General features: G+C 36.6%; 2 protein-coding genes across 3 annotated transcripts in view; one reads left to right on the forward strand and one right to left on the reverse strand.

Moving 5' to 3' along the window:
* NMBR (neuromedin B receptor) overlaps window positions 1-4,602 on the reverse strand; it is a 19,391-nt gene extending 14,789 nt beyond the window's left edge. The window contains exon 1 of the mRNA XM_026039200.1: window positions 4,186-4,602. Coding sequence (XP_025894985.1) covers window positions 4,186-4,601 — 416 coding nt within the window. The 5' untranslated portion in view covers window position 4,602. The remainder of the gene's footprint in view (window positions 1-4,185) is intronic.
* An 11,368-nt stretch (window positions 4,603-15,970) lies between these two features.
* VTA1 (vesicle trafficking 1) lies at window positions 15,971-53,059 on the forward strand. 2 transcript variants are annotated; one of them, XM_026039199.1, is made up of 8 exons: window positions 15,971-16,113; window positions 28,885-28,979; window positions 32,288-32,415; window positions 32,949-33,024; window positions 36,722-36,833; window positions 43,981-44,073; window positions 45,903-45,983; window positions 51,308-53,059. In XM_026039199.1, exons 1-8 carry the CDS (start codon window positions 16,005-16,007, stop codon window positions 51,451-51,453), a joined length of 840 nt encoding a protein of 279 aa, XP_025894984.1. In that variant the 5' UTR covers window positions 15,971-16,004; the 3' UTR covers window positions 51,454-53,059. The 2 variants fall into 2 exon arrangements, with proteins under 2 accessions (XP_025894984.1, XP_025894983.1); XM_026039198.1 differs by having other exon boundaries at window positions 43,981-44,151; window positions 51,308-53,046.
* Window positions 53,060-62,387: the final 9,328 nt, after the last annotated feature.

Genomic DNA, 62,387 nt, shown 5'->3' on the forward strand with positions numbered 1-62,387 from the left:
AGTGCAACATATAAGGCATTTGAACTGTTCATTAGAAAGAAACATCAATCTAGAAAAAGTAACAACGAAATTTGATCCCTGTATTACACTTTTATTTGTAAGGCATAAACAATAGCTAAGGAGAAACGAAAAGACTCTATGGGACAAATCTAAGGCTGTTGTAAGGAGCTGCTATTTTTCCTTCAAGGTCAACTCACCGCAGGTCTCTTGGAATTTTGTGGACACAATTACTTATAACATGCATACAAATAATTCAGTGATGGACAGAGGTGTGTGCTATGGCAGTCCTAAAAGTCCAAAAGTCTGAAAGTCTTTTGTCCCATGAATTTCTCCAGCCACCTCCACATCACAAACTATGGTAAATCCAGCCCTCTATCTCTGAGCACCGCTTTGGAAAAACATCTTCATTCTAGTTCTTCACGTCCCCACCCTAGCCCTTCCTCTGTCACAAAACGGCAATATCTCTTACCCTGAGAAGAGAGTGAGGAGCTTCACTTTATAATTCTGAAGTTATAATTCTATAACTTCAAGGTGCACTATGGATGTAAATTGGAAAAGCCTCCTTGAAGTAGTGGGCAAGTTCATTATATGCTTGAAGTCAAGGATTGCTCAAGTTAGGTTCATTCTTTACTGTGCCCATTCTTCAGTGAGAATGAGATGGTGGCATGCCTTTTCTTCGTGTGTGCCATACTGCAATCCTTCTGACTATTCTTCTCTCACCACTTACCTCCTCATCTAAGAGCACACCTATTCCTAGGACCTTTTCACCAACATCTATTAGCCCTGACCTCCACAGCACCATGAGAAGGAATTTTTATAGGAACATCACTTCCATTTCCTTCTCCTATCACAGCTCTGGGAGTCCCTGTGCCCCCTTAGTTCCCTATTTTCTTGTTTTGCATATTTTGTCCCTTAGTTTTTTTTTTTTTYCCTCATTTATCATCACCTATAATTATTTGTTTTTTAACCAAAGAAACATTAAGGTTTATAGGGATGTGGCAYTGCCTCTCCAACAGAAGAAAATGAACGGCAACAGTAGCCATGGTGGGAAGGAATGCTGTCCTTGCCCTTTCCCATGTGGTAGTGAGATGTGACAGCTGGCTCAGCAGAACAGCCTTCCTGCACCACCGAGCCTTGCCAAGGGAAGACAGCTTCCCTCTGACACCAACACATTTCTCTGCCGGTGCCACTGCCACCATTGCATCATCTCTACTGCCAAACTGCAGTCTCCACCACTCCTACCAGCTATCCAGAATGGGGATAAGKGATTTTAGGCAGATGCACTGTGTGCTGCCAATTTTAACTTTAAACAGTGTGTTTTAGGGAAGTCCGAAAGCACTGTTATAGATGCCATAGAGTGTTCATACACAAAAATAAAGATAAATTCARATTATGAAGCTCTGAGAAATTAAATATTTGTCACACTGAAAGAGCTAGTGATGCTGAAAGAGACTTCTGTGACAAAAATCCATATGAAATAACTTTAGAAAAGGTATTTATTCAGAGAGTACTACATTTTCTTTCTTACAGTTTCCTTTGGTAGGTCATGATAGTTCAGAAATTATTGCTCCTGGAACAATTATTGCTATATGTATCACAAGCACATAATTTTCTATGCAAAATGTTCAACAAGGAATTTCACATATATAAGTGCTAACAACACTGTAGAAACAGAGATATCCTCTGTTTTCTTAATTAAGGCAAGTACACTATATATAACACCAAATATCTGTCTATTTTAGCACTTATGTCTGTAGAACATTAGAAAAAGTTTTATTTATTTTCCACCTTGAAATAAAAAATAAATATTTATAATACTTCTTTCATGTAATCTATGTCTACATTTCTTTAAAGTCCTGTGTAAAAACAAGTAAAATATAGGAAAGACTTTAGTGATCAAATACTAAAACTTACTTTGGACACTCTTTGTGAAAGTTGTCAGTGAGAAGACATTATTGCATACCAGACAGAACATGTGCTGGAATATAAATGAAGCCTTTTTAGCCATATCACTGCTTCCCGGCTGCATTCACACATTCTGTACTAGCTTCAGTTGTTCAGGGATGCTACTGGTCCAAGACGGGTCTTACCTCCTCACCACCTCTTTGCTTTAAGAAGCTTCCACCACTTTTCATTTGCTGATATAACTACCCATATTCTTTCCCCTAACTAAACCTAGTCAACATGATGCCTGCTAGCATCTAGCTACAAATTAGTGTGACAAAAAACCCTTAGCACCAGCGTCTCCTCCTTCAGCACAAATTCAGCTGCACAAAACAGAGTATCAATTCAATGATTCAAATTCCATTAAGACAACAGTCCAGCCAGCTTCACTGAGAGTTGAATCCCCTAGCAAAAAGATACTGTTCACAGAAGTCAATGATTATTCCTCCTGCCTGAGTGAACAATGTTTTTATACTCAGTAATTGGAAAATTAATAAAAGAGGAAAAAGAAATAGAGTCATTAAGTCCCTAGTATAGCAATTTCTGATATTAAGTCCTTAATAAAATCATTTCTGATATTTGTATATAGTGTGGATTCCAAAACATTGGAGGAATATATTTATTATAAGCTTATATTGTTACATCAAACCATCTGTAGCTGCTCTCTAGGATATGCAATTCTGAATGCATACAGTGCACACAGACTGAGCATTATTAACTGTTGAAACAACTGATTTTAAAACAAGAATACAAAATTAGGTACAAAGGGCAAAAATAGAAGCTCAAAAGCTATATAAAAAGCAAATGAATGAATCCTTCATTATGAAGACACCACTATTCCCTCTCATTGTACTAAACTAGAGATAAGATTTTTTTTGCAAATAATTTCTTCCCACTTGAAATAAGATTCCAATCACAATTCTAAATGGTGGCAATAGAGCAGAAAGCAAAATTCAAGATTTACTTGGCTCTCCAAGGACAGTTTGAGGTATACTGTTTAACTGACGTAAAGAGGGGATTTCCAGTCATTTTAAAGTATTTCTGCAATATATTCCTGAAAATCTGAATCCATCTTCATATATTACAAGGCTTTAACACACAAGTATTATAGGTTCTGATTCAAATACCACTGAAACGGAGAGTCATTGAATAGTACTCCTAGAAGGAATCAAATGATTTACTGAACTGACTGAGATTATACTCAGTAGATCAAGAGTTAAAAGTTCAAAAAAATCATTATAGTAAACTTGAAAAAAAATCATATTAAAGCTTTTGCATAGCAGTCCAGTGTAACAAAAATTTATTTGGTTAAAAATCAACAACAACAAAAAGACACTATCTACAGAGAAGGAATTTAACATTTTCATTTGTGTTTGAAATGTTTAGATAAGGGGGAAAAAAATGAGATAATTTAATCTGAAGTTGTCGATTACATTTTAATACTTGGTCTTTCACAGCCTGAAGCACAATCCCACAGCTATCCAATTAACACAAATCCCTTAAGTATGTTCATTTAAATTAATTAGGAGGAAAAGTTTGGGGTCCAGCTCTTTCTTTCTTCCTAAATTGACAGGTGTTAGAAATGGAAGTGTTTCTTTATGTATTTTTTTCCCCTTCTCATGTGATCAGGAGAAGCTGAAATGCATAGTATGACCTGAAAGTTTAAGAGTGATAATTAGAAAAGTACATGTTGGTGCATTCAAATTCAGGCTGCTAAACAAGTCACCCTCTGGTGACTTGTTGCCCTGGTAAGGTGCACACACATATACAYACCTCTGGACACACACACACTTCCTCTGCAGAAAGAAACAAACCTATTAAAATACATCTGTGATGGACTTAACCTAAGCTGCTCACTGCCTTACATGCCACTGTAGCTTGGCATACCGTATTTATGGTCTAAAATCTTCCTCTAATGAATAAAATTTCAACACATAGGCTGTTCCAAGGCCATTCCATCGATACAGAAGCCAGGACTACATCCCAGTTCCCACAGGTGGTGCCTTGGAAGTCAGAGCTGCAGATGTATCCACTTCCAGAAGCCTTTTAACTTAAGTTATTACCAGACATGCAATCAGTCAGTGAGGGAAATAGCAGTGTGAGCAGCTCATGCATCAGAGTGAGGAGTTTGAAAGCCAGGGAAAACTTTATCAGAGGAGGGTTCCTTACCTCTTGTGCCAGCTCCGGCCAGCCCCAGCCCAAGCCACAGAGAGCTGGGAAGGGGCAGCCCGGCTTTCCTACCTGTCAGCGCTGAGAGCAGTGAGGGTGAAGACAGAGACCCCCACGGAGGTGAGCTGGATGACGGGGATGAGCTTGCAGCCCACCTCCCCAAAAAGCCACTCCTCAGAAAAGTACCGGGAGGCATCCACAGGCACRCAGGTCACCAGCAGCAGTAGGTCACCAACGGCAAGGCTGGAGATGAAGATGTTGGGCACGCTCCTCATGGCACTGTTGGAGATGAAGATCTTCATGAGGGTGATGTTGCCCAGTAAGCCCACGGTGATGATGAGCAGGTAGAGCGAGGGGATCACGCAGCGGATGGTGAGCATGGCCATGCCCCGTGCAGGGGGCAGCAGGGCCGTGTCTGTTTCTGGGGGAGTGCTCCTGTTCTCTCCAAGGGGCATCACTGTGAACCCAGGCAGCAGCTCTGCTTCCATCTTCCAGAGATTTCAGGGCTCCAATGTAAAATGCAGCAGGAAACACTGAAAAGCTTCACCTCCCTGCAAGCAAGCCAACTTTCTCTCCTTTCCCTCCTGGCCTTGTTCCTCCTCCTTTTTCTCCGTCTAGTTTTCTTCCCTCAGCAGCGCAGAGGAGGCAGCCGGCCGGCGCAGCGGGAAAGGGCGGAGAAAATAAAAAGCAAACACACTGCTCCCTTCCAGCTATTTTGCCAACCCCTTTTTCCTGGCGGGCACAAGGGGATAACCCTGAACTTTGGAGGAAGCCAATGCCGCGAAGGCGGCAGCAGCAGCAGCAGCCTCCGGAGCCCCTGCCCGCCGAGAGGGGCAGCGCCCGGAGCCCGCCCGGGGCACCGCGCGCCGCAGCTGAGCCGCTCCGCGCCCGCGGGGCGCCGGGCGCTGTCCCGCACCTCGGTGCTGAGCGCCCCGCGCCCGCGGAGCCCCGCGGAGCCGCTGCCCCGGAGCTCGGTGCTGAGCGCCCCGCGCCCGCGGAGCCCCGCGGAGCCGCTGCCCCGGAGCTCGGTGCTGAGCGCCCCGCGCCCGCGGAGCCCCGCGGAGCCGCTGGATGCGAGGCGCGGAGTCGCCCGCTCCTCACTCCTCACTCCTCACTCAGTCCGTTTAATACCGGGAGGTGGGAGGAGCCCTCCCGGCCTCCTGCAGCGCGAGGAGGATGCGACCCTCGCCCCAGCCGTGAGGGGCCARAGCGGATCTGGCGCGGGGGAAGCTGCAGAGCCGCCCTCTTCCCCCTTGACTATGGGATGGCAGGTGAGGAGCCTCCCGAGCCCACGTTCCCACCACTACCAAAGCCCAGGAGAGCTGCTGTAAAACTGGAGAGTGGTCCACATCATCCAGCGAGGAGTGGGGTTGCCTCAGGAAAGCATCTTTTCCAGGCATGGATCTTCACAATTTACCCATCTGAAAGCACTTGAAACTCAGTGGGATGTGTAGAGAAAGAGAAGGCACTGAAAGGATTTTGTTTCTCTTGCCCAGTGGTTTGTTCTGAACAGGTCCTGCTCAAAGACATTAGCGGCCCTGGAGTTTTAGGGTTGGATTTGTAAGGTTATTTGTCTCAACTTGTCTCAACTATGGAAATGGGGATAGCCAGTGCAACTTATCCATGATTTGCTATGCAAATGGTACATGAAATTGGAGATTAAATGTTGCTTGTCTTGTCCAAGTGTAGCACTTGTCCACAGAGTCTCTTGCTTTTCAATGAGGTAGCAGAGTTTCTTGTTTTGTTTTGTTTTTTTCCTTTTATTCTTCCCAATGTGCGAACATATGTTTACTTCCCAAATGGTCCTATCTGTTTCCACTAGAATCCATTAAACCAGGTACCAGAAAAATATGCTGAAATCTACGGGATTCATATTTTCAATATAAAGAGTTAAAACAGAAGAACAGCAGCATTTGTCAGAAACTTGCTCTGTGGACTGTTTTTTATTTGTTTGCTTGTTTGTTTGTTTGCTTGTTTGCTTGTTTGTTTGTTTGCTTGTTTGCTTGTTTGCTTGTTTGTTTGTTTTCCCTTCCTTTCCCCAAAAAGAAGTATGTAAGAGCTTGCAGTGAACTTCCTTGTTCATATTGTTTAAACATTGCAGCTCTATGGGCCTATGACAGGTGTATGGAAACAAAAATGAGCACATGAAGGACAAGCTTATACGGATTAAAATGCCAGGAGCAAAGTGTGCAACGTGTGTAAGATGACTTGTTAATAGTCTGCTATCTAGTACAGGAACTGAATTTAAGACATCAATGTTTTATCTTAAATTACCTCTTATAGTCCTAAAATTATTAAATAAAAAGTATCACTGCTTCTTAAAAGCCACATTTCTGTTAATGTTTTTCTTTTTGACTCTTCTCATTTTCCTCACTATATATTTTATTGCTGTTCTATAAATTACTGATTCCTATGATGATAACTAGTTTATTAGAAAACCTAGAAAATCCCACTGGAAAGAGCCACTGTGGGCTTTTATTTACCACTTTTACATTTACCACTTGGCAGCTAATGGGAATTCACATAAAGCTTCTGATGTTTTCCTTCACCCTATATCAAACTCAGCTACCTCGCTCTGAGCCAGTTACACTATTGGCTTGGGTAATTTTCAAAACTATTGGTATCCTCTGCTTCACTGAATGCATTTTTTTTTTTTTTTTTTTTGAAGACCACTGATATTCAAGTTCCTTCAAAATATATATGAGTCATTCTATTTAGTTTCCTCCAGTAGAACAATATGTGGCTTTAATCATGTCAGGCTAGTATATGAACTGTGATCCTTTCAGTTATTTATTTGAAAATGGATTTATATCAACAAATATGACTCCCATCAGAAGAGTAGTTTACAGGCAACATGTCTTTAAATACTGATTTAGCTGGGAGATCAAAAAGCTGAGTCTTCGTGAGAAATATCGACAGATGAACATTTGTAAAGCTTTTATTGGAATAAACTTCATTTTGTGTGGGGAGAGGTGAATAGACCCCTTTTTTTTTTTTTTTTTTTTTTGTAGCACTCCAAAACTCCTACTGCCAGCCTCCAGGAGAATTTATATCCTTGCAAGTTATACTTGTTCTTCAGAGTGAAAGACGGAATTTCCAAGCTAGAGAAAACAGAAATGTATTAAGTTGGAACTTTTGTTCTTGAATTTCACCAGCACTTCATTTTACCTACTGTGTATTTTCAAAACTCTGAATAGCAAGGAAATAAGCTTTAAAGCCTGTGAGTGCCTCCAGCTCAAAGGAAACAGAAAGTTAGATTATGCTTCTGATGTCATTCAACGGATGTCTGTGTAAAGACAGGGGAATATACTTAACCAGCATGAATATAATTTCCTTCAGAGGGGAAAAGGAGAGGTAAAAGATCCACAGACCCTGACATAAAACAGCCGGAATTCAAATCCTTGCAGACAAACTGTTCATCTTGCACTTTTCAAACAAAAGAGTGCATCCATCCCCTTGAATGTTATTTCAGATTAYGGTCTAGGGACAATCTCATCATGCAGCTGTGACGCAATACTCAGCACAGGAGCAAAGCAGGGAGAGATAAGTGACACATATTCCTCTCTGGTGAGAAAGAAACTGCATAACATGAAACAGCCAGCGCAGGTGGAGCATATCTGGGCAGGGACTCTGTTTGCTTGTARTCGTGGGAGGTTAATCTATCTCATCAGTAATTCCCAAATGTAGGGATGCAAAATCAGTCTGTGCAGGAAGGAGGAACGTCACACATCTCACAAACGCCCTCTGCTGAGAAGTGCTTCCAAGAGGGATGAGGGCTCCTCTCCTGTGCCTTTGTGCACCCGAGGCGTTAGCGGATTCCAACACTTGGAGATTTGTATGTCACAATAAACTTTACATAATTCCATGAACATCCAAGCATATCCGTCACAGAAACAAAACAAAACAAAAAAAAAAAAAAACAGGAAACCTACAGTTACTTGAAATTAAACGTTCAAGCCTGAAAACTAAATGAGAGATCTGTGTATCTATTCAAATACAGTCATTGGAAGTGACTGTGTTCAAAAGCCTGATGTGAGTCCTGCATTAAAAAGAAAGGAGACAAGGGCTCTTTATCCTAGATATGAGATATTTTGTGCTGGAAAGCCTCTAACCTTTAAAGTTACATATCTAAGGCCAGACTTTAAGGACTCTAAGGTTAGACATTTAAAAACAAAACCTCTAAGACATTTGCACTAGCACAATAGCACTGAAAAATAATCATCTAATAGACAATGCCAGTGGATACACTGGGGAAAAAACAGTGAACATCAGTATGAAAATTCCTCTTCATTAAGTCGATGCTACTAGACCTACTGACGTCAAAAAGAAAAAAAAAAAGATGCTAGAGTGATTCATCACGTTCAAGTTTTTTTCCTTCAAAATATTCATTTTACATTACACAGCCTTTTTTTTTAATACTATGATGAAAAAATGTGAAGTATGAACACACATTTCTCCAGACTGAGTGCCAAGAATGAGATCATAACCTTGTGAGTCAAATCTTTTGTCCATCTTTCTTCTCACCTTTGCATCTAGACACAACCTCTGAAAAGCAGGCCCCTACCTCTGCTCTTTGTGCTAGACATAAACCAGCAAGTGCCCAAAACCGCCTGAGGAAGCAGTCTGAACAGCCCTAGCCAAAGGTGAGGCAATCGCCACCTCAGTCCTCAATTACACTGGAGGTTACCTGGGAATTAGGCACCAATCTGCAGCCAGCAATGATCCCTGGGAGTGCCTGAACTTTGACATGCAGGGAACTCGGCCAACCAAATGGAAACCCAGGTGCCTCCAGGGCTAGGCCAAGCTGGAGAGCTGACCTGAGAAGCCGCTTTCCAAGACTTAGGCATGCACGCTCTCTTTAGCCATACAGAAACTTATCTTAGGGGCATCAGTTTATTCTCAAACCAGATGTTGCTACTTAAATGCATTCTTAATGTTAAACAGGTATTCCATGTCTATTCCATGTCTATTCAGCCAAAGTCCAAGCCCAAGTACATCCTTAGGCATTTGTTTAACTTCCATGTATTATACCCTGATTATACAGTAAGACTTAAACAGATTAAAATGCTAAATGGCGCTTTGCTGATCCTGCAGCCATAAGTTAAAACTTAGGCTTAGATACAAGTGTGGTCCTAATATCTTCTATCCTATTTGTGCACAATAGACAACCAACATTCATTTCTTCAAAATCAAAACAAATAATGATTTTCTGTCAAGAAAGTTCTGAAGAATTGCTTGGAAAGGTGGAGTTGMTTTGGTAGAATGCATTCAGAAAAACTGTACAGTAACAGCTTATTCTGTTCCCATCTAAAGTCATTATTCCCTCAACGTGGTGTCGTGAAACGCATTATTGAACATCATAACAATAGAGACACACTGGTTTTAGGTTCTACACAGTTTAGAGATAAAGGGCTTTCTGTGCTTTAGCTCATGTAACAGGCAGTTGAACTTATCTCTAAGAAACTGACATTTTTGTTAGAGATAAATGACCATAATGATCAGTAGGTCTTGACCACTACCAGTGGGGTACATAGCAGGTTTTTATGATGACCTCTCCAGAATTCAATTCTTATTTACTTTCATCTGTATTCCTTATATGTTTCCAAAACTAAAGCAGAGCATTGGCAGCTAACTCTTTTCTTAGCATCTTTATCACAAGACAGACACTAAAATTTCCATGTTACCAAGGTCATACAAAAAGAACAATTTGATGGCCTTAGATATGATTCAGTTCGAAAAGTAGTTATGTTATCCCCACCTAAACTTTTCATTTCAAATACAACCTAATATACTGCTTCTATTTACAGAAATCAAATCTATTACAGAAATTAAATACTTCACAACCARCCTTACTGATCATTGTAGGTTAATGCGAATGGATAAATGAAAAATAATGATTATCATACATCAAGTATAGTAATACGAAAATTAAGTACATAGGTTAGAAATTAAGAGCTTTTCAGGTTTCTCATAAAGGATTTTCCAATATTTCTTCTTAAAGAGCTCATAAGAAATATCAATATGAGTATTTTTGGAAGTACTTTGAAAAATAGTCTTTCAGTAGTAACTCATATTTTCAAAGGTTTAAATCATTAAGAACTACTGATACTACAAATGAGTTCAGCATGCTGAGCTACTTTGGTAATTTTGTGGTATTGTGAGAACATTGAAAAGTGCTTTTGGATAATTAAGCTCTACATATATTATGACCAGAAAAACAAATAAATAAATAAAATCAAAAGAAAAGAGAAGCACTATAGTGCTAATTATTACAATTTTTAATTAGAAAGGATAGCTAGCCACACCTTTACAGAGGACAGCACTTTATTGCATATCACATATCACATATCACTGTAAGATATGCAAGGTATCACTACTGCAGCGGAGTACTAGGTTGTATTCAAAATGCTAAAGAAAGTCTCACTACAACTCACTACTACAGCAGCTTTTACAGTCGTCCAAGACATGGACGACTTTAGGTCTAGAGGAAATGGCTTCAAACTGAAGCATCAGAAGTTCCACAGGAAATTAAGGAAGCATTTCTTCACTGTGAGGGGGACAAAGCACTGGAACAGGTTGCCCAGAGAGGTTGTGGAGTCTCCTTCTTTGGAGATCTTTAAAACCCGCTTGGACGCAGCCCTGTGCCACGTGCTCTAGGTGACCCTGCGTGAGCAGGGGGGTTGGACTCRATGACCTCTGAGGTCCCTTCCAACCTTCGGCATTCTATGATTCTATGATTCTATGACATCTAATTAACTATCTGAGTAGGAGTTATAGTAAATGACACACCTTGATGTGCTTTTCACAGTCCTTGTAACCTATCTAGGGCACTTAAGTAGATACTGGGAGTAGGCACCTACAAAGCGCATTCTGATTCCTTATAGGAGTTATTCTAATCATGCAGCTTTTGTAGTATCTTTTACTGGTCATCGTAGATATAAGATATACAAAAAAAAAAAAAGCTCCACTTTTATCTTCCCCCTCATGCCTATATTTCTATGCACATTTACATACATTATAGAATGTGTGACTCTATAACAAAGGCTCTTAGCTTGAATTCACATTGCTGCCAGTTGTGAAGAATGTTGTCTCATGATTTTGGAGGGTAAAATGTAGATGTATCTCTTTGGGTTTGGCTGTGGGGTTTTATTTTATTGAAATTCCTGCTCAAAATGCCAAATAAGCTGTTATATATGAGCAAGAATGATAAGTTAGTTCTCTTTGTTTGCTTTTCAATCTCTACGCCTTCCACTCCCCATCTTCTTGTAAAAATCACACTAGTTTCAAAATTAAGGCAGTTGAAGTACGCCTCAGCATTTCACCCTTTATTATGTCTCTGTTTACCACAAGAGTCGAGGACATGTGTATGCTTGCATGTATAGATCTGCCGGAGTCTTCAGCACATACAGAGTGCTGAAAATTCATAACTTCATAACAACATGAATAACTCACGCTGCTGAACTGGGGAGTCAAGTTCAGCTGGAGTCAAGACTCACTGCTTCTCTTCGAGCAGCAAAGCCTCCCCATACGCCTGCCTGCTCCGCTCCGCACGGCTCTGGACTGCTCCACACTTCCCACCGGGAGCAATTTAGGGCTCTGCCAACAGGCCACCTGATAGCGGTGCTGCTGCCAAGCAGGACAGCGCACGCATGCAAACTGGCCTGGATGCTAGAAATGTCCCATTTGGAGAAGCTGAAATTTAATTTTCAGGAATATCATTAGGTTTGATGATGGTATGGTGGTCATTATTCTGCCGTTACTTTATGTCAAGTAAATGAATAGAATAACATAATGATCCTTTTGCTCAAAGGATCCAGCTTCCTCTGGTAATGGCAGAATACAGATAAAGGTGGCTAAACAGATTAACTGCTAAATGCTGAATAAAATAATGTTTATTTTTTTTAAAATTAGTAGGAACAGGGTGTTCTAAGCCATCATGTTGTGAGAGATTTGCTGTAGCTTTCAAAGGTATATACCTCCTTTAAAAAAAAAAAAAAAACAACAGGAATAAACTAAGTCTTTTGGATAATGCAAAAAGACTATTCCTCCAAAAATAATTGTGTCCATTTCTGATTTCATGTTCAATATCCCTGTGATCAGAAACTTAAGCCACCAGCAGTAATTGGCTGATTCCACACGCTTTTATTTGGCTCGGTTTGTCTGTTTTTCCGCAGTGTTTTGCGCTTTGCTGCTTGCGGAAGTGTGGCACTGCATTTCAGCTATGACAAAGGCAAGAGGGAGGCTAATCTTTTCTGTTACAGCCAGGTAAGGTCTAATTCCTCGTGTAATTCTTTTTTTTTTTTTTAATTGCACAAATCCAATATTAGGAAAATAAACTGCAAAAATTAAACACATTTTTTGCTCATAAAAAAGTAATAATTGATGGAGATGATGGCTCTTTTCTTCTTAATAACTGTATATCTGAGAAAAAAATACAGGGTTGTGTTTTCCAGCCTTCCTACTAACTATTATCACCTTTCAGAAAGTAACTAAGCTTTTAAAATTAAAACATAACAGTGATTTTTTACCCTTCCTGGGTCGCCTAAGTGTTTCTACATTTGAAATATATTAAAAAAACAACTTGCAAAACATTCCAGTTTGCGCCTACTTTAGTTGTCCCTACTCACCGTAAATCATCTGGGAAAATTGTCTCTGCTATGGTTCAGGTGCTCTGGACATAATAATGACTCAGGCTGGAAAAGTTTCAGAGACAAAATTGAGACCTTTATTTATGGCACACACCATTTTTGTGGTATATTAATTTTGAAGGAGTAAAAAGCTCCATGACTTAGTTTTGGAAAAAGAGGTAACTAGTGTGAAAAAAAAGAGTCTCAAAAAAAAAAAAATCTTTTTTTTTTTTTTTTTTTACAAATTATAGTCCTAATAACTAGATATTTTTCATTGGTTTACCAAACACCTTCAATTTCCAGAAAAAAACAAGCGGGCCTCATTTATCATTTTCAATAGCTACTAAATCAAACCATTTCTGTTACAAATCTTGGTAAAACAAGAGATACACTCAGAGTCTTCATTACTTCGCAATGATCCAGCAAACAACAGACTCATAAGGAATTCTTCAGCATCTCAGGGCCCAGTCTGAGGTATATAACTTTCTGAGGTTTGTTACAGTGAGAAGAGGAACAGCTTTCTTTTCCTAACAGATTTTTAACTTTGGTAGGGAGGAAAAAAAAAAAAAAAAAAAAAAAAAAAGCACAGTTTAGGCAACATTTCATATAAAAGTATACAAGATTGAGGACAAAGGGATGGCTTTTGGGTTCTTTCAGGAATATTTGGAAAATATTGGAATAAACAAATAAAGCCTTTCACCATCAACTGTGGCTGGTGTATATGTAAGCAGTCCCAGTCAAGGTCCAGGTCTATGAGTCTTGTAATTCTAAACTACACAAGTAGTTACTGTCATATAAACGAGATTATCTGTTTTGGATTTCATATTTTCTCAAAGTATATCACAAAATACTGATACACAGAAAATATGTATTCAAAATACTGAAGCACAAAAGAAAAAACAGGTATTACTACTAAGACCAGAATTTATTTCCATACTCCAGGTACAGCTGTGACCAATTGTATTCAAATCACATTTAATACGATTAACTCAATTTAGGGTTCAAACGTTGCTCTGATCTTTCTAAAGTGTTTTGAAACCTATCGAAGAGCATCAAGTAATGGAAATACTAAACACTAGGGAAAATAATGACAAGGTTGTGATAAAATCCCCATGGGAGACTTCCCCGTGACCACCAAGAACACTGCTGAGACTGCCTGAGGGGGTTCAAAGGCCTGGACTGCCCACTGCTCACCCACTTATCAGTGTTCAAAATCTGAAACATTTCAAACTGTGTTCTTGTTCCAAATCAGACCACATGCAGATATTTTCACGTCCTGTGAAAATTCTCCAAGTCCTCAGTCTTAGTTTTTCACTTAAAAACAAAACACATTATGTGTGCCATTTTATTTTTCTGTGCCCGATTCACAGAACCACAGAACATTTGAGGTTGGAAGGGACCTCTAGAGATCATCCAGTCCAACCCCCCTGCTCAAGCAGGGACACCCAGAGCACGGGGCACAGGGCAGCATCCAGGCGGGTTTGGAAGATCTCCAAAGAAGCAGTCTCCACAACCTCCCTGGGCAGCCTGTGCCAGGGCTCTGTCACTCTCACAGTAAAAAAGTTCTTCCTCAAATGGAGATGGAACTTGCCGTGTTTCAATTTCCATCCTTAGTTTCTGGAACATGCTGATGGGGATATTATGTCCATATGAAGAACCATTTCTCCACAGTTCYCAACACTTTCTTTCCTATTTTTGCCATTTGTTTTCCTGTATGCTTTGTATTCTCAAGTGGCCCCAAATATTTCTTTCTTCTAATCTTCCAAATTCTCACCACTTTAATCCTCATTGATATTGCTTGCTTGTAGCTCCCTTCCATGCTTGTATCCTCAGGGATTTATAATATGCCTGCTAACATTATGTGTTTCTGTGTTGCATTGGTATCCTGCCTGGTTTTAGCTCAAATATTTAGCAAATATTTGAAATGATCCTAAAGCTTTTTCCCATTACAAAAGAAGCTACTTGTTTTGTAATTCTTGTAATAAACTTGGGGATTCTTAGCTTCTATTTCTTTACACAGAGTCCTGTCTCCCAGGACACAGCAGGAGATATTTCATTGCTTATATCAGGGTCACATTATAAGTGTTTTTTTGACTTTTTGTTTTCCGCCTTTCTCTAGCTGACTCATTTTCACAGAGCKCATTCAAATCAATTCCCAGCTCCTGTGTTTGCAATCAGCTTTGTCTCTAGCCAGACATTACGCACATTTCAGCTTAACAAAGAGCCTTGTAATTGTTTCCTCTAACAGCTGCAGCAAAACGAGCTCAATACACCCTAGTAAAGTGAGGCGATTGCCTTTACATCAAAGGTATAGTTGCTTTGGGCCAGTGAACTTCTAGTACACCACAACCACCACATCCCTGTCCCACAGCCACTCTTTGCTCGGCTCTCTTCCTATCTTCTGTTCCGTCATGATTTTGTTTCCRCTCTCTTTTCAGCCCTCTCCCAGGGCAGCAATGAGACACGGCAGCCATGTATGCCCATGGAGCACATCTCGCTCTCTGCTCCGGAGCGCAGACGCTCTCCCGTGCCACAGGTGGCAAATTGGGGACCAGAGGGACGTTTGGAGATAAAAGTAATATAAAAGAAATTAAGAAATCATTTAACTATGCTGTCAGAGTGAGATGACAGACACTAAAATTACACACCAGTTTATAAGTTCCTGTCTAAACCACTTGGCTTCAACAGTCCTCATTTCTTTCACCATCCCAATTCCCTTTCAGCAGAAGGAGACGGCCCTGGCGGCTTCCCAGAGGAAAAGTTGCCCGGGAAGTTGCAGTTCTGCTACGAGCAGAGCCTCCTTGGCCGCCAGACTGTTTGGGAAGCAGCGCAGCCCAGCGCTGCTAACCAGACCACAGCGCAGAAAGGTACAACCAGGGCAAGTCTGGGCAGCCCTGGCACCTGCTGAGCAAAACAACCCATTTGCCACTAAGTGCTCGACCAGGGGGGCACGGACCACAATGACATAACAGAATGGAAATGGAATTCTGATTTTTCAGCCTCAACGCAGGCTTTATTTGCAGCTCTTTGGCCGCCTTTGTGCAAGCAACCCTAACCGCCCAGCAGGGGCCAGGCCGCCATCTTCTCCCTGCGGGGCGGGGCGTGACGGCGCGCTGCCCTCCCGCCCGCAGGGGGCGCCCCCCGGCGCGCCGCCGCCCTCCGCGCAGGCGCGCCGCGCCGTGCGGAAGCAGAAGCGGAAGCGGCCGGCGCAGCGAGAGCCGTTGTGGCTGTTGGTGAGCCGGTGCTTGCCTCGCCCTTGGCGCCATGGCAGCCTTGGCGCTCCCTCCGTTGCCACCGCAGTTCAAGAGCATCCAGCATCATTTACGAACCGCGCAAGAACTGGACAAGCGCGAGCCGGTCGTGGCGTATTACTGTGAGTGAGGCGGCCGCAGCGCAGCCCCGCCTCGCCGGCCCGTCGTGGGTCTCCGCGGGCGCCGCCAGCCCCGCCGCGGCCTCAGCGCCTCCCCGCTCCCGCGCGGGGTGTTGGGTTGCGCCGGGCGCCCCTCCGGTGTAGCGAGGAGAGGGGGAGGCGCCAGCCCTGGGCTCCCCGACCCTCCTCGTGAGCCGCCTCGCCTGCGAGCCCAAGGGCCGTTCTGTGCGGCGTTAAGCCCSTTAGGGCTTGGGGCGAGTGTGCCGACCTCCTGAGTGTACGAGTGGCGCACACAGATCTGTGAAAGCAGGCTTCTCTGCACTGACAGTGGTCATAAGTATTGCTAAAAAATAACAGTCGAGATGCTTCTCAGGCTTTTCGCCGAMTGCAAAGTCTTTCTTATCACAGGAACTAGTTTTGGTTTGGGTGACTTTAATCCTTTTAATGATGTTCAGTTTATCCCCTCTTAAGCCAGCCTTTTCACCTCTGTATTCTTTGAGTTGGTTGGTAGGTGAGTTGTGCTGTTTGTGTTGGTTTTGCTGTGTTCGTTTTGATGAAAAAGCCTGCCGTAGTATAAATCTTTAAAACTAATTCATAGCTTCCAAACAGGCAACTGTCAGGGTGCAGTCTCTGAGCCTTTCTATAGGATTACCAGAGCTGCTTAAGAAATACAAATTGTCCTAAATTCTTGACACTGTTCATCACGATGCTTGGAAAACTTGGAAGATTACCTGGCTGTAAATAGTTACAAACTATTATATATGATTACTATTAAATATATGCATGTATATATTTTGAGATAGCAGGTCATTCTTGAGGTTTACTTTGTAACAGCCTGTTTTCAAAAAAAGATTAAATGGGGAAAAAAAAGACTTATAGCTGATAGTTTAATTTGTCTTAACAAAATCGAATTCATGGAATTCGGGCTTCGTAAAGCTGTAAACATAGCTCAGAAGAAATTCATAGCATATCAGAAGTCAGAAGAAATTTTAGTATGTTGTATGTAAACAGTGTGCTGATATGCAAAAGTATCACCAAGAAACAAAACAGCTAAATAGAAAATTTGATGTAATGTCTTCTTTTTTTTCCTTTGTTTTCTTCTGCAGAAAAACATAAGACAAAGGCCGCTTTGTGTGACAGGAAGCACTAGCTGTCTCAAAATACTATATATATGTGTGTGTGTGTGTGTGTGTATATATATATGTATATACACACTTATACATACATATAAAATATGTGTGTGTATATATATGATATTTTAAGATATTATATATGTATATATATATTAAATAGGCATGATACCATGTATAATTACTAAAAAAAGCCCTAGCATTTAGTTTAAGTAAATAGAATTTTTTTTTTTATTTTAATTTGAAGCAGAAATGTCTTGGTAGCTGATCCCTGTTTTYCTTTCACTTTTAAATTTAATAGGAGTCTTACTGAACAGAAAAAAAAACTAATGTTATTGAATCCTTAATTAGTGTTATCTGTTAGGTCCTTTGCGTTGTCTTTAAGTGGTTAGAAAATATATATATCCTGTGTTTATTATTCTTCTTGAGTACTTCCACACATCTGTCTAGCTGAAAACCATATTCTAGTGATATCCTTCTCGGTACATTACTGTTTAAAGTGAAAAGCAGTGACACCATTCTTCAAAACAAGATGCATAAATCCTTTGTCCTTTTAGATATGCAATGGATAAGAATTGGTGACATCATTTCAGAACACTATCTGCTGTCTCTGTTTTATCTACATCTGTTTTACACTAGTGACACCTAGTTACTCCTTAGGTTGTGGTATGTCAAATAAGATGAAGAAGTTCTGTTTCGTAAGAGGACAATTATTTGAAAATTGTGTGTGAAGCAAAAAAGGGTCTTATGGGCATTAATTTCAAATATTGTTTTGAAGCAGTTGTTTGGAATCCCAAATTAGTGATCTTTAATATTACTATTGCCAAAGCACGTATAATATATAGTTGAATGTGTGGCATTCTATGAATAGCAGCTTCCTTTAAAAGTAGATTGTATCATTTTAAGTGAAGGTATATAAAAAGGCTTGAGAATATTTTTCAGATAATATTTTCTCAGCAACACAGATATTACGTAGAATTAAAGGAAAACACCATTTCTCCTAAATAGAGTGTTTCCACCTAAAAACATCCTATTGAGCCTTTGAAATGAGTTTCATAAAAGCTTTGAACCAGCAGCTCACCTCTGCTCTCTGCTTTGCACATGTATGCCTGGAAGTGCGTGTGCGACACAACCAAAACAATGGGGTCTTCAGCAGTGAGAGAAGGGGTCCACACAGGTCATGTGCTGGGATGTTCTTGTATGTTCTCTCTCAAGACACCTCACGCATGGTGGTGAATATCTTTATTTTCGTCGTGCAGGGATGTATCAATCCCAAAATAAGAATGCCTGAATTCTGGAATTCTRTGTGACTTTGGAATGTTGCCAGAAGTGGCCCATCCTTAGCTGTATGATTGGCTCTTTATATTAGTGTCTTAGTTATACAGTGAGTTCAGTATGGACATACATTGACTAGGGTCTTCATTTGTATATTAGTTTAGTTCTATTTGTATATTTCTGACAATAAGAGCAACTTCTGAAATACTGCAAATAAGTAAATTCTGGCAAGGCTTATTTGCAACCTCAAAATCTAAAGGTGCTTTTTAAAATCTATCACTTGCTTTAGCTTAGCAGTGAAGCTGTCAAGAGTAACCACTTACTGCTCTTGTTTATTTTGTCTCTCTYCAGCATCTACTGATGTCAGAGATGTATAATCATCATTCAAATTTCAAATTCTCAGCACATATTTTATTTACATATACTGTTTTAAACTTTTGCTTACTTTTTGGCTATAGTTCATTGGGAGTATTAARCTAGTGTAAAACAGTGCCCAAAAAAGATATTGTAGTCCTTCAATCTTTTCTTCTCAACAATAATCTGTTCCAAAGCAAACACTGACTTAACCTTATGATCACAACAACAAATCCTTTTTTTAGTCAGACCAGCTCCCTATTTTGAACAGCTGTGTTCATGCAAAGACATAGAAAAGGAACCAGATGCTATGGCTTGGGGGGAAAGCAGGACTACTAATTTTTTTTAGTATTGCTTGTTTATGTTTATAAGAAACTATAATTTGCTAAACATTAATCTCTACCTTACAAAATAAGACTATCTGCAAAAGGGATTGTTTGTATTTGTTTGCTGGAGTAGCTCGTTCTGTACATCATTTCCATGCCTCTTGAAGACAAGAAGGTGATCAGCCATAGCATGAATTCACAAAGGGAGAATCATGCAAAATGAATCTAATGGCCTTCTATAATGGAATTGCTGTCTGACAGATGAGGGTACAGCAGTGGATGTTGAGATCTTGACTTGGAGAAGGCTTTTGCTACTGTTTCCCATAGCATCCTCATAGGCAAGCCCAGGAAGTGCAGGCTGGATGAGTAGAAAGTAAGGTGAAAGTAAGGCGCAAAGACTTGGTGGCATTTAGTTCGTGTAACTAGTGGTGTCCTTCAGAGGTCAATAYTGGGGCCAATCCTGTGCAACTTGTTCCTCGGTGACCCGGATGCAGAGTGCATTTGTGCACAGTGCACCCCAACAAGTTTGCTGAATGAAGCTGGGAGGTGTGGCTGATTCCTCAGAAGGTCTGTGCTGCCATCCAGAGGGACCTGGGGAAATGGGCAGAGAAGAATCTGCTGAAGTTCAGCAAAGGCAAGTGCAGGGTCCTGCACTGAAGGTACAGTAACTCCGATCCCAGCATGGGCTTAGTGCTGACCTGCTGGAAAGCAGCTCTATAGAGAAAGACCTAGGAGTTTTGGTGGACAAGGTGACCGTGAGCCAGCAATGTGCTCTTATTGTCAGTCGCAATGCCAGAGGTGTTCTGGATTGCATCGGGAAGAGCATTGCCAGCAGGTTAAGGGAGATGATCCTCCCCCTCAGTCTTGCTGAGGCTGCATCTGGAGTACCGTGTGCAATTCTGAACTCAGTGCAAGAGACACATAGCACTCCTGGAACAAGTGCAAGGAAGGTTTACTAAGATGATGAAGAGCCTGGACAATGTCTCCTGTGAGGAAATGCCAAGAGAGCTGGACCTGTTAAGCCTGGAGAAGAGAATATTGATGGGGGAGGTGTGGGCAGATATTTCTTTTCACTATGTAGGAGTACCTGCAGGAAGGCTTTAAAGAGGATGATTCCAGATTCTCGGTCATGGTCAGTGATAGGACAAAAGGCAACCGACTCATGCTGAAACACATTAAGTTCTGACTGAATATAAGATCAGACTTTCTTGCTGTGAGAGTGCCATAGTACTGGCACATGATTCCCAGAGAGACTGTAAAGTCTCCACTCTTGGAGATGTTAAACAGCTGCCTTGCTAGGGTCCTGGGCAGTGTGCTATAGGTGACCCTGCTTGAACAGGGTGGAGGGGCAGGGAGTTGAACTGCATGATCTCCAGAGGTCCCTTCCAAACTCAAACATACAGTCATTCTATATTTTTTGACTGCCACACAATTATCCACGTGATACAAAGAATATTGTTTAGGAGAACATTGATGCTGCTGTGCTGCATAACATATCATAGTTGCTTTACRTTGTAGTATGTGCTGATTCTTACCAGCCCTTTGTGCTTATTCCTTTTTTAGAGACTCACAACAGCATATGATCAGTGGCTTTATACACTGCTGGAAAACTGTTACTTCCTTTTAGTCCTAGATACTGTTAGTAGTGTACATTATTGACAGAAAGAATATTTGGCTTTTGACAGCAAAATGTATCATAAATATACCTGATTTCAAAGACTTACTACTTTTTAGATTGTGCAGATTGTATGGAAATCAAGGAAACAAGTTTGTTTATTGAGCCGTACAAACATGATCCATCTGGCTCAAATGAACAGCAGACAGCTATTTTGGAGAAAGATAAATGTACTTTACAGATAATGAAGTGTTCGCAGTTGTTGCAATCTAAAACAATCACTATGTTTAGAAGGCTTGGTTATGTTTAGTTAGAGTCACTGTGTTTATATTCCACTGCATATAATGCTTTTTCTCAGCTGTAGTATTTCATTCATCATAATCACTTAGTATATAGCAAATGCATGTTCGGTAAGTATTTCCTTACACTTATTGAACCTAATTATAAGGGCCACRTAGATCCACCAACAAACAGAAAACAAATAATTAGTGGTCAATAAAACACATTTCTTCTTATGTTAACTTAAATGGGTGTGACTGTGACTTCAAGAGATGTAAGCTTGCAAACACAAGGAGGCAGACTTTGATAAGAAATCTCTGCTCTGTGCAATAACAACAATGTGCCAGAGGCAGTGTAACTCAAAAGTAAATTTTTGAGAAACTGCGTAGTTTGAGAGGTAATTCTGTCTTCAGCAAGCTTCTGTTGTTGTGTTTAGAGCAAAAAAAGTCTTAATAGCTATTGCTTCAAGCTTTTAGTACTCTTGCTAAGGTCTTTTTCAAAGATGGTTAATAGTGCTTTTTTTTTTTTTTTTTTTTTTTGAACACTTTCGTATACATTTGTTGGTAATCTAATACTCTAAATATATTGAGAGGAGTATTGACATTCTAAAGTATAGATAGTTTTTGGACATCTAGTAATCACAACATGAAATAATATGTAATTTGAGTAACAACTGAAGAGTGAAAGTGTGGTGATGGGTTTTGTTTTAGAATCTGCTAAATATCAGGTGTCAATTTGAAATATGTGGACAAGATCTCTTTAAAATAAGTTTTAAGAAAGTCTCCCACAGCAATCATATTCATCTTTAAGATAAGAAAGCAGGTATCCTTCTGAAACATCATATTGGATGGACATACATATTTTTGTAGGATCCATCAGGAAAGAAAAGCATAAGAGACTAGATTCTTTTACAACTATTTGACGGTCATTTCAGTGAAAAATTGTCCATTCTTTTGTGGAAATTGATATAAAATTTGAGTGGCTTTCAAGCTTACTCATATCCATGAGACAAGTTTTTCAAAGCCAACCCATTAAAACACTGCATTTYACGAACAAAAAGGATGAAAAAGTATAATTCATAGGCTATTGCAGACCTTGGAAGTTGTAAATTTATTGTGTAATAGAAGATCTCGTAGTTTATCGGCGATTGAAATACTGTATGTTTTTAATGATTCAGCCTCAAAGCAAATGGCCAAACACAGACAGATGAGTTAACTTTCTAASTTATTCAGTTCTTTGCTGTTTTATTTATTCCGCTCATTAGTGTATCTTCATGGCTTTTGATTCATTTTTGAATGAATAATTGAGGAAAAAGTGCATAATTCAGGAGTAATATGGAAATTAAGTGATACTTTGTCTATTTCACTTGAGATTCTGCACATACTCAGAGACTCCATTTAACCATGACATTCGATAATTTAAATACATTCTTYGTCAATAAGATCAAATCCCTGAGCTTTCTCACTTGAATATTCATTTTTATACTAGTTTTATCAAATACCTTTGTAAAAGTTCAGTTGTCACATTCTCTTTCTGCTGGTGGCAAAAACCGTTCTCCATGCTACTAATCCTGCTAATGATGTAAAGCCCATTACTAGAGATTATGCGCTGAAGAATAGATTTAATCTGTTCTTTGCTCAGAATAAGTTAACTGATCTGGTCAGATATTGAAGATGTAGACATACACTTCATAGTGTACACTGACGTTTGTTTTGATTGTGTTATGAGTATAAATGAAAAACAGTCCTCAATTTTTCTTTCTGTGCCTTGCCTTTTTTTTTTTTAATATTATCGGTCTCAGATGGTTTGCTCTGCTTCCTTTCAAAAGGTTTAAAATAGGAAAGCTGCACTTTTATTGCTTTGTTCTTTTTTTACTGTGGAGGCACAGTAAAAAATAAATGGAGAAATAATTGTAATAATAATAAATACAGTTTGAAGCTCGGTGGGTGTTATGTATCTAATGTTAAAGGTAATGTTAACTAATACTTCTGTCACTTTCTGTGATTACTTATGTTAACTAGTACTTCTGTCACTTGCTGTGATTAGGTAGTAGGTAAAAAAGATTTTCCTCTGGAGACAGGAATGAAATCAAGTAGAACACATCTATTTTAGAAATTAATATTTTAATGCTGAAGTGTGTTTACRTTAAACCAGTAAAGGTGAATTGTATACAGTCAACTGTAAATATGCTGTCCTACATTTTTTTTTCCAGTTTAAAATATACATTTTTTGGTTCAGCTTCATTTGACTTTTACCTCYGGAAGTAAAATTAGAACCCTCCTTCATTGTCTTAGCTTTTGTTACTTGCTTCTGAAGACGGATGCACTGATATTAGCATTGTAATTCACAAAATCACTGAGGTTGGAAGATGCCTCTCAAAAACACCTAATCCAACCTTCCACTCAGAGCACRGTTCCTAATGTAGGTTGCTCAGGCACACAGCCAGTTAGGTTTTGTGTAGCTCCAAGAATGAAGTCTCCACAACCTCTCTGCACAGACTAATCCAGTATTTGTGCTCACAGTAAAAAAAAACTTTTTCTTACGTTTGAATGGAATATCATGCATTGCAAATTGTCTGTTGTCTCATGTCATTTCACTGGGTACCCCTGAGAAGAGTCTGGCTCTATTTTTCTTACTTCCTTCATCAATATTTATACATACAGATCAGATGCTACTTCTCTATGCCTGAGATTAAACATCTCCTCATGAGAGAGACTCTTGTTCCATAATCRTCTCTCTGGCCTTTTGCTGGACTCACTTCAGCAGGTCCAGGCCTCTCATGTGCTGGTGAACCCAGGACTGGRCACAGCATTCCAGCTGCAGCCTCACCAGTGCTGAGCAGCGGGGAAGGATCAGCCTCCTTCAGCTTGCTGACAGCATTTTCCCCGCTGTTGTCCAGGCTGTTCTAGCAGCTAGGATCAGGAGTGCACTTCTGAAACACATTTCACAGTCATGTCAACGTAGGATGCTCTAGTTGATTTGTCTGAGTAATGCAAAAAGATAAAATGGGGAAGTGGTTTTTCAGTTTAAACTAGGTCAAAACATGTATTGTAGTACTTCAGATATGTGGCCTCATACCTAGAGTCTGTCTGCATGACCTAAGCACAACTAGCCCAAAGTAGATAACACTGTCTTGTGCTTTATTAAGATCTCAGTTGCTGTAGATCTTGTAATTAAAGCAGTTTTTCTGTTTTAATTAGAAATATTTTATTTTTATTAATTAGAATATAAAGACAAAGAGTTGAAAAATACTSATAGTTTAATGTTGTGCAACATTGTCATTGTGACAAATCATCATGACGAGATTGTGGTCTTCTATTCAGATTTTATAAGAAACCAAGGTTGGTCCTTCAAGCACTCTGAAGAATGGTAGTATAAAAATAATCATTTCTGAAGATTTGTAGTAGATGTTACTAGATTTGTAGATTTGTTTTGTCCTCCAACCTTAATAACCTAAATACTTTTTTTTACTTGAGATTTCACTGTTTTGTCCATGTAGTTTGTTACTTTTGCAAGTTTCTATTGTTCAAATAACAGTGAATGTAATGTAGTTTACTGTAGGTTTCAGTAACTTTAGGTAAAAGACATACATTTGAATTGAGATAGTGTCAGGTCAAAACAATCTAGCATGTAATCATTTTTAGGATTTAAAGGATTTAAAGGACTGTAAAAGAATTTGAGGGGAGAAAGAGGTTATTGCATTGTTTCTATTAAAATTCCTGTGTAGTTCTTCTTTCTCACCAGCTCCCAGCTTTCTCTTCAAGAAGTTTTTTTTTTTTAAACTTATATTTGTCCCTAAAGTAATTTTATTTCAAATTACTAAAAAAAATCATTTGCTTCCTAAGGAAAACTTGTGTGTTTAAGTTGATGCTGTCGGTCTTATTCTTTCTCTCTTTTGCCAGTTTCCTCCTGCATATGATGTAGAGGGAGTATACATTCAACGTTTGTTTCAGTGATATTAAATCTATTTTTGAAAGTATTTTAATTCAGTGTATTCAGACAACTTTCATTTTGCCAAATAGAAAAAGCATATATTTATGGTCTGCATAGGAAAATTATGTGAGTATTGTATCATCTTCCTGAAAGGAATAATAATTCATTTTTCTGTGCAGAGGCATTCTTTTTGAAAATACTTTTGCAGTATTTTCAGTATAATTCAGTTTTATATTTGAGTTCCTGTTCCCACACAATTATATTTCAGCTGTTGTTTTGCCTGTACCAAGTAGTTAACAAATATTTTTCTGTCAGTAGTTTGAGAGCAGGGAAAAAGAGAAAGCTGTAGAGTCTGAGTGATTAATAACTTATGGAGTGAAAAAGTTTTCATCACTTAACCAAAAGCAAAATTTGGATTAAGCGATGGCAACTATTTTGTTACTGTTTTATGTTACTTATGGAAAATGTCAATGAAAAGTATTGAAAACATTCCAATCCTTAATATTTTTTCTGTAATAAAACAGAATTAAATATGTGTGGAGAAATTAATCCTGCCAGGCAAGGAAAGATAAAGATAGCCAGATAGAATTTAGAAAATAGAATCAAGCTATTGTGTATACTAGCTGGCTGGAACTTTTGTTCTCCAGTATTTTCACTTGGCAAAGAGTTAGTTTAAAGTTAGAGTTGGGGGAGTTTCAGTTTTTATCCAAACATAAATCTGGAATAACTTACTGTGTATTAGGAATGAATGTCTGGCACATACTAAAGACAAAATACTCTGAAATTGTGCTATGTATTAGCAAAGGAAAAATAACGTGGTATTACGTGACATAAATAAAAGCAGAGAAGTTCCTGTAAAGCTCACTGTATAATTCCTTCCAGCACACCCACACTTAGTATTTACTGAACAAAGATTAAGGGCAACAAATCAAGACATAAATTTTGTAGTTGTCTTGGCAAAACATTTTTCTGGGAATGATTACTTGCCAAGTCTTTATGAATCTGAAGATATATGCCCTGTCTGAAAACTGAAAACTCTCTTTTAGTTAATAATGGGCAAAACAGTTTTGTCGTTATGCATGAAAGATTAAAAGTGACTTTAGCTCTACTTGCAACATTAATATTTAGACATTAGGTATAAGTAGCCTCCTGTACCTCTTCAGTGCCATGCTTCTTGCATGCACTACTATATCACGTTAAAATCCTTTCTGCTGCCTGATTTATTTAAATGGAAGGGAAATTAGGAGAGTAGTAGAGTATCTGTGGATGAAGCCAATTGCCTAAAACAAGTTTAAAAGGAATTGGTAATAGCTCTTATTTATTTGTTTCCAAGTGTTCYAGATGCTCATTGAAAAGAGTGAATAGAAATGAAAATTACAAGACATTTCCAAGAGTACTTGCATTTTTCAAATGATTTCTGCTTCGATTTTGAAAACATGAAAACTTAGAGCTACAACCTATGGTTTTGTCTGCAGTCTAGCTGGTCACAGAGGAAAGTGATTATGAAGGGTTATCAAGCAAGTAGCTTCTGAAAGTCTAGTTCGGGTTTACAGTCTGATTTGGTCATCAAGGACAGACACTATGCAGTATTCAACTTGGTTAGAGTTCTTCATCAAAAGCACTTCAAAATCATTTTGATGTGGTGATATCTCGAGTCATTTAAAAATTTAAGTGCTCTTTTTAAAAAAACAGTTTATTTGACTGAAATACAATTGTAATACAGAATACAAGAGTATCTCATTCTGGGGTATCCATAGTATTTAGGAGATTAACTCCGTGCTTTTAGAAATTAAGCTATTTGCTTTAAAACAGGATTTATGTGGCTTCAGCAAGCACAGTAACAGTGCATTCCATTGCCTCTGCAGGATTATAGAAACCAGAATATCAGGATTTAAAGGAATGTAAATAGTCTATTTTTTTTTTTAATAAATGAGGAAAGTTCTTAATGTCTGGTTTTCTTGACAACCAGAGATGTTGAAGGTGGTGGACATTTAACCTCTTGTTTGGGGGAGGTCCTTGCCACTGAGACTTCCTGTCAGGATAAACATGGAGGACGGTTTTCTGACCGTGAGTTGCCACTTTAAAATTTCATTGATGATATTAACACAAGAAATTGATGATATTAACACAAGAAAAAAAAATTTGCTCCTTGTTGAGTATTGGGTGTTGACATGAGTTTGCCCATCTGCAGTCGGATGTAATAGATGTCCATGGGTAGGCCAGAGCAGGTGTTATTTCAGTCTCCATCATACATGCTTACTGTAGTATTTGTGTGGATGGTATTACCATAAACTGCACAGAAATGAAAAAGTAGATACAAGACTTTGAGCACCTAAGCTGACAAAAGTAGTCATGAAAATAACATGTTCTTACATATCACTTTCATCTAGAATTAGAGGGAGTAGAGATGACTGTCAAAAGATGCAAACATAGGAAAAAGTGTTTGGATTTTTTTTTTTCCTTTAAGAATGACACGTCATAATAATATACAAAAATGTGAAGAGTTAGAAGTAGAGGATGGGCAGAGAAGACAAACCTTTTTGTCCTGTTTGTCACAAGGCAAGGGGATACTTGCTTAAGTTAAAATGTTAGAGGAGAGGCTACTCTTCCTTGACTGATTATTTCTTTTGGATTCACTTGCGCTCTTTATTGACAAAGCTTTTTTACTCTACTGCTTCTCACCTGCTTTTGACCTAGACCAGCATCAAGTAAAGCAGTGATGCTTAAGTGTTTTTCTTAGCAACATTTTGTGATTGGTGTCCTTCGAATTGTAGAGAGTATGCTTAAGAACAGATTAATTTTCTTCAGTTTCCTTATTTCGTGAACTGAGCTTGATGTTCCAGATGATTTTTGATTGGCAGGGTGTGTTTGCATTTCATGCCCTGCAGGCTGCCTAGTTTTGCATTAAAACAAAGTCGTTGAATCAAAAATGGTTTGCTTCCCTCTGTGAAGGCTCCCTTTCAATACTGAATGCTACTAGTTTGTCTTGTTCTGGCAAGAATAGATTTTCACAAGCATCGTAGCCTTGCTCACCACCATTGTGGTGCTAGTTGGAGTGGATTTAACTATAGTTTGGCTGATATTAATAGTCTCTGTGTAGAATTTCCCAATTTGTAGTATCTGTAGAGCTGCTACTCTGAAGCACTTCCATAGTTCCAGGGCAGTGTTTATTGAGAGAGACTGAGAACAGCCCTCCAAGCTTCCATGACGTGAGGACTCTTTGGCACATTGATCCCAGAGTCCTTTGTAAACAGGAAAATGATGCTGGTGAGGAACACTGCTTGAAGTCACCCATAATGTAAATTTGTATATAGACAAGAAAAACATGTTTCTTATCTGTAACTATTGTTCTTTGACCTATGCTCTCTGTGTTTAAAACTCATTCCTCTGCCGTAGCTCACTGGAGTTGCCTGAAGGGGTCTTTGAGTTTTGCTTGGTTTCTGAAATCCTGCAAGGGAAGAGGGCTGGCTTTTTAGGGCGACAGAGGGCAGATGATCTGTGGATGGAGATCTTTTGCAAAAGCAGTTAATGTTGCTTCATAACAATGCAAACATTATCAATTTGAAATCAGCAGGAATATTCATTGTGAAAAATGAAAAATAAAAAATAAAACTCAGAATAATATATTGATTGCAGCATTTCTGCAAGACTGAGCATATCCAGATTTAACAGCTAGCACTCAGTAGCACTATGGAGGAGTCCGTTAAGCAGAGATTGTTAATGATTGTTAATGTCYGTTGTTAATGAGATGTGTTTTGTCCCTCAGATATGTTGGGGGAGGGAGAACCGTTACTTGCTTTGATTTTGAGTTTTACCATAGATTCACTGTTTCATATTCTCTCTTTTTTTGTCTCCCCTAAAGGTCGTTTGTATGCAATGCAAACGGGGATGAAGATTGATAGTAAAACCCCAGAGTGCCGTAAATTTTTATCCAAACTTATGGATCAGCTGGAAGCGGTGAGTAGTATTCATTGCTTTTCTCTAAAGTTACTTGTGGTATTACTTTATTTTCCTTTTAAGCTTCTGCAAGTCTTTGATGCATATATTCTGTATGCAAGCATACTGTGTATATTTTTCAAGTTGTATATAATTGTGGGAAGGGATGGAAAGAGATAAAGCTCTCATTCACTCTCTTGCTTCTTCTCCCTCTTGATGTCTCATTACAACCAACGCTATCTTGTAATTTCGTTTAGGCTCTATGAATTATAAAGATACTGTATTCACACATAGTCTTATGAGAAACCATATCATTTATTATGAAGTAAACACATGCTTTTGAAAAAGCCTTTTTATTGATTTTTTTTATCCTTGRTTATATTAAGCCTTTGAGAATTATTCTCTTTTCTGTAGTAGAGGCTAGCCTAGTCTTCTGTGCTTTTGTAGTTTTTGTTCCAAATTTTTGTACTTAGGGAGAGTAAGATTTCTGATCTTATCTTCCTTTAGAGGTTGGAGATGTTACAGGTCGTTTTTGTTCCAAATTTTTGTACTTAGGGAGATTAAGATTTCTGATCTTATCTTCCTTTAGAGGTTGGAGATTTTACAGGTCGTACGCAAATTCTTATAAGCACAGTCTTATCTGTGCAGATAAAATGTTGGTAAGCTAAGTCTTTTAGAGGACCCCCCCAGAAACCCAAAACATTAAGTAGAGTTAAATTAAGAAAGGAAGGTACAAACACTCAGTTTAACTTCAGGTAGCTGTTTTGTGTTGATATTTTGTAGAGTAGTTTTCAACAAGTAGTGTATGGACAAGGAGTTAGTGCATGGGCATTAAGATTTGAGGACTTTTGTGGAACCAGAAAAGAGCAATGAAAAATGGAGCAGAGGTACTTTTCTGTTCAGTTTTGGTGTTTCTTTTCAGTTTTGGTGTTTCTGTTCAAAATCTAACTGTAGTAATGCTTGAAGAATTCGTGTGTAACTAGTGAAAAGGTCTTCAATTCTTTTTTTTTTCCCCAAATGAACATGAATCTTTTTTACTTGTACCTGCTCTCTGTGGGTTTTTTTCCAATGATTTTTAGCAATCAAAAATGTAAAATGAARTGAATCATTGGTGTATTGTTTCATGAAATTTCAACATCCTTATGACTCTGATTTTCATACTAAGGTGGAAGAGGTGGCAGGAGAGATGATATTAAAACGTGAGAAGATTTTCATCCTCATTTCCAGAGGATTATTCACAGTTGCTGTATCAGTTAGACTAGCTTCTGCAGTACGATATCTGCAGTGGTCATTTTCCATTTCAAATATGGAAAGACCAAAACAAACAAACAAACAAAAAGCAGCAAAAACCCTCCAGCATCTGTATTAAGTGTGATTTGTCTTTCAGGTCCTGGTAAGATTGTCTGTGTGGCAACTTTTAGAAGGGGGAGTATTTGTGCTTCCTGGCAGATGGCTTGYTTTGTAGTCAGTTGTTGAGGTTTATTCTGTTTAGCCAGAATTCTGTTTAGCCATTTCTGGTTAGAAAGCTGGAGAAGGCCCTTCTAAGCAGTTCAAATAGAAAAAAAAAATTGGGGTATGGCGAGGGGGAAGCTAGTTGGAAGTTTGGACACCGTAAGAAGTTTGTCTGTTAACATCTCGGCAATAATTTGCTAGTGGCCACTGTCAGACAGCGGTTAACCTGCAGGGGGCAAGTAGGAGTTTTGTAAGTCTGTGCTAAAGGTTTCAAACAACTGTATGTCTGTGTGTAGACAGAAGCTTGGAAACATTTCTGAACTTTATACTCACAAAGAATAAAACAATGTAAATATTTAGAAATTACCAGTTGCTTTTGTTGTGAGACACTTCATAATTTCCAGTGTGTGTAGTTAGTTATATATAATGGGTTTTGTATCTAAAATGTGTATGTTCATCAGAAATATTTTGTGAAATAGAACTGCTTTGCTCTTTTCATAGGTAAGTATTTAAAATAAAAGTTTGTGCTAAARTTAAACTCCATTTTTATGTTCAAAATATGACTCATAATTAAAAACATAAGAAATGAAGTACTGAATTACAGATTGCGTAAAGGGTTATTTCAGAAGCAAACAACCAGTACAACTTTTGTATTTTTAGGCATGTATGTAACTGTCATTTGTGCCTTAGAAATGATGTCCAGTGAACATCAGATTGAATGTAGTGATAAGTTATTTTTTAGGCATAAGCTGTGTCATCTCAGTGAACTTCACCAGTGCCTCATATCAGACATACATTTTACAACTTGTCTTATGATTCACCCAACTGGAAAGAAACAGAATTACATGTTCTAAAACACTAATAAAGACACTATGTAGAATATGAATTCAACAAAAATCTGTTAATTTGAAGCATTATTCAGAATGTTTCTGTTTCACTACTGAAGTCGAGTAACTTTCTTGACAATATTCTCTGCCAAGTTTGACCGCACTGTAAAAATTATTACAGAMGTGCAGTCTGTGTGATTAAATTTTCTTCACGTTGACACATGAAAAATAACTGCCATACAGAGATTGTTTTTAAAATCTTCTGGCAAAGTAAGGCCTGCAGGTTAGTATCACGCAGTGTTCCTGTGTTTGTTCTCTAAGGATAGCTTGAGATTTCTGTATGTGCAAACAGTAAGCCTATTCAGAAGTTGTAAATCCACCTGTTGTAACTGTAACAGTGTTATTTGCTTTACAGATTTTTATTAGGAAACCTGAGGCTTCTTGTACTCTAGCATCTTTGAAAAGAGGTCTTTGAATTGCAATACACTGCTTACACTGAAAATTCCAGTAAATCTATAGGTCACTAAACCAGTCAAGGTAGGACTGGGACTCTTTAAAGTTGTAATGTGCTGTAGTGAATATCTTACAAGAGAGAGAAGACACATAGTAACTGTGACCTAAAGTGCCTTTATAAAGCAAACATTAATTATTTTATCAATTTAAGTGTGTTGAATGGGGATTCAGGCTTCAGAGTTCTTGGGATTTCAGATAGTAAAGAAAAAAAAAAGAGTAATTATTCTTCTAGAATACTACAGTTGCGTGTTTTTATCTTTAAGTTAGTTGTTATTTGAAGTTTTTCTGTATTAGAAGATACTATTCAGAACTACTAATTCATAATATTTTTCTCTCCAASAAATTATATTTTTCTCTTTGTCATGCTGCTGCTACTTTTAATTACGTTAGAAGCTGTAGATATATAAAAATATTTAGTATATTGTTTCCTTTTCTAAATCTTGCTTGGATTCAACTGCAGCATATATTTGAATTAGATTGTAAAATTGCTAGTGTCTACGACGGTAATGAATGTCTATTTTTTCAACTTTTTTTCAGATGAAAAAGCAATTTGGTGATAATGAAGCTATTACTCAGGAAATTGTTGGTTCTGCTCATGTGGAGAATTATGCTTTGAAAATGTTTTTGTATGCAGATAATGAAGACAGAGCTGGGCAGTTTCATAAGTAGGTGAAAAACCTTTGTTTTGTTGCCTGAATAAGATGTTTGTAGGAAATTTGAATTTACCCTCTTAGTATGACTGGAAGCAGAAACTCTGCTTCCAGTTCTGCTTCTGCTTCTGCAGAAAAACTCTGTACATTCATTCTCTTTTGGAAGTTTCCGTTGTTTACTACTTCTGTTTCCTAACTTTGCACGCTGTTACTCTCATTGTCTTCTTGAAGAGGCCGTCCACCTTCTGGCGAGCTTTCTAGGGTCTGAGACTGATACTGAAGTAATGTAGGATGTCTAGTGAATGTTCCAAATTAGAAATCAAGTGCAAAATGTATAAGCAACTTATAAAAAAAGGAAAAAAAATACTGAAAATTTTCTGTGTACTAGTCAGGATATTGTGAAGAGAGTTTGTAAATGTCTGATTAAAAGGAAAAATACCAATGATTTGTTTTAAATCAGCCAGTATAATCTTAACTGCCAACTTTTAAACTGTGCTTCTAGAAGACTGATGTTACCAAGAGATTGAAATGTTTTCTTTTTTTTACAGAAACATGATAAAGTCCTTTTATACGGCAAGTCTTCTGATAGATGTTCTGACAGTATTTGGGGAGCTCTCTGAAGAGGTAAGTGTTAAGGATACCAGTGCATTATCTTACTGCTTTTCGTAGCACAGGAGCACAAGTTACTTCTTTTAGTTCCTTGAAAGATTCTTAAAATTTATAAATATAAAATTCAGAGACCACCAATTTTAATTGCATGGTCGGATACATGAKAGTAAATCATAAACATTTTTTCTAAGTATTTGTATAAACTGCATGTGAAATGCTAGATAATTGTGATCTATCAGCCGATGCTTTATGAGTTAACAAGATTGTATCAAATTCAAAGTCTAACCATTATTATGGGACAAAGCATTGTACTGAACAAGTATAAGTGACTGTAGGGAGAAATAATGTAAGGTTTATGGTCTTTTCCATCTTCACCTTTTTCTTCTTCAGCCTGTGAGGAAGAACTTTTTATAGTGGTAAKAGTTGGAATTGTTTATTTGGGATACTTCTGATGTTGCAACAAACTGCCTTTAGAAGGTCATATATAAAGTTGGAAGGCTAAAAATTTGTTTCAGAAAAAGTGACTTATTATCTGACCTTTAGGATATTGGTATTCTAGTTAAAAAAATTCATTCCCTAAAGTAACTAATGCAGTCCCACTTTTAGTGCTCTTTGTGGCAGTTTATTTTTTTGAAACAATATTCTAGAATTAGCTGAACAAGATTATAATTTTTTTTTAAGGCACACCAAAATAATTTTAAGATCTGTTATAAAGTTTTTCTACTAGCTGCATGGTCAGCTTCCATCTGCTATTCATGCTGCACAGGAGAATTAGTCTCAAACCTGCAGGAACAGATACTCTTAATATAAAAATGTATTCTCTGTTCTGGAAAGTAAAGGTTGAGTGTTCCTTGCTAAATTAAATGAATGAGAAACTTATTTGAAAATGTAGTGGAAAAGTTGAAAACATTTGGCAAGGACAAAAACTTATAGAAAGCTGTTACTGATATGTTTCAAAGATGGTCAAAGTTAGAATACTTCAAAAAATAAAAAATATTCAGCAATATTCTGAGACCCAGTCAGCACCTGTTGATCACATAATGCTTAATGTGTCCCAGGATACCTAAACCCGCATAAGTTATGCATAAATATTTTGATTTTTCGCATACTGRCGTGATAATAGTCTTCTATATTTCCACTAGTTAAAATTCCCTTAGAAAAGATCTGTTAGCTTGAAAATGTATAACAAGCTGTGATTGTGAATGATTTTGATGGTGATGTGCTTAATGTATAGTAGTGCAATAGAATACTTGAATATAGCTATTGATAGAGTTCTTTCCAAGTAGAGAACGCTTGGATTCTGTGACTTTCATAGCTTAAAACTATTTCAATCTAATTTTTTATTATTGTTGTTAAAAGGACAATCATGCAATCATGCCTTTTAATTTATGAAGCAGGATATCATCTCATTTTTAATTAATTGTGCAAACATTATTAAAATGCTGAGTAGTACTGTGTAGAAGTCATTATGAAGCTCTGTGTTTAATAGAGTTATTTTTATTTACCTCAGTAATAATCTTCCTAAAGGAGTGCACTCTTTTAAAAAATAGAGCAGCGCTATAATCGAATGGAGGGCAAAAAGAATCCTTAAAGCAGCACAATTTAGACTCTCAGTTTTGGAACTGTAGTCTTTGCAATTTACATACATAATGACACACGAGTCTAACAGGTTTCAATTCCTTGGCTATAAATAGTAATGCTGTTTAGTAGAATTCTTCAAGATGTATTATTAATCAGTATCAGAAAGAAAATCTCTTTATAGTAAATTCCAGATTACATTTTTTAATGTAATCAAAATATTCACTGCAGAAGTAGAAATTCTAGACAGTGGTCTTTCTAGTATAGTTCTAGTTGTTGTTTCCATGAATTCTGGGKTTTTTTTGCACATTTTAGAGAATACATAGAAATACTGTCACATATACAGATTTTTCAATATAAATGTTTTGACTAATGTGAATCRTGGATAAAATGTTGGTGACGGGATAGTGTTTGCTGTGCTCTTGCAAATCATCCATTGAAAACCGATAAGCTGACTTTATTTGAAGCACAACTTTTTTGAAAGACAATTTAGACTCTGCAAAAGTGTATTCTGTAAATTACAATTTAATGCAATGGAAGGTTTGACATAATAATGATATTAGCATAAATGGTGAATTCTGCTGAGTTCTAATTCAATTATATYATTCTGCAGACCACTTCAGGTAGATGTCCGTAACGTGGTGGTCTTTAGAATGTCTTCAGTATTTAGTAATAGAAATATTGAAGTTGTGTCATGTAACATTCTATCTTTTGAGCAAAAACTGGTTCTTAATCATTTTAGGCTGTATTCAACAATGGGAAAGCAGAGAAAAGATACAGTGTAGTTTAGCTGTTCACCTGTACGTTGTTGCTGTTGTTTTTTAAACATCATTATAAAGTCCTTTAAGAAATTTAAAATTTGTAGCTGCAGTTGAATTTTAGTTGCATAACAGCCACATAGGAGAGAAAGAAAAATAGAGAATATGTGTTTGTTATACAGAAGTACGTATAGAAAGAGAAATTTTTAAAAAATAGCATCTCAGTCCTGAGATCTTATACTAGAATTTAATATATTTTTTTGCATACTTTTTATTTTATATTCTTCGTCTTATGGAGTGTCTTGATTTATGTTCCTGCTTCAGGGTGTTAATAGCCAAACATTTTATCTATAAAATRTAAATGAAAACTGCTTTTATACCGCATCTTCAGTTTCTTAAAATAGCAGTAATAAAATACTTTTGTCAAGAAGTAGTTGTATTATTGGGATCAGAGAGGAAATATACACATATTAAATATTGTATAATGTTCTTTTAGAGAAAAAAAAAAACCTTTTCTTTGGAAATGTAATTCTGCAGTTTGTGGCTTTTAAATTTTGGTGAATTATAAAATAATTGCATCTGTAACCCTCCCTGGCCAGCAAACGTGGATAAAAGAAAGCGTCTTATAAAAAGCCATGACTTTCTATTGATAGTTTTCCTCTCTGAATTAAAGAGATTGTACTTATCTGTCTTTTAGATTGCAATAATTTCAGAGATTGCAATAATAAATAATAAATAATAAATAATAAATAATAAATAATAAATAATAAATAATAAATMATTCTGTGTTTTCAGAATTCACTTTTTTTCTACTATATTAACCTTCTTATTTTCATACTTTAAATATCTAATTGATATTTAAAACATGTTAATAAAAAAAAAGTCAGTATCCTTCATCAAGAGGAGTAGGATTATCAGTTTCAGATAATTTAATTCTGAAGTAAATAGTCCTCTATGCTTTTGGAAACATGAAGTTTTGTTTATTATTTTACATTAGTAAAATAATTATTTTACATTAGTAAAATAATTACATTAGTAAAATAATTACTCAGTAATTATTACAGAGTGCATTGTGCATTACAGTACATAGTTTTGGTTAAATTTATTTCCTTTTCCTTATTTGCTGCACTGCTTGGAGATTTTCGGGTCTTCTTTGCTTGCCAAGATCCCCTTAGAGTACTTCTTTCTATATTTCAATTCACTGAATATTTCCCATGAGTCATTTCAGTTTTAAGTGATGTCAAATGATAGCAGAGCAAGTGGTTTAGGTTTTCAATCTCTTGCCAGAGTAGAAGGCCTCTCTATATTTTTTTTTTTTTGAATGTGTTAAGTCACAGAAATGAGCAGTTAAAATATCTGACCTTTTACTCTCCCAGAATGTTCAGCACAGAAAGTATGCCCGATGGAAGGCAGCATACATCCACAACTGCTTRAAGAATGGAGAGACTCCGCAGCCTGGACCCATTGGAATGGAAGCGGAAGGCTTTGGTAGGTATTTTGCTTCTTGTATGTAAAAACRCAACTGGGCCGAGCCCAGACTAAAATGGTCGTAATACTTTTCTTCAGGGAGCATCTAACAGGAAGTATAGCTTCCCTGTTTAATGTTTTGCTCATGATGGGTCTTTTTTCTGCTTATTCATTTGTGCTTCTTTTACTGTTGTTTCTAGTGGACTTTGCTGCTTGATTTAGTTCATAAAACCTATATTTTTTTTCTTTGTAGCAGAGATTATTATCCTGAATACCGTTGTTGTYCAAAAAGCATTGTCACCTTTAAGCCAGAACCATGCATGTCTTTAACCTTACCTGCTCTCCTCCTTTCAAATCTTACGATTCTTTTTCCCAGTTTACTGGCATGCATTTGCTGATTTTTTTTGTTCATACACACACCCTATGTTGTTTAGTTTTCAGAACAGATTTTGCCTACTCTCTTTCAACTGAATTTCCTGACATTTTCTCATTCAGTAATTTTTTTCTCTTATGTGGTTTGTTTATTATTTTTATATTGCTGTTGTTGCCGTCTGTGTTTTGGCTACCAAACTTACTTACCAAGATGAAACTTTTTCAGAGCAGGTAGCTTGAAACCTCCCACACTATAGCTTTTACTGTGTTCTGTTTAATGAATTAAGACCTGTCTACACTCCACTGTTAATTTAGAAGTCTTAACTCTTTAATAAGAATAGTTAAAGGAATACATGCCATTAAAGCTTTCTTTTTTTTTTTAAACTGACACCATCAGAGTGAGCAGATGCAAGCCGAGTCTCCATCTGAAGTAACAGAGCACGCATCACCTAGCCTATCTCTGGCAAGTGCACAACTGTCTTACCTCATCCTATTCTGAGAAAGACAGACCAAAAGACACAGAAAAGCTGCTGTGTATATAAACTGTTTCTGGTTTTGAGTTGATGATATTACAAGCAAAATACATGCAAAATGTAATACATTGCAGAAATATGTCAGAATCAAAACAGTGTGTAATTGTGACATTTAACAAAAGGGTAATTTTCTAAACATTTTTACCCATTACTTGCCTCTTTGTATTTTTTTCTGTACTTAATGTGTTATGAATGACAATCATAACACAATCATAACTGCTTGATGACAATTCATTTCATTAATAGAGATGACTCATTTTTCCCACAGGTCAACTCGTAGCCTACGTAGTATACAGGACTTAGTGATTTGAATAATGTTAGCGAAGTTAATATTCCTTTCTCTCATTTAGCATAAACTTGATTTTAATTACATTATGTTTTCTAATTAGAAGCAACYGTAGATGTCTAAAGTCAACAGAATGACAGATTAACATCATAGTGAAGCAGCAGTATTAAATTCTGGATGATATATATGAACTCAATATGAACATATATATCTATTCATGTTGGAGTCTGTACTTTACTCCTCAGTGGATTTTGAGGTCTGAACCTGTAATTTAAAAACAGTGTTACGAATAGAATTGTGATTTTTTTATACAATGTTTTTTGTTATTTAAAACATATTAAAACATTAAGATGCTAGCTTCCGTCCTTCAGGTTTTCAGACTTTCTCTGCTATGAAGTCGTATTTTCAAGCTTCTTTCSTCTTTGTCTGTGAAGAAAGAGGATTATAAGAAATACATACTATTTGTATGAAATAGATGGTTCTTAACCACCTAAACATTGCTTTATGATTCTAAATTGTTCASGTATATATGGAAAAAAAGAGTGAGTGAGGAGTGAGGGCTGAGGACTGAATCAGTAGAGAGGAGGACAGGGTAAGAGTGCTTCTGAAGTTCAAATTTAGCCCCCAAAAAATCTGAGAAGTGACTCTCCACAATAACTGCATTATCATTTATATCTTAGAGACAGCATTGCAGTGCAGTATAAAATAAATCAGACACCTTTATTCCATGTGTACCAAAAAAATCTATTATTGTTAGTCTTGATTAAGTGATTAAAAAAAAAAAAAAAAGAGAAAGAAAGAGGGAAAAAAAGGTACCTAAAAGACAGTTAAAACTCAAGTCTTCATTGCAGGCCATTAAAAGCAGTAGTAGAAATTTCATTACCAAATTATACTTACAGAAACCAGAGAGATGGAAATCCCGAGTGAGACAAAATTTTAACATCTATTTGTAGAAAGCCTGCAAAATATATGCATATCTCTATGTGTTTGTGTGTATATATATTTTTTATTTGTTGAGGTGCTGATGCATGCATCAGCATCATTTCTCACACCGTTGTTTTTCTCAGCAATCAAAGGAAAAATGGTTTTTGCTTTTTTGAAGATTACTGTGTGCCATAGGTGTCCATAATACTTTACACAAGTGAGGCAGAGATATTGTGCAAATTAATTTCTATTAGAAGATACATGCAAAATAAAAATATCAATTCTTGCTTTGTGCACCATATGAAGAAAAGCAGCATTGTTTGAATATATGACTGGACCTTGCCCATTCCTTTCTACTTGCTCATTTTCTTCCTCCTCTTGCAAGTGGAAAAAGTCTGTTTAAATAGAATGAAACTAGCTCTCTGTAACTTGACAAATTACCGTTTTTTTCCAAAGTGTTATTTTCTTTGTGATTCTTGAAAACCATACTGTAACTCTTGGAGACGTTTTTACAGTAACATAGGCATACTTTCTATACTTCTGCTGTTGGATTTATGGATGCTTTTGTTCAGATGCAGCCGTGGAAACTTGAAATGACATCTGTGGTTTATTAATGCAGTTGGAATACAAGTCTAGAGTACACATGAAGGTCATTTAAAGTAGCCCTGGGTCATYGAGTGAGTTTTGTACTAATGTGAAATAGGTAATTTCAAATATAAAAAAGTTTCTAAATGTGCAAAGTTTAGTTATCATGAAATGCATTAAATATAACCTCTTATATTGCAATATAAAATATAATATTCTACGTCTATATTGATGATTTCCGTGAAACTTCTACAGTCTCTGTTAGGATAAGGAATAGTGTACAATGAGCTAGTAAGTTTTTGAGTCCCTTTCTTAATATTGTGAGATCTGTGTGTCTATACAAGCACACACACAAACACATATATACATCTATATGCATAAAAAGTAGTGTTCCTGGAGAACTTTGCATTCTGTGTCTATTAGCAACATCTCAAGTTATAGAGAAACAGTTTAGCAGAATGCAGAAAATAAAATTGTTTTAAGATTAATAGGTGATAACAAATACATTACATTTCTAAAACTCTAGACTCCCTAAGATTAGATTTTTACCATTTTCAATTTAGTTCTCTGGGCTGCAGATGTTAAATCCTAAGCATCACGTCTTTATGCTAGACTGTACATTTCCCTTCACCTCTTGTTACCCTTTGGCATTCTAAAGCATAGTMATTTGTAATGTACAAAAGACACTGATATCAGAATGATACTAGACAAACTGCTGCACAGTGCAGGCAGTGTTTTCATACAAAGCATATGCCCATTCGTAGTGATAATGCAGATTTGACAGGATGATTTAAGTACCTAAACACAGACTTCAGAATGAAAAAGTCACTGATCATATATATCAGATTGAAATCCATTGGAATTTTGCTGTCACTGTCACCGATTTGAAATGATATTTTGCTGAAGTTGATTATAAGACTGGAAATAGTCAAGTTTTGCTGGGTATGTATATCTTGTTATATAGTAAGATAATATATATAAGATTTGTGTTAAAGCTTGGTTTCAGGAAAAAAAGCAATATAAATGAATCATTTTCACTGAAAAATTTCTGATCAAATTAAGCAAACATCTGTTTGTAATGTTTGTAACTTCTGGCACCGTTTATGTCAGGACATAAAGGTTAACTTAATGAGTAATTAGTAACTTAATGAGTAATTAAGTTAGTGAAAATTATTAAATTGTTTCTGAAAGGCAATCAGAGAAAGAGATGGAAAAATCTCTACAGAGGTTTGAAACTTGGACAAAGAGTTATGCAGGAGATTGCTGGGCTTTTTAAATTTTTTTATTTCCTTTTTTTTTTTTTTTTCCCCCCAGGGATGGGCTTTTCCTGTCTCTAAGAAAATCCGCCAAAGATTTGTCCAAGTTCTTTGGGCATGCTGAAATTTCACAGCTGAATTCCCTGAAGGTTCCCTGTTCATGGAGCATCCTAAACCATAGAGATTATGCTGTTTATGCAGTTTTAATTCTGAGCTGSTGCCAATGGGAAACTGGCACTAAGAGCAGGAAGCTTGTTTAGTCTCTAGATTTGACATAAGAGGAAGAAGCAGCAGCAGCAGCTTCCCGATTAAGGGACAAAGGAACAAAGTCCAGGTTTCAGAAGTAAATATAGAGAGAGAAAACCAAGGGGCATTGAAAAGTACTGGCTTTGAAAYTAGGCTTGCCTGGGAAAGGAAACTAGGACTAGGGAATGTTGGGAATAAACTGAGGTAGGGTAGAGCATGTATTTGTGCAGGAATGACTGAAGGCCATGGAGAACTGATGGAGTTTGGAGCCAGACCTGGGAATTTCCTGGAAAGAAGGTCGGAAGGTAATGCAAGACTGGCCCAAGTATGGGGCAGGATGTTATGTCTGGGATATGAAATTCTGATGCAGAGACTGAGGAATCGGAATAGGAGTGAGGAGARAGGTTAGGGCACAAGGAGGCCATAAGGGCTGACTAAGGGAGAAGATGCGTAATATATATAATAAGATTTGTGTCTATGTAAGTACTTGCAGGTAATTTTTGGTAATTGACATATTAAGTACAGTGAAAGAATGTTTTTCCCCCTCTGACATTCTCTGACTTAGCCGTTTTTACATCTTTTACCAAAATAATAGCTTTAGTAAAGTGCAACTTTGCCACTTCATGGATTCAATTTGAACAAGCTATAACAACTGATAAATGTGTAACAGAGTTGGACAGCCATATCTTCAAAAAGCATTTTGAACAGTCATAACTATTTCATTAATCCTGGATAAATTAAGTTTCTTGAATTTTTTTTAAGTCTAACTATTTTCTGAAGTTACGTAAAAGCAGTTGTTTCATGAACAACAAAAACACTGAAAGCATCTATCATGCAACCACTGGGTTATTCCCATCATTATGTTGTTTAAAAGTAACATACTTGGTATTTACTTTTGAATCTTACTTTTTTTTTTCACCCCATTTAACACTTTAATATTACTTCCATTCCATGTTAGATGACATTAGAATATGAATTACTACCAAAAAATAGTGGAGGAAAACCTGGCACCGTAAGATGTCATTTGCCTTTCAAAAATCTGACAAGTCTTTCTTTGCATATGTCAGAAATCGCTTAAGAAAACTCTACAATGAATTACAGAATACAGCAAGTGCAAGTAATTTTTACTAGAGTAGGACTAATTTTGCCATGTACTGTGTTTTTCTGTTCAGTTTTAGTAACAGCACTTGACACGTCTCTTAATTTTTGCTTCTATATTTCTTTGCCTTTTTAACACTTCTAAACGAAAGTCCTTGCTATTGCTCTGTGAATCCAGAGATTTTGCTATTAGTACTAGGTTGCTGTGAGTGAAGATAAATTATTACACCTTTGCTCTAGAAAACAAGATCATATTCTCTAATGCTCTCTGTATTCAAGTTCAGTAAAAAGACCTATTGGTGATATTATTTACTCTTATTCTCATTTAGGTTTTTGTTATACTTAAGTGTGTTGTGAATTGGAGTGTATTTCATAAAGGTAGTATCTGATTTTTTTGGGAGAGGAGAGGGCATAAGACCTTAAAATGGTAGCATTTCTAATATTTATAATGGTAGTGTTTTATTCCTAGGTGGTAGAGATATTTGTATAATAAACTGTCTTGAATAACGAAGATGAGCAAAACTTTCATAAAGAATATACATTGTTTTGCCAGATTCTGTAGTCATGAAACTTGTGCTTCTGTATTCTTTTTTTGCTCCCTTTTCAGCACTGTCAATTAGCAAAACCTATTCCCAAAATTGTGCTTGTTTCATCTGACATCACTGATGCAGATTGATACATGCCTAGTAAATTTAAATTAACTTTGTCTATTTGAATTTAACAGAGATTTAGGAGCAGAAATGAATCAGTGAATTCGTTAGGTCATCAGAATGATATCATAGAATCATAGAATCACAGAATGCTTAAGGTTGGAAGGGACCTCAGAGGTCATCTAGTCCAACCCCCCTGCTCACGCAGGGTCACCTACAGCACRTGGCACAGGGTTGTGTCCAAGCRGGTTTTAAAGATCTCCAAAGAAGGAGACTCCACAACCTCTCTGGGCAGCCTGTTCCAGGGCTCTGTCACCCTCACTGTCACAAAGTGTTTTCTCAAGTTTCTGTGGAACTTTTGGTGCCTCAGCTTGTGGCCGTTTCCTCTAGCCCTATCACTGYCCACCACTGAAAAGAGGCCGSCCCCCTCCTCCTCACTGCCTCCCTTGAGGTATTTATASACACTGATCAGGTTCCCCCTCAGCCTTCTCTTCTCCAGGCTGAACAGGCCCAGTTCCCTCAGCCTTTGCTCATACGGCAGATGTTCCAGGCCCCTGATCATCCTGGTAGCCCTGCGCTGGACTCTCTCCAGCAGCTCCACATCCCTCTTGTACTGGGGAGCCCAGAACTGGACACAGTACTCCAGATATCGGAGTCAGATATCGAACCATTACTCTTGACGCCTGCAAAGCAATATTGAATAAACTAGACCGGATTAAGAACATGCTATTTATACATGCTGTGGGATATACTTAGCGTGATAATTTTTATAGGTACTCTAAATGCTCTAGGTAAAGTTACATCTCAGCTTAGTAACATTTAGTATCTTAGTGTTCTTGTTTGGTATTGCATTCTCAAAGGTCCTTCCTGTTATATGTTTGTATTTTATTACTTTATTTGCTTGCAGTGTCTACTTCAGTTGCTGTTAAAGTAGACATGGAAGTGAGGGGATTATAGTACTTAGATTACTCTATAGTCAGACTAGTAATGACGTGATCCTTCCATTTTAATAAAATATATTCTTGAAAGTATGTGAGCTGTCCATACTTACCCTGTGCTATATTGCTTTTACACTTCTTCAAATCAACAGTAAGTGGTTTAAGTCATCTTGTGAGGATAACTTTTCTAATTAAAGAAATAAGAGTTTTATAAACCTAAGTTCTCAGGTGCTTGTAAAGAAAGGAATTCCAGTAATTTCTGTTTGTATGATCTTAACAGATGCTGAAAGAGAAGAAGCAGGCTCGTCTCTCCACGGAGGAACAACTCAACCATCAGCATCATCTACCTATGAAGCAAACAACATACCAACTGGTAACTACACTGGCATTCATATACCACCAGGTGCCCATGCCCCAGCCAACACACCAGCTGAAGTACCTCATAACACAGGCATGTCAAATTTACATCCAAAGAAAAAGGCATTACATGTCTTTGTTGAGAGGAAAATTCCAAGATGACCTTCTTTTCATTACACGTAAAGTAAAATAATATATATGCTTGGTGGCGGAAGCAGCCTCATAAATGTATATTGTACAAATGCAATAGGAAATACTTTTTATATATGTGTGTTCGCATGTGATATTTAAAATGCATAATTAATGTTTTGGAACACTTGTCAGAAAGTATATATGGACTCAAGGAAAGTTTTCCTACAGATAGAAATTTTTTTCCCCTTAACAGAGGAATGCATTAAAGTGCGGTGGAGCTTCATTTATCTGCTAATGAGATTATGAACATATCAAATATAGTGTTGAAACTGTTGTAACAACCCTATAATGAACATACTCCATATACTGTTTGTATTTTCTGTTTGTTTTATGCTGCATTTTCCATTCCTAGAACTTCGAAGAGATTGACTTCTAACAGTAAAAATAATGGGTATTTTGTCCTTACTAAACATATTCACYCCTACACCCATTTTTGCTTTCTGCCATTTTTGGACTAAACATGGGGTTTTAGAAATCAAATGATCTTTCCAATGGCTGTATTTAAAACAGAGTTGCATTTAGATGATTTATGAACAGATAGTATCTCCTGATAACTTTAATTACAGTTACTAAAATTCAAAAAGTCCTTTTTATTTTCCAGTCCTGATGATATTTGATTGCCCAAGATGTATTTGTATACGACGTGGAGCTTTTTTCTTTTTTTTTCTTTTAAATTTTCTTATTTCAAGTATACGTCACATTGTGGAAACTTCAGGATGTCTTTTTTAAGGCTTTATCAACAGGAAATCCTAAAGATATGGAAGGTTTTTGTTTTTTAAATTCAGTTTAGGTAAATATTTATGCTTTATATTTGCCAGATATGAAAGCTAGAATGTAGCTTGCGGGCACACATGAGTTCTTTGCATTGTATTGCATTTGTGTTGCATTTGCATTGACTGCACCAGTCATTCCATGAAACAACAGATATCCTAAGAAAGATATTTTATCATCTCTCTATGCAGCAGATTCTTAAGAAATAGCTGTATGCTAATCTACTATGTTCTGATGCACTACAAAAAATATGTATAGTTCTGGATAAAATCTACATGATAATATCAGAAAAGCAAATGTAGATACAGGAATGCTTTACCACAAAGATGGGCCGTTTTCAGCCTCCCTGGCATCTCCCTTTCCTTTTAAATCTAGATAGCTTTTCTAATTTTTACCATTTTTTAAAGAATACTAATGAAAATTCTAGAATGAAATGACAAGCATGGTGCTTTAAGTTCTGCCTCTTAATATCAGAGGGAGGATGTCCTGTTTTGTTTTTAAAGTTGAATAAAAATATTTATTCTTCTCTTCCTCTGCATGTTTTCCTCAATACTCTAGGGTAACCAATGTCCTTTGGACCTATGTTTTATTTTTTTTTCTATGCTTGAAATCAAATTTCTGTGAATTGTTATACTGATAAATTCTTGAATACATTTTTTTGGAATATTTCCAGTCTCATGGAGGTTTTRTTTTGTTTGTGGGTGTCTTTTTGTTTAAGAGTGTTCATTCCAAATTTTTCGACTTGAGGAGCTATCAGCTGTTGAATCATTGAGTCATTATTTTTAGCTGTACAGTTTTATCTTCTTAATTTGTCAGATTTTTGCTTTTAAAAGCTATAAATCAAAATGCCTGAAGTGTTCTTTTTGTTTTGTTGATTTGCAGGTGTGACAAGTAACACCATTCAGCCTGCTCCACAGAATATTCCTCCGGTAGATCCTTCCCTATACAGTGCTCAATCTGCAGGTAAAGTGGTGCCATTTGTTCTGTGTGTCTCATGTCCCTGTCCGCATCCTCCCACTGTGATTTTCATCCCTTAAGAATTTTGAGAAATACGTCACCATTATGAAAATGCTGTCGATTCACAGACTTTAAAAAGAATGGACTGAAAAAGCCTTCTGTTTAATTAGAGGGATTTTATGTCTGGAGTTCAGTGTTTCAGCTTGATCTGTGTGTATTGCCATAACAATTTTCATAGAAAATGTCTTTAAAAGATTACAGAAAAATAAGACAATTTACCTTTGATAAGGATACATTCCCCATTGGTATTCTGTTAAAGAGCAAAAGGCTTATCCTACCATTTGACATATTGATAGAAGGTCTCTTAGGGTTAACTCATTGAGAGCAATACCTCAGAGTTGTAGCTCAGCAGTTAAATCTTGGTGTTAGTGCTGGAGTTCTTTGGGTTATTGTAAGGACTTTCCTAACTCCTTAAGCAAAGTGGCTGAATGCATTACTTAAGCTTGCACATGGCAACTGATAGTTGAAAAATAGGTTTCCTACTGTTTTGTCACTCAAAGCTTTCATATCTATAATCAGGTTATTGGGATCCTCTAGACAATCTTCCACAGATTTTTTCAACTACTCTGAAATTCCTTGTTGTATTTGCCTACTCTTTTGCTTATTTAAGAAAATAAGCAAAAAAGTTCAGAATTTTGAATTAACCTTTAATAATTAAATTTCAGAATTCCAGTATTTGGTATCTGAGTAGTATCAGTGCAGTGCTGCCTACAGTCACTTACCTCTAATAACCAGTTTTAATAAATATGTAAATACAGATAATAATGAATTAAGAAAATCTTGTATTTGTGACAGTTCATGATGACTGATATCCTGTAATTGAGAGGTTAAGACCTTTGCTAGCATAGTGATAAATTTCTGGTTTGATCTAACCTGACTATTCGCATGCCTGCATTCTTCTCTCCCATGTACTTTATTACCACAAGCTTGATTCTTCTAACAGCATTACGGGGTGTTACATTATGATTAAGTTTTTTTGCAAAAGTGCACTACTGGAAGGCAGTCAGTTCATGCAGCTCCTTGGGTGTGAAAGCTTTAGAAAAAAAATATCAATCAGCAGCAATCGAGTAAAACACAGTTTTGCTTGCACACCTAGAATTGAGAGGGTTGAGAGTGAAGGAAGGTGTTTGTCTTTGCCTGTCACCATCCTGTATCCCAACCAAACATGCCAGACCATTACCCAAAACATCCTCCCTTCAGCAAGCTGTCTCCACAGTATCGTCAGAAGTCATCCTTCTTGAGCTATTAAAAAGACCTTTTTACATCAACCAGTACTGTGCTCCAAATAGATGTGGAAATGCCCTTATTTTACAATGGATCTATTAAACTCTCAGACCCAGGAGCCCTCCCCGGTCCCTAAGTCCTAGTATGTACTTTGGCTACATCCTGACTGCATATTGAGGCTATAACTTTAATGTATACTGTACCTGTGGAAATGTTCTTTCCCTTGGGAGGCAGTAAGGGAGTGGTATTGCTCTCCAGTAGATCTCTAGAGCTAACACAGTGCAAAAAAAAAAAAAAAAAAAAAMCCACTTGCTTCATGATTTAGATGCAGTATGTATGTCTATAGTAATAAATTAAACATACCTGTAAATATTTGATATTGAGAACAGTTGGCACAGGGCCACTCACATCAATACTATTAAACTTTTAAACCTCCTAAACAAGGTAGTTCCTGAAGGCTGCCAATGCTGCATGGTCTCTAGCCTGCTCTAACCACAAGTTGTGCCCAGGAATTGTTTGGGAAAGTGTTAGCTAGCATAGGCCAAACCAGACTGAAGCCTGTTCCAGCAGTTTGACAGTGTAGACAGTCAAGTCCCAGTGCTGAGGCACATTCCCTGGCACAATTTAATGTGCTACTATAGACGTAGCCAAACAGGATATTCCACATATTCCTGCAAGACTGTTTGTGGTAGTAAGATCAAATGTATATTTTTAAAATAAATTATATATTTTCTTTCCTTCCCATAACATGGGAAAAGCAATTTGTTTAATGCTATGATGGGAGAATAACTTTTGGTGGGAAAGAGTGGAATATATTATCGAAATAAAACTAAGTTAAAGTAACAGCATTTCTTTGATTTTAGACAGTTCGAAGCATTCAATACATATCCTGTCCTACTGGAMTATATTTTCTTGTAGCATTTAAAAGTGTCAAAACTGAAACAATTCAAAGCCTTTCCTGTGCTRGTTACTGTGTATCTGCTAACTAAATGTAGAGCTATGTGGCAACTTTGTATAATATGTGCATGCGATTCTCTGTCTGGTTTGCTTAAAAAATTTATTGCCCCTAGATTTTGCTAACACTAAAAGCATTCATGGCCATGCTGCACRGAGCTTTATAAAACTTTCATATTCCCACATGCTTCCTTCCACAGGTAGCATAATATAGAGTTGCATGTATAAAGCTGTTTGATTTTTCGATATATAAAGTAGAAATAATAATTGTACATGTTTTATGATCTTAAGAAATCTTTAAGGATTTAAGTTCTGAGAATCTTAACTGTTTTAATGGGACAAAAGATTATCTGTTTTTAAAAATCATTTAAAGTATCACTTCTTTTTAAAAGTAGAACATTTAGTAATTAATGTTAAAAATTATGTTTGCCCTCACTGTTTGTAGGTACCATATTTCATTGAAATATATGCTTAATGACTTCCTTGCCTTTGGGCTATACATAAAGAGGAAAAAAAACTAAATAGAAATGGCTATCAATGCTCTTCATTCCATTCTTTTCCTTCTCACTGTGATTTTCTATCTCTCTAGTCAAAGTACCTTTCATTTTTCCCTCTCTATTCCTCCTTCTAAAACTAAAGAAATAACAATTGTTGACATTAATTATGAATTCCATGACTGTCACATTTCAGTAATAAATAYAACCAGTGTGCTAGTAGTGTTGTATTAGTACAGAAGCAGGCTTGTTTGAGGATAAGTGCAGCATATTTTTTTCTACATCAAGATTTTGGAAGTTTCAGAGCTCAGACATTAGAATGTATAAGTTTAAGTTAGTTGCTTAAATAGACACTTTTGGAGTGATAACTTTGATTTAACTATAGTCACCATTGTTAAGCTTTGTGCTATTTTGAAAACTTAAGAACATAGTCGTTTTATTTCTATTCTCTTTGTCCGTTGTGAGGTGCTGACTTCAGTGGGAGCTGAAACACATCAAAAGATCAATACCCTTACTGTATAAACTTCAGTTTATAAATCTAAAATTGTTAACTTTTTTCCCTTCAAGTTATGTCATAATAGCATCTGAAGTAGATTTCATAATAAATAAGACTTTATGCCAGCAAAACATTAATGGAGCTCATGCTGTAAAAATAAGATTAGACTGGTGAATTTAGGCTTCCTTCCAATAAATTAGTTGAATACTGGACTGATGCCTTGACCATTTTTTTAAAGAATGATTTTCTAGTTTCTTTTGGCATCATAATAAAAAGCAACTTTGAGGGGAGCTTGTTCTTTTTAATTTCTCAAATATGTTCAGTAATGCAGTTATAAATTGAACCCAGCTGCATTTAGTCTGTGATTTTTATTTAGTTTACARAAAAACCTGAGTGTACGTTTGTGTTTATATGTACACTCACGCATATTTACTCATGTATRTGTGTTTTGAGAGATTTAATGTGGTTTTTCAGATTCAGCATTAAACTAATATACATTGCAGTGATAATGATTTCACTYAATCACCATGGGCTATTCAACAGTTATTTTGTGGTAAGATTTATTTATGAAAGTTGAAAATAAGTACTCAAGAGTGTCAAGAGTGTATTTTAAAATAGATAAAATTTAATCTTAAGAGCACTTACTCTCCTACTTATTCTTCTTTATGGTTTTTTTGAATGCCAGCAAACCAGTCTAGTTCCACGTGCTTTCCATTCTATTTGCTCAAAAGCTGTTGTTAAATAATAAGATTGGGAAAAGGAAAAGCAAATACAATAGACAAATATAATAGACATTTTCTGATAAGAACTGAGATTCTTCAGTGAAAGTTCTCACAATATTGCTAAGAACAAAGTTTTATTTTAAAACGAAGTGAACCAGCTAATCAGAATTGTATCAAGTAAAATACATTTAAGCATTTTCATGTACTTGCTTAAATTCAGAAAGTTTAACTTTGTTAGCTTAACTGATTTTAACTGATTTTATGTTCAGATCTGTGGTGGGTTTAAAAATGCATTTGTTCATTATCTATGAAATTGTTTATGGTTTATAAAATACTTGTGGGTTACCTACTGAATATTGCATATTGAATCTTGCCTTCTGAAATGCATATTAATTTTTAGTCTTATCTATAATTGCTTGAATGTCTTCATAAGATGATGTCCTTTACAAAGTGCAGTGAGAAAAYATGAGTAAAGGTTTTAGAGTTGGTACATTTTTGGAATGGTCCCATTCGGGATTAGGCCCATGACTCCCAGGGCATTGGTGGTGGGGGAGGGACGTCAGCATGCCCGTATTTTATTATGCAGGCGCCAGGGATGCTCTTCACATACCAAATGTTCTGCCACCTGGGACCGGAGTTCCTAATGGCCTTTTAGGAAGCTCTATGTGTGTTTGGTCAGCACTACAGATTTCCAAATATTTGAGCCTCTCATAAGAAAATACTCTGAGTAATAAATGACAGATAATTGTTTTATAACTTATTATGAGAATTTTTCCTGCTAACGGTTGGCAGTATTACAAAAAGGATATCTTTAGTGTTGTAAATAGTGGAACAAATAGTGTGTGTGCAAATAGTGTAACAAATATTAATTGAATACAACAAGTAATAAAGTATGTAAAAAAGAAATATATAAATAAATATTCCAGTGAGAAATGTTTGTGCATCTAAAAGTTACTCACTTTCAGAGGGAACAGTTCTTGACTGGGAGTGTATTATTCCCAAAGTAATTATACCATCAACACAGAAACCACTGTCCTTGTTTGTTGCAGGTTGTAACATGATAATAGCTAACTTATTGTGACTAAAAGGCACTCTCTTGCTTTCTTAGGTGAAGAGCAGATCTTTCTCAAAGGTATTGACTTACTCATGAAAGGCACTGCGTCATATAAATACCAGTGCTTTGAAAGGTTCTCTTATGTTTTTCAAATGGCAGCAGCAAAGTTGACCATTATATGAAGGGAAAGAAGAATTAACAGAAGAAACAACATACCCTGGTCTTTGTAATACTACTGCAAATATAAGTGAAAAGCAAATAATTTGAGGTGAAAATTAAGTCAGATTTATTTTGTTACAACTTTTTTTATAATTTTATTTTTGCAGGGGAAGTCCGTTTGACTCCAGAGGACTTTGCCAGAGCTCAAAAATATTGCAAATATGCTGGCAGTGCTTTGCAATATGAAGATGTGAGCACTGCTGTTCAGAATCTGCAGAAGGCCCTCAAGTTACTCCTTACAGGCAGAGAATGAAGCCTTTGTGCAGCAGATTTGCATCTTTTGCCTAAAGAACTAACAGTTTATTATTGTACCTGTTAGGGGAATGGAGTTATACAGAAGTTCTCAATCCCATTGCCCGTGACAGTGAAATCACTGTTACAATGTCAGATACCAATTAATGGTACAGTAGAAATCACCAGCTGTTTTCATTTTCTGCTCAGTGGAGCTAGAAAAATAAGGAGGCAGTGGATTAATATAAGCAAAATATTGAAGAATGTACTGCAAACACTGCTCAAGAGCTAGAATTCATGTTGCAATATTTAGATAACTGGAGGGGGGAAACACTGAATTTCTAAAATCTTSAACAGATGAGTGTTCTGTTTAAACGCAAAAACAAAACAACAACAAAAAAAGAATATCTTTCACTCTAAATTATTTTGGTATCATCTGAGATCCCAGTCAAAGTTGAGGAAGACTTGCAGGCATTTATATTTCATTTTTAAATATRCTGGAAAGCCATCTCTTGATACTTCAGATAGAGTCATTTTGATGATGTTATTTCCCCACAACTTCATGGACTGCRCTGTGTGGTCTTGATATTGATTCTTGCTCCTTTTGCATGAACATTTAAAATTTATATAGATATGAGTAGTTAAGAGAAAGCACTGATACTAACTGGAGGTGATCCTGAAACYAAGAGATAAAGATTTTAAACAACATGAAATATCAGGGAGATTTACTTCATAGCTGTGCCATCTCTTCAGTAGGCTGAATCATAGACCATTTCTTCAACAATTATTGCAATCAATCTCCGGTATTAGTGTCATAGAGTGTGGTATTTCCAGCCAATATTCTTTTCTGTCCRCTTTGTTGTAGAGACTTTTTGGACTACAGAATTAATTAAAATATCTTTGAAATTGAATTTGGGKTCTTTATAAGTCTGTCCTTGTAATTATAGAGTTCTTTATTAATAAAATCCATCCATGTTGTTCTTTTTAAGAGAGGAAAAAAAAAAAAAGAAAAAGAAAGTCTTTTGTCTAATGTGAACTAGTGAGTGCACCCTAAAGCATGTCTGATTTATGTAAAGCATTTTAATGTCAGATTATGTGGTATGTCTTTCTTTCCAATTTGCCAGATGAAGTGTGTGTATCCTTTGTAGCTGCACTGTTTTCCAGTGACTAAAATGCACCTGATATTTAAAGCAAAAAGAGGAGAAGAAGAAAACCAAACAAAATATAAGGATGCATTAAATTTACCCGCTGGTAACCGATCTGTTGAGAGAGCAGGATTTATTTAACAGTGAATTTGAAAAGGGTAGTATGAAATTAATTGATATATCCTAAAGCAATTAGTTGAGCAAGATTTTAAAAATGAAACAGATCTGATATTTGATTTGTTTTATGCTATGGGATGGTATGCTAACYTGGGCAGTGGTTTGGATTAGATTTGCATGGGTTTCAGAAGCTTAGAATTTTAAACGTTTTGGATAGTAATGCTCTATGAACTTGAGCAGTGAGCCTGTATTTTGTACAGCACTTCACGTAAGTTAAATCCTTCAGTTAGTTTCTGTATCAAGCTGATTAAGTGGAAGTTCTTCCATATGTATATTGCTGTGGGTTATATGGTGATAGGAAAAGCTGCTCTTTGGCTAAGAGGAGAATGGGGGGCATTCATCTGTGTTAAAAATACATATTGGATTACTATAACAATCATGAATTCCTTTCTTTTGTGGATCATATAGCTATTTATAGGTATCAGTTTCAGTCCCAAAAACCTAAAGGAGAAAGATATGTTTTCTTTATTTATAAAACAGCTAAAAGAACTTAGGGAAATTATATTACACATAAAATAACCCAGATATGATATAACACTTGTATGAATTAGRAGATTTTCAAGAATAATTGCTTTTTTAATCTTAGTTATTAAATGATGTGATAAGTAAATAACTAAGAAAGTTGCAAACTAAATTTAAATATTTCTTAACTGTCTGTTGGTTATATTTATGTTGAACCTCTAGAAAAGCAGAGAATCATCAGTGAAAAGCCATAAGTAATAGTATTAACACTTAAAAATGTGTAACTTTCCTGTGTCGAAAAAATAAAACAACTGTTACTGAATGAAATGGAGATAAAAATCCTTGTATTTCATGGAGAAACTGTCTGGTTTGGGGAGGTTTTTTTTTTTTTTTTATGGAAGCCAATACAGTTTGTGCACCTCTCTCTGACCTAAGGTTCTAAATTACATAGTTGTAATTATTTGTTGTAGTTGATTCAACTTAGAGAAAAGACCTGGTTTTTGTAATGTTTTGCTGTGTGAATAAACACTTCCTTTTTGAATATTGTCATCTAAACTGGTGCCTGATGCAAATAGTATATAGCAAAACATTTCAGATTCCATTAAGTATAGCCATGCTTGGGACAACTTAAGTGAGTCAGCCCAAAAGTTGAAGTCAGTGTTGCAGAATAGGCAGGGAAGGTAGATAGACAGCAGATCAATAATCTAAATTAGAATTTGTGACAGACACTGGAATTTATTGCCCCATTGTTAAATATTGTGTCAGCTTAAAGTGCTGAACAACTAATTTTACATCACTCTGAGTATTAAAGTGCCTGCCTATGTATCTCCGTCTTAAACCTAYTTCCAACACGCAGTTTCAATGGGAACTCACCATTTCTTATTGCAAATGTCAGTTGATAACTCTTTTCCACATAAGTTTTTGTTGACCTTTCTCATTTTTATTATGAGTTATCAATCCACTTCAGTGTATAAAAAAAGGAGAAATTTTTCTCCTTTTCTGTGTTCTTTACATTTTAGARTTTTAACCAAATTTAGGAGGCAAAATAGCTATGTATCTCTCTTGCTGTATTGCTGCCTTTCTGTGCACAAATATAGTCACAGCAAAAATGAAGACAACATGAATTTGTATCTGACATTTCACTCCTTCATAAGAAAGGAGTAAATGTTATGTTGCCACCAAAACAATTGGAACATTACATCAACATGTGGAATTTACATGTGATTATAGTGATGGTTCTGAATATGGTGCCCTAAATTACCTCAAAATAGGAACTTTGTAAAGAGCATCAAAAACAAATTTAAAAGAAAGTAAATGCAATGTGCCAGTGGAGAAAAATTTCACCCTGTTCATAACGGCAAAGGACACCCTGAAAGATGGAAGGGAAGAAGCTTCTACTTCAGATGAAAGATTACAGAAAGATATATAGGGCATCTTAACTGGGGAGGAATGTTAAAATGTCACAAATTTGCTCTGAACTGTAGAACAAAATTAAAGGAGAAATATAAACTAGTTGGGGCAATGAAAATGGAGACTTTAAATTTAGCTCTAAAGGGGAAGAAAAAAAAGATATTCTGATATCCCCAGAACTAATATACTCCTTAAAAATTGTCAGATATATTAAATAATAGCTCCTTAAAAATAGTCAGATATATTAAATAATTAATAGTTAATAATGGGGAGCTCTTTCTAGAAAGAAATATTATGAAACTKTGTAAATAACTGACATACAGTTTGTCCTTAAAAGGCTACCTTCTGATTTTGTGCTTCCCTTTTGTTTTGATTTGCCTCCCTTTCTTCTCTGCCTGTATTTGTTTTGTGGTTTTCCCATAGCTAGAGGGGAGATTGCTGTGTTTTCATACAGTGCTATGGATGAGTAATAGCCTACATGTTTAGACCTCCATGAGTAATTTGGGAAGATTAACAGGTTAACAATTTCACCATGTGTAGACCACAGAGCAAATGCAGAGATTTTTACTTCCCTCCAAGCTTCAAAGACCTCTTGGCAACAATATGGCTACAGTATTTGCAGGGTGGCATGTGGAAATGAGAGTCCTGTCGCTCATCAAGGCCCAACAAAGTGTCCAACTCTTGGAGTTYAGAGACCGGCTAAATTTGAAGGACAAAACTCATATCTTATAACCTTAGAATGTTGTCTGAATTGTCGGTAAAGTGTCTTCTGTGATTTCCTATGTCATTTGGTATCGCACTTCAGTGATGAGGGTAGTATTGGAATATAGTCAGATCTGAAATAAAATGTAGTCAGAGATTGTGAATTCTAAGGAAATGTGCACTTACAAACTATGATCAAGTGTAGTAATGCCTTGATAAGCTCTAACAAGTTAGATCTGGTACTGGAAGATTTTTAGTATCAATAGAAAGATGCATGTTTCCTGATTTATTCTATTGCTTGGCAAGGTTTGCATGCAGTAGGATTTTGTGAGCAGAGGGTGGTTCATTTTTATGAGTTCTCATCTTGCTTTTCCTGTTAATAGCTTTTGTGAGTGTCTTACCCTCCKTGGAATCAAATTTGATGCTTCACGGAAATTATAGCTCCTGGTAACTGGTAAAATATGGAGCTCAGTAAAGAAACTAAAACAGTAAATGTGCTAATCTTCATACAGATATGAAAACTTGAGGTTGCAGTTTCTGACAGTGATTTGTCTGGTTGATTAAATCATCTTTTTCTCAACTCATCTGTAGAATGGGCTTCTTTAGATTTAACACTTATAATAATAATAATGCAATATAATAATGCAAATCTGGAATGCATTAGACAATGCTTCAGTGCAGGTTAGTAAGATTGAAATAATGGGTTTGGTTTTGATTATTGTTGATGAAAGTTATTAAGCAGTAATAGATGCAAAGAAATGCTGCTGGGATGACTAAGAAGATGGATAAGCTATTGCAAGTAAATTGAGTTTAATACAGAATGGCTTAGGGCAGCAGGGACAAAAGAGCATTAACATATTTTAAACCCCCTTGATAAATAATATATTGATATGATTCTTTGTAATGCTGAAGTGATTCTGAATTTTTAGATTGTCAGTTTGAGGTCTGGAGAAGGTTTGTCTGACACTTTTTAAACTTGCAACATGAAACTTCTTAGAGATATAAAAGACACAGATGTAAAGCATTTTTTTTTCAGGGTGTGGTGCCACTGAAACATACAACTTTGCAGGACCTGACCGATAGCTAAAATCCTGTAAATTGTTGTAAAATTTGCCAAGCATTTATGTGATGCTGAAAGCAACTGAGTCCATCAGTCCTAGGTGAATTGAGCAACCACTGTCCTGGGAAAAATTCCTTGTTCAGTGTAGATATGAAAGCTGTATTTGTAAATCACGCCTAGACCTCATGATCAGTGCACTTCAGCTCAGCAGCCTTTTGATAACAGAGCTGTATACGTATCTGGCCTTTATCCTGCGAACACTTAATTCTCTGTGTAACTTCATCTGTGTGAATGGTCCTAGTGAGCCAGTACTGAGTACTCCTGTGCTTAAGTGTTTGCTGCGTTGAGGCAGAAACCTTAAACAAGAGGCACATTATTTGATGTTCARTGAAATATAGCTAGAACAATGATGGTGGGGCGCAATCTAGGGTATTGCTAGCTCTCCAACTGTGCACTTTGTAAACTCATAAACTGTAGATTATTTTGGGACAGAAATCTTCGGCCTCTTCCCACTTATATTTTCCCTGAGAAATGCTCAGGTCTTACTTGCTGCTCAGTTGATTTATTTGAAAGATAAAACCTCTTTCTTGRTTTCTGACTTGCAGCTGGCAGGAGTACTTCTGCAAGGGAAATCTGTTGAGTCAGTCTATGTGTTGGGAGATTCCACCATCATCCCTCTGAAACAAAGGCCTTGCTGCTGGCACTTACTGAATGAGTAGTCTGTAAATGTTTGAATTGATGCACAAATATCTAGGAACTTTGAGAAAAAGTACTRAATACTGTGGAAGAAACTTGTTTTATTTATGTGACGAAGAGCCTACTACAATAATCCCCGTGCCTGTTGCAGCCTTAAATAGGATCAAACAGGAACTTGGTGACTTTGTTTAGAAATAAAGGACATTTGCAAAACTGCTGAATAATTTATTTGAGGATTTTGAAATGGAAGTTGCACAAGTCAGTTTTCACACAGGACTGTGTAGGACTCCTGGGAGGATAATGGAAACAGTGGAGGATAATGTTCACTGTTTTTTGATTCGTGAAGAAAAATTATTTTGCAGTGAGGAATCACCCTCTGAAGGAAAATATGCTTACTGCCCTTATGGCAAAGTTATCATTTTGCTGTGCTTATGGTAGGAAAAATCTTAAGCTTTAAAAGATCTTTCACTAAATGACGAAGTTAAGCACTTTCTGGGGACAAAATTAAACCTTTCAATAAATATACAGACTTATATGCAGAGAAGTCTCTGCAATATGAACATTTATGTACAAAAATCATTATTCTTTATGTTCTGTTTGCCTGTCTCTCACTGCTTCAGATTACTGTTCCATGGAAGCAGCCAGCTTGTTCATTCCTGGAGTTATCATGAGTCATAAATACATCACAAACAGTTTAAAAGAAACTCAACCTCTCCCCTGAATGTGGCAACAGTAATGGCAGGTACTTTAATCTTGTGTATAGGTTTTATATTTATGTATATGTATTTTGTTTTTAATAGTTACAACATAATGTCAATTAATTTGAGGTGCTGGTGGATGTTCTCTTTGGAAGATGAGATGCTCATGCAGATTTTTGTCTTTAGAGGCATATCTGCAAATGCAATTTCCAGAAATCCTTATAATTGCTGCAAAAACAGTAGGTTCTTGGAGAAGCAACAGAGATAGTCTTTGATAACATGTGATTGCAGAGCATGTAAAAAGGAAATAAGCGAAAAAYAATGTGAGGGTGCTGCAGAACTTACAGACAGATTGCTCTAASTGAAAGAAAATACTGTAAATAGAAAAATATTAATAATCGAATCAGAATTTTACAACTTAATTTATTGTGAAGATTTTAGCTACTAAAATGTGCTCCTGAATTTTCTTAACACAGATTCAAAGTTTATATAGTCACAAGTTCATCAATTTATAATGATTCTGCCCATAGCAATGTTAGAATCTGGTGTCTGTGTAGTACATAATGTAGAAATAYATATATACTATAAAGATTTGTGTGTGTGACTCTTCAAATATTTTTTTTCCTGCTTTTTTAGTAGTGTAAGTTTCTAAACTTTGCTTGGGAATGAAAGCCAAAATTTTCAGCAGGCATACCCCTATATGGACATTTCCTAGAAACTGCAGCAATTTTCTGCCTGTGYATGAAGTTGCTGGCATACCTTAGAATTTCTTGTATTTTCTGCTGGGATACAGATGTTCCACACCTCACTGCTTTCTATTAATCCCACATTCTTGTTCAAGAAGCAGTGTAGCCGTAGCCAAGAAGGGAAGGATTCACTTACTTCTGTACCTCATCAACATGCCTTAAAGTCAGCAGGAGAACCCTTTTTTTTCCCCTCAGATAATCTCAAATGTATTTTTCTTGAACATCTTATGCAAGATAAGCAATTTGTAAACATAACTGGAAGGAAAAAAATGCTCACTGGAATCTGAGTTTTTAGTTTTATTCCATACTGGCAAGATGTTGGATTTTTTTCATTGCTTTTTTCCATTTTAATTTAGAGTATATCCTTTCTTAGGAGGACACATCTCTGGTTGTTTTCTCTAATGACAGTTTTTTGCCAAAACAGACAATTCAGCAAACCAAGACTGATTTTGGTGGAGGAGGGAGGCTGGAGTTAGTGTTCTGCAGTACGCAGTCTACTTTGGCCAAGTTTTGCTTTGTATTTTGGAAGTTTCTTGGACGACATGTTTGTGTGCAAGCCTAAATGAACCAGGGGAAGAGAGTTAGAAGTGGGACCCTTGGACAAACAGCATCATCAAGCTATGTTCCATCTCTCATTGCTCTATGTGACTGCAACTGCTTTTCTGTACAAGGATTTATCGATTTGAAAGATGTGCTCTTTCTCGTCTGTACTCTAGTTCTAGCTGATTTCCTTCAAATAGGAGTGTCTTTTTAAAAACAAAATGAGACTTAAGTATATATTAATTTTGTCTTGGAAGCTGCCCTGATGTGTATCCAAGGCCAATACTTCTGACCACRGTATGATGCATTAGGAAAAAATAAGATGTAAGCAAGCCAGAGCTTTGCAACRCACCCTTCTTCTTTTGAAGAAGTGTATCAACATGTCTAATCCCTCCAATGAGCATTAAACTACAAAGTAATAAGCATCTCTTTGCAGGCTAATGAAAATTCCTACTCCTGCCTATTTGGAGTGAACAGACGTTGAGTACTGTTTATTTCATGGCTGAAATAGGGAAAACAGACAGGAGGATTACACAGAGCCTTATGTTTTGTGTGTTCACAGTGGAGCTGCAGGAGAGATGTATGTTCTTCTATTTAATATTAATACCTTACTTTATGAACCTTTCCTAACATGGGACAGAGGCCCAAGCAAAAAAAATACAACCTTTATTTTGATTGCAGTGATGGATTTTTATCGTTTTAGTTCTAATTAAATATTAATTTATTAATTGTATTTTACAAGTAAATACTTATATCTGTCTTTCAACTAGTGGCCATTTTTCTGTTGAGTGCAGTATTGAGTTCTATTTAAGTGCAAGTTCTATAAAACTGATATCCTTTAAGAAAAAAATCTATTGATGGGAGCTAAAATCATAAAAGACTCAACAATTGAGTGATTCTTATTTCACTTGACTTGGTAATCATAAAAATTAATAATCATAATATCCTAATATATTTTACTTCCCAAGGAAAGGGAAAGCTCCCTCCCAAAGGAGCTTGCTATTGGTCTACAAAAGATTAAATTATTCTGTCTTCAAAAATGACATCCCTACTGAAGTGCACTGCAGTGTTCCTTACTGGTCCATAAGAAATGCCCATGCTGGAAAGGTTCGGTCTTCACAAACTGATTTTTTGCTCTCCTGCAAATATGTCTGGCGGTAGAAATAAAAACTAGCTATAAATTCTTAATCAAAAATCCTGCATGTGCCATTACAAAGACTATTTTCAGCATAAATTCTGGTATTTAGAGCTAAATAAATTGTCTGGAATACATGTGCAGATGCAGAACACCTTATATTTAATTGATAGATGAATCATTGCCTAAATATTGCTCTTTTCAAAATATAAGACTGATGCTAGTTTACCTGTCTACTAGTTTAACTGATGCTTGTGTTAGATGTCTGCCAGGCGTGGCAGTTTCAGGCAGAAACATCCATATAACTCTATGCTGTTCAGAACAAGGAGAGGAATCTTTCAGGTACGTGTAATCTATGAAAACTATCATTGTAAATGCAGGAAACTTAGAGAAAGTAATATATTTTATAAATTCTAGTGTTTTCATAGTTACTAATCCAACATTGTCCATTCTGTAGTCAGATTCCTGTTGTTATMTCCATATTCTCCACCCCAGTGACAGTGTTGATGCCACTGTCAGCTTTCTGCAGATAAATTCTTTCCATGGCTGAAAATCAAATGGTATTCTCTAATGTTTTCTTCAGTTGTTATTTCACCACAAGTATTGATGTTCTAGTCTCAGACCATAAGAGTGTGTGGAAGTGTGTGGAAAAGAAGTGGAATAATTCAGAGCCTGATTCTTAGAGGGTTTTTTTTTTTTTTTTTTTTTTTTTTTTTTTTTTTTTTGACATCTTAAAGCAGAACATTTCTGTTTACATACAAACACTTTTTCTATGTTTAAAATCTAATTGTGCTATGGTTCATGAAAAATGATTAGCTGAGTACTTGCCTAGCAAATTTAAATTGCTTCTGTGCTGCTTATCAGAAACGTAGAGGTAATGTGCTCTGTTCTGGTGTTCTGTTCCCAGAGGAGACAGAAGTGCTGCAGCAGAGGAGACAGAAGTGTATAGCTGCAGCAAATATAAATCTGGCAGACATTGGACATAAGGAGAGGAAAGGAAGTGTATTAAGTGTGTGAAGTTGAATAGTGTAAATACCCTTTTCCCACTCCCCATGCTGTTGAAATTCAGAATCTTCAGACTAACCAAAAAAGCCCCAAAGGAGCTCTTTGTTTGCCTGTGCAAAGCAAGGAGATATTTTGGAATGCTGCTTAACTTCAGGTGAGAAGTGCTACTAGAGCACAAGTAGGCATATCTAAGTTCTCTTAAATATCGATAAGGGCAAAACTATGGCAGCTTGGATTTCAGTGTCGCTGGTTCTAATTGTTCACATAGCAATTAAAAGCTATGGCCATAGCTTTTAAAGCACATAGCCAGAGTGCTACACTGAAATCAGTACTGCAGGTTGCAATAGTCTTTCCTAAATTACATTTCTAATCTTCAGTTCCAGGTATAATATCATGTACCCCTTCGGCAGTTCTTATAAACTTCACTAAAGCTCTAACTTGCAGGAGATGCCAGAACACCTGTTAGATTCAGARTATAGTCCGTTCTAGCTCAAAATAATAATAATAATTATTATTTTAAATAATAATTAAAAAAAAAACCAATTTAAATTACAATCTATTACATGAAACATTGGACCAAGACAGGATTTTACTACCAAAAATGTAAGGGATTGATTTTTTTTTTTTTCCCCTTAGGTCCTGTATCTTGCATCTGTAGTTATCTCACCTTCAATTTTGTGTGACCACTTCTGGTGCATAGCATGGGCTTTGGTGTAATTAGAAACATTGCTTGAAATGGAGGCATTGTAAACAATGACTGGAAATGGCAGATCAGCTATGAGGAATAAGTATTTATTAAAATTTATTGTATGCTGCTGTTTTAGTCTCTTCCAATTGATGAACTGTCTGTTTGCACCTGTTTAAATCTCAGGGCTGAGGTCATTACAATTACAGCCTTGTTAGGATGATAGACAATATAAAAGCTTTCTCTTTCAGCATCTTCACATCACAGCAGTCATACTGGGAGGGACCCCTTGTCCTTGCTCTAGTTTTTATTGACTTCTTGCTGCATGAAGCCTGGCAACTCTGTAGCTGATTTAGGTAACTTGAATAATATTTCAGAGCAATCTCAGGGTTGTATCTGTGTGATTTCTCTTGTAATTGTAGAATTACACAGTGAAATACATCAATATAATGCCAGTACTGACACAGGTAAGTGCTGCAAATAATGCCTCTATCC

The sequence above is a fragment of the Nothoprocta perdicaria genome, unplaced genomic scaffold, assembly GCF_003342845.1.
Source record: "Nothoprocta perdicaria isolate Ctin4 unplaced genomic scaffold, notPer1 scaffold_221, whole genome shotgun sequence".
Classification (NCBI taxonomy): domain Eukaryota; kingdom Metazoa; phylum Chordata; class Aves; order Tinamiformes; family Tinamidae; genus Nothoprocta; species Nothoprocta perdicaria.